Source organism: Daucus carota, chromosome 4 (genome assembly GCF_001625215.2).
Source record: "Daucus carota subsp. sativus chromosome 4, DH1 v3.0, whole genome shotgun sequence".
NCBI lineage: Eukaryota > Viridiplantae > Streptophyta > Magnoliopsida > Apiales > Apiaceae > Daucus > Daucus carota.
In genome coordinates, this window is record NC_030384.2 from 28,283,789 (window position 1) to 28,346,659 (window position 62,871).

At 32.7% G+C, this 62,871-nt stretch overlaps 3 protein-coding genes and 1 long non-coding RNA gene across 4 annotated transcripts; all 4 read left to right on the forward strand.

The window, feature by feature from the left end:
- Window positions 1–28,601: 28,601 nt before the first annotated feature.
- Window positions 28,602–29,233, forward strand: LOC135152280 (transcription factor SRM1-like). Its single transcript, XM_064092149.1, has 2 exons — window positions 28,602–28,900; window positions 29,002–29,233. Exons 1-2 carry the CDS (start codon window positions 28,602–28,604, stop codon window positions 29,231–29,233), a joined length of 531 nt encoding a protein of 176 aa, XP_063948219.1.
- A 6,295-nt stretch (window positions 29,234–35,528) lies between these two features.
- LOC108218157 (uncharacterized) lies at window positions 35,529–39,083 on the forward strand. The gene is made up of 3 exons (XR_001806300.2): window positions 35,529–35,709; window positions 35,870–36,011; window positions 36,668–39,083. It is a non-coding gene; the product is annotated as an uncharacterized LOC108218157 (long non-coding RNA).
- A 6,458-nt stretch (window positions 39,084–45,541) lies between these two features.
- On the forward strand, window positions 45,542–46,275 carry LOC135152281 (transcription factor SRM1-like). Its single transcript, XM_064092150.1, has 2 exons — window positions 45,542–45,942; window positions 46,044–46,275. Exons 1-2 carry the CDS (start codon window positions 45,542–45,544, stop codon window positions 46,273–46,275), a joined length of 633 nt encoding a protein of 210 aa, XP_063948220.1.
- A 12,995-nt stretch (window positions 46,276–59,270) lies between these two features.
- Window positions 59,271–60,004, forward strand: LOC135152282 (transcription factor DIVARICATA-like). The gene is made up of 2 exons (XM_064092151.1): window positions 59,271–59,671; window positions 59,773–60,004. Exons 1-2 carry the CDS (start codon window positions 59,271–59,273, stop codon window positions 60,002–60,004), a joined length of 633 nt encoding a protein of 210 aa, XP_063948221.1.
- The last annotated feature ends 2,867 nt before the right edge of the window (window positions 60,005–62,871 follow it).

Sequence of the window (62,871 nt, forward strand, 5' to 3'; positions counted from 1 at the left end):
TGACTTGATTGAGAGTGAGGATGAAAGGATTGCAGTCAGCAGTGAGGAAGGGGGTGAAGAATTTGCCACTGACTTCATCCCAGGTGCATCTCAACCTACAACTCAAGTGGATGAAAGCCAAGGAGGTGTGTTCCAACCTCAGACGGCACCTACCACTACAGCAACAGGGTCAAGTGGAATTAGGCTCAAAGGATGGCAGAAGCAGAAAAAAGCAGTCACCACAAGGGCTGAAATTCTGAGAGCAAGAAGTGCTAGGGAGAAGAAAATCAACAAGAAATATGTTGATTGAAATTATGCATCCACTACTATTTAATTCCACAAACTATGGCCTAGTATTTTCATCAAAACTGTTAAGCCTAATAGGTTGAAACTATGATGTTTTTGTTTGTCTGGCCTTTATTTTGTGTGCCAAAAATTGTGGCAAGGCAAGTCTTTTGTCAAGTTGGTTTTTTGCCAGGTCTTTTGTATGCCAAATGTTGGGCCACAAGAATTGTGTAGTTATTTGGAATCATGTTATGCAAGTACTCTACTTATTTGGAATCATGTTATATAATTGTTCTACTTATATCTTGTCTTCAACTTCACTTTCATCTTACCATTTAAACCACATTCACTAGCCAAAACATCACATTCACTAGCTAAAACATTCACTGCATCACTTTTAATTTATTGCAACACCAACCACTAGCATCACAAACCATAAACACGACCTTACACACATTCATTACAATTGCACTAGTGCTAGAAACACACCCAACCATACAAACATTCATTGTTCACTGCACCTATCATAATTTATTTCTTCTCACTACCACTAAACACATACAGAACCAACCAAACTAAACATACTACACACATTCGAAGCCTCCATTTTTTGTTTTCTCTCTTCTGGGCTTCAAGGACTTGATTCTCGTAATTTGCTTCCATGTCCCTCAGCCTCCTCAACAGACCTGGAATGACAACTTGTGCTCGACTGCATAGAGGACCATCAACCCACTGGAAATACCTGCATCCGTTGGTTCCCCCTATACAATTTTTGAACCTTCGTCCTGCGTTAGCGTCAGTCCAAGCAACTCTATCAGCAGCGACTCTACCACAATAGCAAAACGACATGATTAACAGGAGAAGGAGGTGAAAGTGGGGGTTAAAGTTTGCTCTTTACACTTACAGAGGTGTGTGTATCGGTATTATATATATACAAGCAATTTTGACCGTTGTAATTTAATTAAATACTGAAATATCCCTGCTCCGTTAGTGCCGTTAGGGTTTTTTTTAACGCCCGCCACAAAATTAAAAAGCGGAGTGAAAAGTTGGCCACGTTTCCGTCATTTTTAAAGTTCAGCCACAATTGTGCAAAACGGTGTATAGTTTAGCCACAATCTTGTGATTTACTCTAATGTTTATAACGTCTTGTTAGTCTTTGAGCTGGTAAATATAAGTTTCAGTGAGTTCTAGCTTCTCCTGTACTCCGGTCTACTCTTGTCCATGTCTCTCTGCATTGAAATTATTCTTTCCAGTAGGAATGGGAGGTCATAATTTTCACCATTAGGCGCCTGTTGTTTCATGTAACTTATGATCATCCATATGTCAGACAAGCATAGACTGTTACGAAATTTAGCAAGCTCCAGCTTCTCCTTTAGCTTCTGTATATCTGACAAGCTTAGACTCTTGAAAATTCAGCACTCATCAAGAGCTTATCCGTGTGCTCCGAATCATTCTTGGCCCTCAACAGGACGGTACACGTAAGTCCTTAATATTTGAAACTCAGTTAGCCAATCATATATATACGCCGCTCTCTCGAAATCCTTGTCGATGATCTTGCTTTTCTGACCATCTCAGACGTTTTCCATGATAATCAATCAAAGATTCTTGCGCTACATCATATACACTGTCAGTTTTATCTCTTTTAATGCGGTATTTTTAGTTACATAAACTAAAATTTTCACCTTCTTCAATTCAACCTCATGAATTCGAAGGATTCTTGTTGTTCTCTACAACAATTTCAAAATTAAAGCCCAAGAAATAATTTCCATCAACTAGAAATTACTACACAAACTTGACAATCCTTGGAACATAAAATCTGAAGATCTACATATCGAGCACGTACTAATTACTAAAGAGACATAACAATGTTCATAACTTGTTGTTGTTCCTTAAGCTGGTAAACATAGCCTTCCACAAGATCTAGCTTCTCCCTGTGCTCAGGTCTATCCTTGGCCATGTTCCTCAGCAGGTAAACTATTCTCTCAAGGAGGAACGACAAGTCATGACTTTCACGGTCAGGCGCCTGATGTTTCATGTAACGTATGATCATCCGTATGTCTGACAAGCCTAGACTGTCCCGAAATTTAGCAAGCTCCAGCTTTTCCCTAAGCTTCTGCGTATCCGACAAGCACAGACTGTTAAGAAACTCTGCAAACTCATGCTTCTTCCCAGGCTCTTCATTCTTGGTTCTCAGCAGGCCAGCAAGTCTTATCTTCATGCCTGAGACCTTATGAGTTTCTTTTCTCAGAGCTTTTAAACGAAGCATATAACGAAAAACATCATTAAGGTCCTCTCCATACCACACCGAAAGCAAGTAGCGTAACAGATGTAAATTATCGCAAAAGCCTTGATCAGGTGGATTTGGCATACTGAGAATATGATGAGGTGCAGTGAGATTTTAAGGCTAAGAAGGAGCCTGAAAATTTATGCAGAGAATTTTGTTGTCAAACAGCTTTATATAGGGGTTCATACAACTCCAATGCTTAGGAGTTGCGTTTGCCGGTGCATGTAGCGTGCAGGACACGAATTTAATTATGACCCTAACGAGTTTTCTGATTATTATTTTTTATATTTTGTGGTTTTTATAATATCTTAAAGATTTTACTTTTGTGGTGAACTAGTGAATAAAGCCGCGCTTCGCGGCGGCGTTATGAATTTATTATAAATTTAGATAAAAAAATTGTTATACCTATTTTTTTGTCAAACATAATACTAACAGAAAATTTATTATTATTTTGATAAAAAATAATTTGGGCCGCCCTCCCCTCAAACACAATACTAATAAAGGATCTTTTTTATAAATTTTGATACGAAATAATATTATAATTGCATAAAAGTTATTTTGAATCGTGTTCCCGTTAAACATATCATTAATAAAAAAATATTATAATTAATATAAAAATTTGTTTAAGTGTCCCTTTTGTCGAACACAATACTAATAAAAAAATTGTTTGACCCGCCCTCCTATCAAGGACAATATTAATCAATAATTATTATAATTATGATAAAATTAAATATAATTATATAGATAAAAATTAGTTTGAGCCGCTCACTTGTCGAACACAATGCTAATAACAAAACATTATAATATAGATATTAGTTGGTGTCGCCCTACCGTCAAACACAATACTAATAAAAATTATGATAAAGTTAAAGATTATAATTGGATAAAAATTATTTTAAGTTGTGGTCTGTTTGAATAAAAAAGATATTATAACTTAGATAAAAAAATTATTTTAGCTGTTTTCCCGTCAAACATAATACTAATTGGAAATTTATTATTATTTAGATAAAAATTAATTTGGGCCGCCCTCCCCTGAAATACAATACTAATCAAGAATCATTTACATTATGACAAAATTATAATTACAATTGGATAGATATATCCAATTTCATAGATTTTAGCTATTATATTTTTCTTTAAGATTTCTATTTCTTAATTGTTTAGAATTATCTTTTTTTTTTTTTTAAGATTCCTATTTCTTCACTACTTAGAATTTCATAGATTTTAGCTATTATATTTTTCTTTAAGATTCTTATTTCTTAACTGTTTAGAATTATATCTCTTTTCTTTTAAGATTCCTATACCAGTTAGAAGTCTTTTAATAGATTCTAGAGTATTACCTTTAGAATCCGATAAGAAAAGAATTGTATTATCTTTAGAATTCTTGAACATGATTTTTTGAATTATAACTATAATTTTTCTCCGAAATTTAAGAAAAATCAGAAGACTGAATCGAGGAATTCTAGAGGCGCCTAGATTCTAGAGTATTACCTTTAGAATCCGATAAGAAAAGAATTGTATTATCTTTAGAATTCTTGAACATGATTTTTTGAATTATAACTATATTTTCTCTGCAAAATCAATATATATATATATATATATATATATATATATATATATATAAAGGAGGATGCGGGCGTCTCTAGAATCGCTCGATTCAGTCTTCTAATTTTTCTTAAATTTCGGATAGAAAATATAGTTATAATTCAAAAAATCATGTTTAAGAATTCTAAAGAAGATACAATTCTTTTCTTATTGAATTCTAAAGATGATACAATTCTTTTCTTTTTTATTTAATATTTTTTATTGAATTCTAAAGATGACATAATTCTTTTCTTATTTAGTAATCCTAAAAGAAATAAGATTATGTTTAAAAAATTATCTTCAAAGATTCCAAAAATTAATACAGTTCTTTTCTTTTTGGATTCTAAAGATAATACAATTTTTTTCTTATTTAGAAATCCTAAGTTGGATTATATTTATTTAAACTAACAATCATATATAAAATACTATTTATATTTAAGATTTGTAGAGTAATACGTACAATTTTTATTTTCAATTTAGTCTCATAATTTTTTTTTTTAAATTTCCTATAGAAATAAAGGACTGCAAAGATAATAATCATTAAAAAACACTAATAGCAAAAAAATTAGAACCATAAAAGAGTAATAATTTTTAGGTAATAAATAGGAATCATAAAATAAAAATAATTAACAAAAAATAGGATATAAAAAATAGGAAATATATATTGATTTTATAATAATGTAAATGATTTTTTATTAGTGTTGCGTTTGACGGGCACGGGAGGCGGCCCAAACCAATTTTTATTTAAATAATAATAAATTTTCTATTAGTATTATATTTGACGGGAAAGTAGCTAATATAATTTTTTTATCTATGTTATAATATTTGTTTTTTAAAACGGTACCACAATTCAAAATAATTTTTATCCAATTATAGTTATAATTTAAAAAATCAACTTGAAGGATTCTAAAAGTTAATATAATTCTTTTTTTTTCGGATTCTAGAGGTAATACAATTTTTTTATTATCTAGGAATGCCAAAAGAAATATGATTATATTTATTTAAACTAATAATCATAGATAAAATACAATTTATATTTAAGATTTGTAAGGTAATACGTACAATTTTTATTTCCGATTTAGTCTTATAATTTTCTTAAATTTCGAATAGAAAATAAAAGATTGTAAAGATAATAATCATTAAAAAACTAACACCAAAAATATTAGAACCATAAAAGAATAATAATTTTAAACTAATAAATAGGAGTCAAAAAATAAAAATAATTAACATATAAAATAATACATATAAAATACGAATCATATATTGATTTTATTATAATGTTGATTAGTATTGTGTTTGACGGGCACGGGAGGCGGCCCAAACTAATTTTTATCTAAATAATAATAAATTTTCTATTAGTATTATGTTTGACAGGAAAGTGGCTAAAATAATTTTTTATCTATTTTATAGTATATATTTTTGTTAAAACGGGACCACAGTTCAAAATACTTTTGATACTCTCAGTGTTTTGATGATCACACTGCCAGCAAGCTAATAGCATAAAACTTGTGCTTGTTAGCGAGCTATCAATAATATATGCATGTGCTAACAGCTTGATAAGTTTCAGTGTTATGTTCAACTGTCAGCAAGCTTACAGGATATCATTCAGGCTTATCAGCTAGCTTACAGCGAGAACAGAAAAGCAAATGGATAAGATTCAAAGTCGAAAAGCAAGGAGATTTATTAGGAATCGATTTGTAAGGACTTTAATATTTATATATGACTTATATAAATATTAGAGCTCAGTTTTAAATCAGTATTTCAAACAAAAACGATTTCCTAACTTGTAGGAGTGTTTATCTCTATTTCGATCTTATCTAAAACTACTTCTATTTGATTTCAAATTATGGTTTTATACATAAACGTTTTACTGAGTTTGGTTACAACGTTCCTACGCTTTTTACTCAGTAATCTTCACAAGTTTAAACGTTCAAATTGATAACAAATTATACGTGAGTTCGGTTGGAACAAGAACGTTGGAATTTGTTAGCAAATTGACCGTTAGATCTTTGTGTATATATACTTGAGTAGTGTGGTTGCCGTTTTCTTTAAGGAGAACACACATCAAGCTTCTGAAATACAACACACTTTCATTGCAAAATTTTTACTTGAGCTCTAGTACTTATATTTGAATATATATCTATATTGAGTTCATAGTTTCGGTTGTATTACACTCATTCATTGTATTGTTCAAAGTGTAAAGGTTTGTTGCTGTGTATCGAGCTTGTGAAACAAGGGAACAAGGGGACTAGTTAGCTAGAAGAGTATACTTGGGAAGTATAGGTCTTGGAGAGCTTTTGGTTCGTGGTTCAGGGGTTTCAGCAAGCTGATAACAGGAACAAGGGATAAAGGGAGTTATATTATTGAATCATTGTAATTGTTGACATTATTTGATTAATAATATAATCTCTTACCAGTTGGTAGGGGACCAGGACGTAGACCATTAGGGATAGGGGTCGAACCTGGCTAAAATTCTCTGTGTTGCTAGCTTACTGATTATATCTGTTTTGCATTGCATCTGCATTGTTAGCTAGCTGACTGTTAACTCTGAAATTAACAGCAAGCTGTCTGTGACAGCATAACTATTTGGTAACATTAAAAATCGGTCATATTAGCCATAACACCTATTCACCCCCCCTCTAGGTGTGTGATTTCAATTGGTATCAGAGCTGTGTTTGTACTAATACTTCTGTAACAGGAATAGTATCGATCGATATGGCTGATAACTTTCAGGGAAAGTCCGATTTTAGAGCTCCCCTCCTCACGGGTTCTGACAACTACAATTGGTGGAAAGGCCAAATGGAGGCTCATCTATCCAGAGATCCCCTAATGCAAAGAGTTGTGCAAAGAGGTCCTTATGAATATCGTGATAGCGATGGCAAAGTCAAGGACGTTGATGTTCTCACTGCGGACGAGCTATCAAAGGTTGCTGCCAATGGAAAAGCAAGGAGTACATTAATCAATGGGCTGAATCAAGCTGAATATGACAAGGTCTCTTCTCTCAAATCTGCAAAAGAAATTTGGGATGCATTGGAGACATATCACGAAGGCTCAAAGGCGTTAAAGAAAGTCAAGCTCGGGAAGCTTATGAAAGAATTTGGAAGCTTTGCTATCAAGAAGGGAGAATCCATTCGGGAAAGCCAAGCTAGATTCCAAGTCACTCTCAACAGTCTTGAAAGACTTGGCAAAAAGATTCCTCAATCGGAAATCAACATGAATATTCTAAATGCTGTTCCATTCGAATATGGTGCCAAGGTCACAGCATTGGAGTCAGCTCTCAACATTGATACTATGGATCACCTGGCTATATTTGCTGAGTTGGAACAATTTGAAGCTAAGATCGAAGCTAACAGCTCAGAAAGCAGCAAGCTGCCAACAGAGAAAATGAAGAATCTTGCACTGCACTCCTCTGTCAGCAAGCTGGAAACAGATGAGGAAACAGAATCAGATGAGGATCTAGCTCTTATGTCCAGGAAAATCAAGAGAATGATTGAAAAGAAAAACAAAATGAAGCGTGAAAAGGGCAAAGCTTTTGGTGCAAAGAAAGATCCAAAGGATGATGCATGTTTTGAATGTGGCAAGAAAGGGCATTTCAAAAGGGATTGCTACAAGCTAAAGAACAAGTCAAAGCCGCCTAGACAGCAAGCTGATTTTAAGAACAAAAAGAAATCCAAGGCACTTCTAACTTGGAGTGATGATGAAGATGAGTCAGCTTCTGATGATTCTAGTGATGAGATGGTGAATTTGGCTCTTGTTGGTCTCGATGGCTCAATTGATACAACTGATTCAGATACGGACACTAATAGTGAGGTAAACTCTATTAATTCTGAATTAAATACTATTGATACAACTACTTGTGAACTAACCATGCAGGATAAGAGTTGTTTATCAATAATGGAACTCATTGATCTAAAGAATGAGAATTATGAGCTCGAGAAAGAAAATGTTCATTTGAAGAAAGTCATAGGTGATTTCTTGAATGAAAAGAGTGCCAAAGCTAGTAGCGGAATCATTGCTACCCTCAAGGAACAGATTTCACAACTTGAAGGGAACAACATGCAAATCCAAAGAAGGAATGATACACTCATGAAGGAACTCAGCTCGCTGAGAGCAGATCTTAAAGCTAAGGATGCAAGCTTGGAGGCGTTCGAGTTAAGCAAATCCCAAAGCTTAGCCGAAATTTCTATTCAAGCTGAAAAGATCAAATCATTGGAGCAAGAAGTCAAAGATCTTCAGAAAGCCATGGGAAAGTTTGTTCAAGGAGAAGAAAGTCTCAAATCTATAATGAAACAAGCTAAAGGTTCTCATGACAAAGGAGGCATTGGTGCAGCTTCTACATCCACTTCTTCAATGAGATATGAAGGGAAAAATGGCATTCCATACAATTATGCCATGCCTTGGGTGACTTGTCACAAGTGTGGAAAGAAGGGCCATCTTGCTAATAATTGTCCAATGAAGAATTCTCAATCAGCAAGCTGGGGAAGGAAGTCAGCTCACAGGCAGTATGCTGACAACAGAAACAGACAGAAGACAGCTCCAGGACAGAATGCTGATAAGACCAGCAGAACATGGAAGAAGAGTTCTAAAGTGGTCCAAATGTGGATCAAGAAATCTGACCTTAATGTTCTATATGTTTTATCAACTAACACTGTTGGACCCAACAAAATATGGGTACCAAAACGTTGAGTTGTTTGTGTTTGTTTTGTAGGTTTGTCTCGTGTCTAAAGTAAAGCCAAATCAATGGATATTGGATAGTGGATGCACTAGGCACATGAGTGGAGACAAATCTCAGTTTCTAAGCTTGAAGATGAAGAAGGGTGGTCATGTCACAATCGGTGATAGCGTCACAATCGGTGATAGCAAAACTCTTCCTATTCTCGGCAAAGGAACTATAGGTAATAGTATCATTTCTATCAACAAGGTACAATATGTTAAAGGTCTTACTTATAACTTGCTTAGTATAAGTCAGTTATTTGATGATGGTCATATTGTTAACTTTGGTAAGGATGAATGTACTATACTTGTTGGTGCTAACAAAACTCCTCTAGTTGCAAAACGAGAAGGAAATATATATGTTTTGAACTTTGAAGAACAGGAGGCAGGTGTTTGTTTAGCAGCTGTGGATAATAATCCAGAAATTTGGCATAGAAGGCTTGGACATGCTCATATGGATCATCTCAGCAAGCTGTCAGCAAAGAAGCTTGTTCGAGGACTACCAAAGCTTAAGTATGTCAAGATGGAGACATGTTCTGCTTGTCAATTGGGAAAGCAAACAAGGACTCCACATAAGGCAAAGAAAATGGTATCTACTTCTAAACCTTTAGAGCTTCTTCACTTGGATCTCTTTGGTCCCGAAGCTTATAAGAGTATTGGAGGTAAACAATATGCCTTTGTTATTGTTGATGATTATTCTAGATTCACTTGGGTATTATTCTTGCGTACTAAAGATTGTGCTTTTAGTGAATTTGAGAAACTAATCAAGTTGCTTGAGAACAAATTAGATACAAGACTTGTAGGTATTCGAAGTGATCATGGTGGGGAATTCCAAAAAGACTTCATTACTTATTGTGAAGAAAGAGGAATCTCACATGAGTTCTCAGCACCTCGTACACCTCAGCAAAATGGAGTTGTAGAGCGTAAGAACAGGTCCTTACAAGAAACAGCTAGGACATTGCTGCAGGAGAGCAAGCTGCCAAGAAGTTTTTGGGCAGAAGCTGTCAACACAGCAAGCTATGTTCTTAACAGAGTGCTTATCAGGCCAATTCTCAACAAGACTCCTTATGAATTGCTAAGGAAAAAGAAGCCTGATATCAGCTATTTCAAGATTTTTGGATCTAAGTGCTTCGTACTCAAAACCATTGATAGGGATGGTAAATTCGATTCTAAATCTTATGAAGCTATATTTTTGGGTTATTCTTTAACAAGTCGTGCTTATAGAGTATATAATCTTGCTAAACATACTGTTGAAGAGTCTATTGATGTTTCATTTCAAGAGTCTACTGATGATCTTGCAAGGGATGAGGAAGAATGTGCAGGTACAGGTACTAGCAGCAAGCTGACAGTGAAGGAAACTGGAAATCAGCAAGCTGACAAGTCAACTGCCACAACTTCAGAAGGCAATAAAGCTACTGAATCCACTCCATCTCTTGAGGAAACCTTGGATAAGATGTCAAAGCTTACATTGGATGAATCCAGAGGTCAAACTTCATCAGCAAGCCAAAATGGTGTTGATCAGACTCCTCCTAGGCAGACTACAAGGAATGAAGAGGTCATAGCTCAACATAATCTACCAAAGTCAACTAGAACACTGAAGAATCATCCTCCTCAGTTGATCATTGGAGATAAATCAGCTGGAATCAAGACAAGGAAAGCTCAAGCCAACATTTGTGCTTATGCTGCCTTCATAGCTCAAGAGGAACCAAAGAATGTTCAAGAAGCTTTACAAGATGAAAATTGGATCATGGCAATGCAAGAAGAACTCAATCAATTTGAAAGATGTGAGGTTTGGGAACTTGTAGATCCACCAGAGGATGCTTCAATTGTTGGAACCAAATGGGTGTTCAAGAATAAAGTTGATGAATTTGGTACTATCACTCGGAACAAAGCTAGACTTGTTGCACAAGGATACAATCAGCAAGAAGGAATTGATTTTGATCAAACATATGCTCCGGTTGCAAGATTGGAATCTATTAGGATGCTCTTATCATTTGCATGCTACAAGAAGTTCAAGCTACATCAAATGGACGTCAAAAGTGCATTCTTAAATGGATATCTAAAGGAAGAAGTTTATGTCAAGCAACCACCAGGATTCGAGGATGGAAAATATCCAAACCGTGTCTACAAGCTCAAGAAGGCACTATATGGATTAAGGCAAGCACCTCGATCATGGTATGAAAGGTTAAGTGAATTTTTGATCAAAAATGGTTTTATTAGAGGTAAAATTGATCCTACTTTGTTTACTATTTTTAAAGGGCAAGATATATTAGTTGTTCAAATATATGTAGATGATATTATATTTGGATCTACTAATGATTCTTTGTGTAAGTGGTTTTCAAAGTGCATGCATAGTGAGTTTGACATGAGCATGATGGGAGAGCTCAACTATTTCTTGGGGCTCCAAATTAAGCAAACTCCAGAAGGAATTTATGTGCATCAATCCAAGTATATCAAGAATCTACTCAAAAGATTTGGATATGAGAATATCAAGGCAAAATCAACACCGATGAGCGTTGTCAGCAAGCTGACAGCAGATGAAAATGGTAAAGATGTTGATATTCGAATGTATAGAGGTATGATTGGTAGTTTACTTTATCTTACAGCCTCTAGACCTGATATTATGTATAGTGTTTGTGTTTGTGCTAGATTTCAAGCAAAACCAAAGGATTCTCACTTACAAGCTGTTAAAAGAATATTTAAATATTTAAGTGGAACAATTACTTTGGGTTTATTCTATCCTATCACAAATGCTTTTGATCTTGTTGGGTATAGTGATGCAGATTATGCAGGTAGTCAAACTGATAGAAAAAGTACAAGTGGTGTTTGTGCATTTTTGGGTCAAAGCTTAGTTTCTTGGTTAAGCAAGAAGCAAACTTCAGTTGCTCTATCTACGGCTGAGGGGGAGTATTTAGCAGCTGGTAGCTGTTGCTCTCAAATGCTATGGATGAGACAACAATTGAAGGACTTTGGAATCAAATGCAAGCAAACTCCTATCTTTTGTGACAACACAAGTACAATCAACATTTCAGAAAATCCAGTCAATCATTCAAGGACAAAGCATATTGATGTTCGACATCATTTTCTGAGAGACAATGTTGCAAAGGGTGCTGTCAAGCTGATTTTTGTGGCTACAGCAGATCAGCTAGCTGACATCTTCACAAAACCTCTTCCTGAAGAACGATATGTCGTGCTGAGAAGAGAATTGGGAATGTGTGATGTGCAGTCAGCAAGCTAATAAGCTTGGTCCGGGTACTATCAGCTTACTCTCTGTACTTTACATATTATTAAATATTTTTGCATGCTGGTCATTTCAAGTGTTTCTTGTTAATTTCACTTCATAAATTAACTATCCGTTATGTGAAGATTAACATGATTTTATGTGCTGAATATTGTTACGTGATTTTGTGCTAATCTATGTGATTTATGGTTGGTGTTTTAGAATTCAAAATTTTATCCGTTGCTATATAAGTGGCACCGTGATTAGATTTGTTATTAGATTTTATCTTAATTATTTCACGATGCAGTATTTAAATAAAGTCGGTTTCGTTAATAAAATTCCTAAAATAAATCCCCCGATAATGATTCAAAAGGTTTTAAAGTCTATCCTTTCTCCGAGTCTTTATCACTTCTTCTTTAAAAGCGCCCCCGAACCTAGGGTTTCATCATTCTTCTTCAACCGATACACATTCTTCGCCATTGCTACGATTGGAGCTCGAGTTGCCATGAGGATGAAGACGCGAGCGAATATCAAGAGTCACACTCCTATTTCCAAGAAAAGGGCTTTGATTGATGAAGATGATCTTGAGGAGATTGTGGCGCCGGTCGATGTCGAAAGCGGCGATGAACAATCAGGGGTTTTGCGGTCTGGTCTCGACAAATCTGGGAAGAAGCGAGTGAAGTCTGAAGAGAAGGGTGAGGGTTCTGATTTCGCTAGTCGAAAGGTCATCTTGGGGAAACCCTTGTCTGGTAAGGCCTTTCATTCTTGCGGTGTGGTTAAGCTGTTTTCTGCACTCGGTTTTGAATCCTTTCTTGTGGATTTACCAAGAGTCTGTTTTCCATCTCTTGTTCGGGAATTTTATGGGAATTTAATTGAAATGGAATCGGGTCAAGTAGTGTCTTTCGTCAATGATACTAAGATTACATTATCACCTTTGTTTCTTAATGCTATCTTGAAAACTCCTCCCTCCCCTGTGTCTATTTTTACTAAACGAGGTTTTAAGGATGTTGAGGGTTTATCTGGAAAGGAGCAATTTACTTTGATTACGGGCTTAGAGTGTGCTGCTGATATCACTTATCCGTCTACTACCACTATTATTCCACTTGCTCATGCACTGTTTAAAGTTTCTATTGAGAATGTGAGTCCTAGGATGGGTACTCGTTCTAATCTGTCTGCACAAGATATGGTAATTGTTTCTATGTTGTTGTCTGGGAAGCAATTTGATATGGCTGATTTGGTTTTGAAAACTATGATGAGTGTTGTGGATGGGAAGTCATCAGCTGGACTTCCATATGGGTTGCTACTTACTAGGGTGTTTGAGTGGTTTGGAGTTAACTGCGATGGGGCTGAGAGTGTCCAGGCAAAGGAGTTTTTGGATCTTAAGTGTTTAACTCAATCAAATTTGAAGCTTGAAAAGGATGGTACTTTGTTAGCTGTTGAGGTTCCTGTGTTACCTACACCTCCAGTTCAATCTAATACTGCTGGTGTTGATTTGGGCATTTCTGCAAAGGAGATTTTGGATTACATGGAGGAACTGCGAGCAAATCACAAGCAGTTGGTAGATGGTCAAAAACAACTCTCTGAACAAATGCAAGAGTTGTCAAACCAGTTTGATTTTTGGAAGGATATAGTCTTTGGAGGAAAGACGGGGAACTCACCCGAGAAGTGCAGCTCTGGGAGTCTTCAGTATGAGTTACGCAAGAGGATGTTTGGGTCTTGCGGATCTTCTGATGTCAAATTCACATTTACTTCTACTGAGGATGGTACTGACAGTCCTAGGCCACGTACTGCCATGGATGCTCTTAAGGAGGCTGCAGGTACTGATTCTATTTATGCTGATGCTGGAAACTTGATGATGGAGCAGAATCGTATTGCTGCAGAGCTCGCAAAGAAGTTTCCACAGGAGAAGTCTGACAAGGATGATGGGGAGACCTAAATTTCTAACCTTTTTAATGATTAAGGGGGAGATAATTTAGGAATTAATAATAATACTTGTGTGCTTAAATGTTTAAGTACTTTATTGGCCCTATGTTTGGTTGTTTTGGTTTTAAAGACTAAGTTGTGAAGTTGGTTTGAATTTTGTTGGTTACCAGGTGGTTTATCCTGGTTAGAATTTGTTTTGGATATTTATCTGTATCCAGGTGGTTTATCCTTGTCAGATTATTAGATTATTTATCTATTTATGCAAGTACTTGGTTTGGTTGATATCTGTTTGCATAATATATGTGCTTTGCATAGTAGAATGACATATATCCTATATCTGTTTAAATGCTGAACTGTTATATATGTTAAGTTTAATGATATTAGATTGCTGTATTCAGGGGGAGTTTAATTACTTTTCCTAAATATGGTGTAATCATCAAAAAGGGGGAGATTGATACTCTCAGTGTTTTGATGATCACACTGCCAGCAAGCTAATAGCATAAAACTTGTGCTTGTTAGCGAGCTATCAATAATATATGCATGTGCTAACAGCTTGATAAGTTTCAGTGTTATGTTCAACTGTCAGCAAGCTTACAGGATATCATTCAGGCTTATCAGCTAGCTTACAGCGAGAACAGAAAAGCAAATGGATAAGATTCAAAGTCGAAAAGCAAGGAGATTTATTAGGAATCGATTTGTAAGGACTTTAATATTTATATATGACTTATATAAATATTAGAGCTCAGTTTTAAATCAGTATTTCAAACAAAAACGATTTCCTAACTTGTAGGAGTGTTTATCTCTATTTCGATCTTATCTAAAACTACTTCTATTTGATTTCAAATTATGGTTTTATACATAAACGTTTTACTGAGTTTGGTTACAACGTTCCTACGCTTTTTACTCAGTAATCTTCACAAGTTTAAACGTTCAAATTGATAACAAATTATACGTGAGTTCGGTTGGAACAAGAACGTTGGAATTTGTTAGCAAATTGACCGTTAGATCTTTGTGTATATATACTTGAGTGTGGTTGCCGTTTTCTTTAAGGAGAACACACATCAAGCTTCTGAAATACAACACACTTTCATTGCAAAATTTTTACTTGAGCTCTAGTACTTATATTTGAATATATATCTATATTGAGTTCATAGTTTCGGTTGTATTACACTCATTCATTGTATTGTTCAAAGTGTAAAGGTTTGTTGCTGTGTATCGAGCTTGTGAAACAAGGGAACAAGGGGACTAGTTAGCTAGAAGAGTATACTTGGGAAGTATAGGTCTTGGAGAGCTTTTGGTTCGTGGTTCAGGGGTTTCAGCAAGCTGATAACAGGAACAAGGGATAAAGGGAGTTATATTATTGAATCATTGTAATTGTTGACATTATTTGATTAATAATATAATCTCTTACCAGTTGGTAGGGGACCAGGACGTAGACCATTAGGGATAGGGGTCGAACCTGGCTAAAATTCTCTGTGTTGCTAGCTTACTGATTATATCTGTTTTGCATTGCATCTGCATTGTTAGCTAGCTGACTGTTAACTCTGAAATTAACAGCAAGCTGTCTGTGACAGCATAACTATTTGGTAACATTAAAAATCGGTCATATTAGCCATAACACCTATTCACCCCCCCTCTAGGTGTGTAATTTCAACTTTTTGTCCAATTATAATCTTTAATTTTATCATAATTAGAATAATTTTTTTTTAGTATGTGTTTGGCAGTAAGGCGACTCAAACTAATATCTAAATTATAATGTTTTGTTATTGGTATTGTGTTTGATAAGAGAGCGGTTCAAACTAATTTTGATCTAAATTATAGTATTTAATTTTATCATAAAAATAATAATTATGGATTAATATTGTCTTTGACGGGAAGGAGGTTCAAACTAATTTTATTATTAGTAATGTGTTTGCAGTGTTGTAAAAAGCGCATTAAGCGGCCGCTTAAGCGGCCGCCTAAGCGGAATCGCCCCTAAAACGCCTCGATTTTGTATTAAGCGGGTTCTTAAGCGTTTTTGAAAATTAAGCGGACTATTAAGCGGATTAAGCGGTCGTTAAGCGGATTAAGCGGTATTTAAGCGGTCAAAATGATTTTGACTTGCTAATTTTTCAGTTTTAAAATATTTTTTTATATAATATAACTATAATTATATTAAAAAATTAAAAAATATATATATTATAAAAAATTTAAATTCTTACCACAATATAATATTATTTTTGAATATATTAATATTATAATTAAATATTTAATTATATTTTATTAATCCGCTTATTGGCCCGCTTAAGATTCCGCTTAAGCGTCCGCTTTACCGCTTAAGCGCTAGAAGGTCCTTCAACCGCCTAGAGCCGATTTGCGCTTTTCATAACACTGTGTGTTTGACAGGATGGCCACTTAAACAAATTATTATACCAATTATAATATTTTTCATTTGTGATATGTTTAACGGAAAGATGACTCAAAATAATTTCTATGTTATTATAATACTTATTCATATCAAAATTTATCACGCCGCCGCGAAGCGCGGCTTTTTTCACTAGTTTAAGAAAAAGACTGAATCGAGGAATTTTAGAGGCGCCCGCATCCTCCTTTATATATATATATTGATGGATTCTGGTACTCATCTTAAATTAGGGAAAACCTCATTCAAAGTAAGAAAATAATTATATTTTAAATTTTATTTGCATTCTAATGTTAATAGAAATTAATACAATTGATTTCTATCGTGCTATTATCCATAAACGAAGAGTTCAAAGTATATCAAAAAGAAAACAAAGAAAATATATGAAAATTTTAGCTGATTTTAAGTTTCAAATTATTTTATTTACAAAATAGTTATATAAAAAGTAAATATCTTGAGATCCCATTCACATAATTAATATACCCTTTTTTTAATATATAGCAAAGAGAATAATATTAAATAAATCATATATTTTAATTCAATTTAAAAGATTATTTATTCTGAATTTTTAATATCGTCACCATCCTTATTGTAAAGTAATCTATTTTTATTATAAATTCATCTTTTAAATAACAATTAGCTAGGGTCATGTGTGCATAATTTGTATAATTTTTACTTACTGATTAACTAATCAAATTTTTCATAAATATGATTTCGATATTTTATTCTAGTCTTATGAGTCTCGGGACCATTATACAGAACGTTTGACTTTTTACACGTATTTTTAGAAGTTTTGACACTTTTGCATTTTTAGACATGTGAATGAAGTGCTTTCATATAATAAATAAAGATTGTAACTTATAACTACTATATAAAATAAACATTGTAAAAAAAAATATTTACCCAAATATCTATTCAAAACAAAGTGTAAATAATAAAAATTTTGGAACATATTTTATACTTTAGATAGTATATGTGCTAAATACATGGGGGTGTATTATGACTTACTATGACATTTTTTTTTTTTTTTTATAGCTAATGCCTAACACAATGACTTAGTATTTTCAATTAACTAGTTGAGAAGCCGCGCGTTGCGGCGGCTTATAAAAATTATATTAATAATTCATTATTAATATTTGTAAAATAAAATAATTTTGTGGTTGTCTATAAAAACTATATTAACGTTTCAAAATTAATATTTGTACGATAAAATAAATTTTATATTATAAAAATCTTGATGTAATACTAATACTAATATATAAAATTGCAAAGTTGGACTACAATTCATGATGAAAAAATGAAAACAAATTTATACACATAATTAACAATTGAAAGCACGACGAATCTTAATTTTATTTGTGTGTTTTTTTTTTAAAGTAATCATGTTCTTACATTGTCACCTTCCTCCAATTTTTTTGGATTGATTGTGCACAAAAACATCTAACTTAAATCCGTGAGGTTGTAGTATTGAAAAAGAGGAGGTTGTGTTTAGATGATCCAAAACTTTACAATCAATAGGGGTATTCATAGGTGCAGAGAGACTTGTGTGTTACTCTTTCCCATATTAAATAATCTGAAACAAAATCAGATTAAAACTTTCAAATTACTATATTACATAAATAATCTAAAACAAAATCAGATTCTGAAACTTGCTTCTAAATATGCCCGAAACTAAAAAAGGTAGTTCTAATTTTTAATATTTTTCATCAAAAAATTCCAGAAAATTAAAAAAATAGAACGGAGTGATACGAGAGGTGCCACCTACACGCCCCTCTCTTATCCACCATATTTTTCTGTATACAAAGTAAATCATATAAAAATTAACAACAAACATGTCCGATGAACAAAACAAATATATATAATAAAAGAATAACCAACAAACATACATCACTAATAATTAATTTATTGGTATTATCCATCAATATCATGTCAAGACTATATTCCCCGTGTTTGAATTTGTCGACTCCCACACAGTGATCTATAACTACCTTTGCTTGGAACAACCTTTATTTTTTTTTAATATTTATATAAACAGCCTTCACTTATCATTGCAGAAGAACGATACCCGAGTTAGAAATCAAGCACGAGAACTATCACCACAGAGAGGTAGGATTGCGGTATTGAGGAAGGGGGTTGTGTTTTGATTATCCAAAACCCTACAATTTATAGGGGTATTTATAGGTGCAGAGAGACTTGTGTGCTACTCTTTCCCGTAATTAAATAATCTGAAACAAATTCAGATTAAAACTTTCAAACTACTATATTCCATATATAATCAGAACAAAATCAGATTCTGAAACTTACTTTTAATATTCCCGAAACTAAAAAAGGTAGTTCTAATTTTTGATATTTTTCATCCAAAAATTCCAGAAAATTAGAAAAATAGTACGGAGCGATGTGAGAAGCGCCACCTACACGCCCCTCGCTTCTCCTTTATATAAGTATATTGATTTATATCAAGCTATTATGCATGCCATAACAAAAACAATAAGATGTACGAAGTAAATGAGGCTCAAAATGTTTTAGCGAGTTTCCATCCTAGTTGTATGTTGCCAAGTTGAGGGTTAAACGAACCGAATTGTCCGGTAAGCTCGCTCAGTTCGGTTCGTGTTCGAGTTCGGTAAACTCGTCTAGTAAGCTTACTGAACACGAGTTCGAACAACATTTTAGGGTGTTCAGTTCGTGTTTGGTTCGTTAAGCTTGTGTTCGGCTCGAGTTCAGTAAACTTGTGTTCGTTCGACAATAAATAAATATATTTATAATATTAAATGTAAATATTACATACTTATATATAATAAGCGTAAGGGAGATAATTTGGTCGCATGGTCCTATGGTCCAAAAACTTATCATCCGTTGGATCGTATGTTGAACAAATAAGCACCGTTAGATTAGAACAAAATTAAATTATGTTCTATAAGGAAACTGATATCTACTTAGCATGTTTATAATTCCTTTTCCGAATCCAAAACAAATTCTGTCTTTCATGTGTTTTTGGTTTTTTTAATCCAAAATAAATATTTCCTACAAATTTTAATTATAGAATCGTATAAATCACACCGTCAAAAAATTATTTTTATCCATCGGATCCTATATTGAACAAATAAGCACCGTTAGATTAGAACAAAATTAAATTCTGTTTCATAAGACAACTGATATCTACTTGCATGTTTATAATTTCTTTTCTGAATCCAAAACAAATTCTGTATTTCACGTGTTCATGATTTTTTTTAATCCAAAATAAATATTTTCTACCAAATTTATCTGTAGAATCATATAAATCGCACCGTCACAAAATTATTTTTATCTAATATATTTCAAAATTAATAAGCCCGATTTATGTGAGGAACGAATACAAAAACTTTTTCTTAATCCAAAGCAAATTCTACCATCTTATTGCATGTTTATGATTCATCTTCTTAATTCAAAACAAATCGTGTTTATCAATTTTAATCTCGAACCATAAAAAATTTTAGAAAAATATTTAAATCACATTATAATAATTTTACTATAAAATACATTTATAAATATAATCTAATAGGAGTTGGCGTCACATATTCTACTTAAAATAATTTAAAATTTGATAGAAAGAATTTAATACGTTGGCATGATACATACAATTTTAATTTATTATTTATAAATTAAATTTTTTCACACCATTTAAAATATATTTAAAAAGTTTATAAATAATTAAAAAGCTCCCGTGCCTTGCACGGGCTATAAGCTAGTAATATGTAATATCCATAATTTAGGTATTAATTTTATTTTATAATTGTACAATTATTTAAAAATGATATTGTATATGTGGAAATTATATAAATAAAATATATGGGATAAAAATTTTCATTAAATTAATTTAAAATAGCTTAGATATTATTTAAAAATACACATTGTTCACAAACTATTCGTGTTCGGTTCGGTTCAACATGTTCGCGAACAGTACGTGTTCGGTTCGTCCATTACCAAGCTCGAGTACGGACAAAAGAATTTGTTCGATAAAATTATCAAACATTGTTCGATTCATTAAGATTTTGTTCGACTTTGGTAAGAGTTCATCCGAGTTCAGTTCGTTTACCGCTCTATTGCCAAATAACAATGGTTGAATACAATTGAGTATAATTTCAACTTAATATAAAATAATGAACACAAATATGAAATATCAAACCGTTTCTGTTGATTTCTCATGATAAAAACTGCTACAAACCTCTCATCCTGATGTTCTTGACAGGTTCTATGTTACATGTAATAGTCGACTGAAAACTTCCAATTGTGTAAACCTAATCTTTGTTTATATACCACACAACTACATCTAACAATTATAAGATATCTTGTAATCAATTTCTATCTATTACCATACATATTCTAACTCATAAATACGATCCTATATATCATCCTATAAATCACTAAAAACAAATCAATCTCTATCGTTGTTTCCAGCACTAATAGTTGTCAGAAGAAATACGGACAGTTCAGTTCTCCGCTCCTAACAAGCTCAAATACTGATCAGCTCAAATACATTTCCTAATATTTTAAAGATTTATTATTTTTCCTCGTTTGTCTATATATATTTCTTTTCTTTTTTTCATGTTCATTTCATTTTTTCTTGTTACTAGTCATATTTTCAGTCTACTTTAGAGCTTAGACTTCTTTGCTTGACTTCTAATATTCCTCAATTAGCTGGATGTTTGGAAGGTACGTGCACTTGAAATTTAAGATATTCTTGGCTAATCACACATGATACAACAGGTGCAAGAGAAAGCGAAAATTACTTTTGAAATTCGGAAATAAGCGGTGGTGGCAGGATTCTTTGTGTTCACCACCAACTTGGTTTAAGTTTCTGTCGCCGCCGCTTGGCTGTAGTTTTCATTGTTCCTCACCCGGATTAGTGTCTGCAATGATAAATAAGAAAATTGGGTTAACCTTACATATGTATTAGATAAGGCGGTTAGGGAATGGCATGATGCTTATCTACTAAAGTAAAACAAGAAAAAAATAGCTAAATTTTAAATTGCCGCTTTACTGGTTTGGTTTATATTATATGGAAAATACAAACTATTGTTTTTAAAGTTTTAACCATAAAAAATAATTAAACCAGTGAGTCCGGTAGATGTAATTTCTAGCAATTCAAATTAGAGTTACCAAGAAAGAATCAGCTTTAACTAGCATTTTTAAGTTGAGAACAATATAACAAGCAGACCAAATTGTAGCCCAGCAAACAAATTAACAGGCAGACCAGCTAATACAGTCACTAGTATAGGTATCCATTTCATACTTCTTGGGTAAAGTAGGAAGAAACTCGCGCCATAAGCAACCATCATTGTAGCAATTGAAATAAACAGCGTGACGAGTCCCACCATCAGTTTCAAAGGTAAAGATGCCAGAAAATCGTTTTCGGTATAACGTGCAGTGAGAATGGCCAGGAAAGCAAGTATGGAAGCTGAAGAGAGGTGCATAATGATATGCGTCTGTCACTGCAAACACGATGAAGACGCTCCTTTTCAAAAATATTGGATGCCCATCTTCATGACTACTGTTGCCACCAGGTAAAGTAAAAGCAGCTGCAAACATAATGGTGGCTATAAGGGCCGCCACAATCATGCACTGAGTTGCTGTTTCCTTCATCCATTTTCCCCCTTTCTCCATTAGGTCTGTATGCTGCTCGGTGAATGGTTCTTGAGGAGTTTTACCATCATTGTTCACCTGTCTTATGTCAGTTGCACTCACCCTAGCTAGATTTTACTTCCTATTGCACGTTTACAAGTTATATCAAATTAAACAATTAACTGGCATAATATTAAGTTACATGTTGTAGATATTTTAGTCATAGAAAGACTTTTAATTAAGCTATTGATTTTAATCTGATACATCAGAAAATTACACTAAGATCAGTATATGTATAGCTAATGGAGGGATCTGTTCACAAACTAAACAATGAACAGACATAATTCAGAAAATCAAGGAATATTTACCTTAAACGACAGTAGTTCTCTTTCCATCTAAAGAGCTGCTCCTGAGACAATATTGAGTTGATTTGTGCTGGCTTGATGGCAGCTAAATGTAAAATATTATTTCCATCAGTGTCTTTTCACACTAACTTCTTTGAGCCAAGGTCATAAAGCAAATTGTACACATTTCATATATAGGATAAATGAATGAAATAAATTGACACGGATCAAAACTTTACCTTTTAGCCCTCAAAGTTTGGAGGATTGTACCTTTTAACCCTTATGCTCTCAAAGTTTACCCATATTAGGATTTGTTTACTTTACCCTCCCATATATATATACCCTTTTTTTCAATCATACCGATATAAGGGTTAAAAGGTACATTTGTGAAATTTGGAGGGTTGAATCGACCGAGTTGAAACATCGATGCCGTATCGGCACAACCCTCCAAACTTTGAGGGCTAAAAGATCATTAAGCCTAAAAACATTACAATGCCAAACTTGGAGCTTTTAGTATAAACCCTTTCGAATTCAGAACGGCAAACAAAAATTCAAACTACTAACTTAATGCTATTAGTCCCAATAAATACCAACAATATAAAATAAGCCAGAGTCACTTACCCCAAAGGTGACAATAACACGCCATTTGACATTGTATCTCAAGCCCCCATTTGATTTCGTCATTTTTGATGTAAGTCCATTCTTATGAGGCGGGTATGGTTTAGAACTAACAAAACTCTTACTCACATCTCGGGTGGGGTTTGTGACAAGTACCAAGTATCAAATTATTGATTCTTGATTCCAAACTCATATTCTCTCCAAACAAAATGAACCATGAGTGATTCAGAGAATGTATGCATGTATGCATCGGAGATGAATCACGTAAGAGCATTAGAATGATAGGAGGGCGCTACTAGAATTATGCTAATATACATCAGTTAAAAACTGATGTCCCGCATAAGTTCAACTGATGTTACTGTGGGCGATGTTAAAGGTCCCTGTCTTTAGCATCAGTTAATAACTGATATAAAAGACTACCTATTACATCATTTCCACTTAAAAAACCGATATAATAACTCAATTTTCAAATTTTAACACACTTTTATATTCTGAATATGATCATAATATGATATTCTAATCTAATCTAACATACTCTAGACATGCCAATTTATTAGTTTTTCCCCAAAAAACGATGTTGTTGTTACCTTTTATATCAATTGTTTAATAAGACTGATGTCTATGGTTCTTTTTACATTAGTTTAGTGGTAAAAACGATGTCTAAACATAGGCGAACCGATTTCTTTGTTGTCATTAACAACGGTTTCTGTTAAGGTAGACGATGTCTATTGTTGTCTTTAACATCAGTTCTGGACTTCTAAAATGTTATCTAGTGGTGCCTCTAACATCAGTTCTGTAAGTTAAGTCGATGTGTATTATTGTCATTTACATCGGTCATTAACTGATGTAAAAGCTCAATGCCTTTAACATCACCCACAAAGACATCGTTCGAGTTTTTTGGTTACATCAGCTACTAACTGATGTCTACATCTTTTAACATCGATTTAACATTAAATTAACTGATGTTTTAACAATCAATAACATCAGTTCTAACTATAGTGCCTGGTGTTATAATAGTATATTAACATCATTTATCTTTTCTAACCGATGTTATGCATTAATATAATTTGACATCATTTTGCTGTATAAATGATGTCTAACCATCTGCCGCCAAAGCTAAGCGCAGGTTCCCAGGCTCATTGCCGAAAGTGGGCCACCTGTAATCGATATTCCGCCAAGCAGGTGAATCAGCAGGATGATGCATCTGGCCATCGTGAAGTCTATGGTTGGAATGCCAAGTCAATAACTCACGTTTAAATCTTGAAATGATAGGGAATGACCACATAACTTTGGCCGGGACGTTAACCCTTGCTTTACCATCCTTCCCCAACTTCCACCGAGATAGACGACACTTGGGACACTCTAAAGCATTCTCATTTACTCCTCTATATAGAATACATTCATTCGGACAGCTGTGGATTTTTATATACTCGAGGCCTAAATTTGATAAAGATTTCTTTGCTTCGTATGCATTAACAGGCAGTGCATGATCTTGAGGAAGGATGGAGCCGACAATAGAGAGTAAATCAGTAAAGGAGTTCTCACTAATACCGAATCTCGCTTTCCAATTATGCAATTTTAACATTAAATCTAATTTAGTGCATTCACTACCCTCATATAAAGGCTGTTGAGCATCAGCTACAAACCTCCTGAACTCGTGCGATTCTTTATCGTAATCATCCCCCCCAGATTATGGAATGCTGCATCACAAACCTCAGCAGCAGCAGCAACTCCAGATGCAGCTTCAAATGAAACTGCAATTTTCTCGTCTTCATCAGGGTGCAGTGTGCTACCCATTGATGACTTTACACTCTGATCCCCATGCCAAATCCAATCAATATACCCCAAACTAAAACCATTTTCATAATTAAAGATGACCCCTAATTATTTTTATTGAGAATTTCTTGAAATTTACGCATTTCGAGCAGGGGCAAGGTACTTTCTTAGGATTCTTGCAGTTTTCTTCAGCATAAATCAAGAATTTTTCAACACCAATTTCATAATCCAGCGAATCCCTATCTTTCAAAATCCAATATTCTTTATCCATATTCGACATAGCTACAACCTACCTGATGTGCAGTCAAATTACAACTAATCAAGTAAAATAAAAACAATCAGTATACTCAACACCAATCAAAGCTTCATCTATACATAGTAGCACCAATCATTATAATTATTCAACTAAACAAATAGTCAACATAAGCCAGCAAATATCACAGTAGCTAGCACAATATCAACCCACTATCACAAACACAAACACACTATCACAGTAGCACAATATTAACCAAAATAGCCCTAAAATCAGTACCCCTCATATATATATACAAGAACACCGAAATTAAAAATCTTCATATATACACAATAGCACAATATTAACCCAAAAAGCAACCAAATATAGCATGTATACACCAATGCATGAGAGCTTACCAACTCAAGAAATAAGCTCCCAGTCGACTAATTAAGCTCAAGCTTCGAGCACTCGAAATAGCAACAAGATGCGCGGGGTTAGAGCTCGAGACTGAAGAAGTAGGGGCGTAATCGAGGTTGTACAGCTGTCGGAGCGCCTGAACTCGGACGGAGAGGATGAACGTCGGTGGAATCGAGGTCGCTCAGTTTCTAGGGTTCTTGAGCAGAGAGGTCGGGACTCGGGAGTGTTTTAATTTGAGTGTGATGTGTGTGTCTGAATGTTTGTGTATATGTGATTTATGTTTTTAAGTTTTTGTTTTATTTATTTAATGTTATGTTTTTTGATTTATATTTGTAATGTGTTGGGTTGTAATGTGTTGGGTGATTTTAATTTATGTGTGTGTGGGAGTAGTTTTAATTAGTTTAATATTTTAATTTAGTTGAATAATTATAATTTTTAATATTTATTTTTATAATTTTAAAGTTATAACATATATGATTTGTGTATATATCTTAATGTTTCTTGATTTATATAAATATTTATATGTATGTGTTTGTAGTGATTTTATTTTAAAGTTTTATATTTGTAATGTGTTGGGTAATGTGTTGGGAGATGAAATTTGTTTAAGGGAGGGAAGTTGAAATTTTATAAGGGAGGGAAATTTTTCATAAAGAGGAAAAGGGGTGGGAATGGTGGAAACTTTTTTTAAACACGTACATTTGACATCAGTTGCATAAATAACTGATGTCTAAAGTACTTTAACACATCAGTTGAAAATGATGTTAAAAGCATTTTTAACATAAGTGGCAATTCTAACTGATGTCTGAAGTGTGATGTCTATTCCACTTTTTCTAGTAGTGGGGTAGGGGAATAATTTATTTACACAACAATATTACTAATCCAATATCAATTCACGCCTTACGGATTCCGATTGCTATTAACCGGGCTCATTAGCCATTAATCAACCAAGACATCTTATTTTTATACAGAGTAATGCTAGATATCCCAATTTATGTTTCAAATTTTTTTTCTCTTATAAATGACGTGATACAAAGATCACTAAATTTTTTTTATCAATGTGAGCCGAACAAAAAATTGAGAACAGTACTTTTTCGATACTACTAATCAAATCATAATATAACATAACCACTTCCATCAACCATTATGCATCAATCACTTCAACACAATGTAAGCAAAATACAAATTCCACTCATCCCATGTTATGTTAGTTCATGAGCAACTACCAACTCCAACACTACAAGAAAACCGGCTAATTTCGACCGGAGGCTATTTTCGATCGGTAACGGTCGAATATAAATCCGGTCAAATTATCCGGTCGAAAATAATATTTTCGATCGTATACGCAGAAATGGACAGTCGAAAATGACCACTTTTCCTGTAGTGCAACTTGATATACGGATATGTGGTCCCATTAAGAAATTGAGAAAGATTCCCTACGTCCAATTTTTCTCCCTCTATACAAGCCCAAAAACAATGTGAGTCTCATTCTTCACCGTCTTCACACCAACTTCTAGAGTACTCAAGTAATTGTCCCATTGTTCTGGCAAAAAGTTCAGTATAAGCAGTGATTTTTCACAAGAAAACATTAGTTTTTGTTGAAATTTACGGTTTTCGTTAAAGAATCCCGATTTAAATCTATTAATTTATTCTATGTTATAAATTATCTTAACAATTTCTCATTTTTACCCATTAGTATAAGCAATTTAAATTGTTTTAAGTACTTTTACTTCAATTAGAATTAATTCTTTACTGTTTAAAAGTTTATGACCATAATAATAAAGAAATTTATTATTTTATTAAATATTATTAAAGAGGATATCAAGTTTTAATTTATTTCATAATTGAATAAAATATATATGACCTAGATATAAAAGTAAATAATCAATAAATCGTATTAATAATTCTTATAATTAAAATATTATTGAATAAATATATGTGTAACTCCGGTAACTTGTTAATTAATTGACCTTTATATTGACAATGAGACTCAATTTTATTATTAAATATATACATATATACATATATACATACATACATATATATATATATATATATATATATATATATATATATATATATAAATGGAAATTCAAGTTTCCAAACAAGCCATAACAAAAATTAAAAAAGTTACCGTTTTTGTGATTCTCCCCCCTAATCTCATTATTTAGTTTTATTAAATTATCACTTTATATTTTATCTTGAGTTAAATCATGTATAAATAACTAAAATATAAATTTAGAAGTAATGAGAAGTAAACTTAAATTGTTAATAAAGTGATGGCGGACATATATACATTTTCACGAATAATGAATAACATCTAAATTATCAATAAAGAGGCGATAATTATAAAATTAATATTAAAATAACTCAAATGAATTTTAAAAAAAATAATCACTTATGATTTATATTATTTAAAAGTTTCTTCCAAATGACATATTTTAATCATGATAAATATATTTCATTGTATATGTTTATAAGATATGTTAATTTATATATAATATCTAATTATTTGTTTAATTTATGTTAAACATAAATGTGATCGTATGATATTAGTGTAATTGAATATTATATCTTTATATATAACATGTGATATATTGAAGAAGTTATATTTTCATTATATTAAATTAAATCATTATAATTGTATTCAAAATTGGCAAATCAAATATGTATAAGGGCACTAAAAGAACAACACAAATACCTAAGTTCCCATTTCAAAAAGAAATATTTACAGGTAATATTATTTTAGTATATATGTGTACATGATTAAAAAATCTTATAAATTTTTATATATAATAAGTGGCGACATTAAAAAATAATTTATAATACTATGATGATAACGGGCGATGAAAATATTTTATATTATCAACGTACATCGTACGTCAGTTCTTACTGAAAATTATTTATAATATCCGGACATTCATCATACTTCATCGATATACATCAGTTATTACTGAAAATTATTTATAATATCCGGACATTCATCATACTTCATCGATACTTTATGATATCCGAAGTCCATCATGTGTCAGGGATATTATTATTAATAGATTTTGTTGAAAAACGACTTTGTTCCTGTGTATATATAACATCTCCTTCTACGGTGAAAAGAAAGCAAAGTGATGGACCGACTGTGCTCTCACGGAATCCCTCCACATAAAAATGAAAATAAGGCATATACAATAGATAAATGGAGTTTTGAAGAAACTAAGTTATTTGAAACTATTATGGAAAAATATGAAGAAAATGGCTCCATGGCATTTTTTGAAGAGGTAGCCATTTCAATGCCATGGAGAACCATGTCATCTATCAAAAATCACTATGAGATTTTAATAAAAGATATGAAATTGATCAAGTCCTCCAATGGTCAGTTTGAAGATATCGTCAGTGAGGATCCCATGGAGGAGGAAGATTGTGAAAACATTAACATGGAAGATACCAACATGATGGAGCTCGAGGGGGGAGGTGTACACAAGATTCCTAGGCCAAAGAAAAGAGGGATCCCATGGAGCATACAGGAACATAAGTAATTTCTTTCATCAAATTAATATTAGAGACTTGTTTTATTGTAAACAAATTGTAATTTTTTGGTCATCACTCTGTTCTTGGGTTTGTAAAATGTGACAGGTCATTCTTGGAAGGGTATAAAACATGTGGAAAAGGAGAATGGAAGAAAATATCAAAGGACTTTGTGCCTAGCAAAACTCCATCTCAAGTTGCAAGTCATGCCCAAAAATATGAAAAGCGCCAGCACACCGACACTCCCCCGGAGAAACGTAGGCAAACCATTAATGACATCAGATGTCTTTGCTGCGACTCTGGCCCATGCAAGTTTGTTGCCACTGGGTCACCTGTCTAATCATCTCGCGAATCAAGCAGCTTAATTATGATTATGTTCATCATAACTAATAAAACCTGCGTTGTTCTATGTGGATGCAGCAACTTTTAAGATTTCAACATAGTGAATGTATTATGTATATGCGCATGTGTGTACTTTGTGAACCTGTTTGTGTCCTTTGTCTAATTTCCTGGATCATGAGAGTGTAATAAAGATATGTACTAAAGGCATTGAGTTGGAGGGTTTCCAGCATATGTCCTTTAAAGCTGAGGTTATAACAAAGATGGCTTCTGAGGTTATAACTTGATAGTAAATAACACCATATCAGAGACATTTACAATCATGATAAACCATATTTCATTATATATGTTCATAAGATATATATGTTTATTTATATGTACCTTTAATTTATAATACAAGTGATGTGTAATATTGATGTAATTGAATATTGTTTCTTTATATATAATATGTGATATATTAAAGAAGTTATATTATTAATAAATTAAATTAAACCATTATTTGTATTCAAAATTTGCAAATTAAATATGTACAAGGGCAGTAAATCTATGCTCCCATTCCAAAAAATAACAATTTACAGGTAGACATGTGTACATGACTAAAAAAACCTTATTTTATATAATAAGTGATGACATTAAAAAATAATTTATAATAGTATGAAGATAACATGGATGAAAATATTTTATATTATCCACGTACATCAGTTCTTGGTGAAAATAATTTATATTATCCCTACATTCATCATACTTCACCGATATTTATAATATCCTAAGTCCGTCATGTGTCAGCGATATTATTATTAATTGATTTTGTTGAAAACCCACTAATTTGTTCAGATGCATATATAACATCTCCTTAGCAAGAAAGCAAAGTGATGGACAAACTCTACTCTAAGGAAATCACTCCACATAATAATGAAAATGAGGCATATACAATAGATAAATGGAGCTTTAAAGAAACCAAGTTATTTGAAACTATTATGGAAAATTTTGAAGAAAATGGTTCCATGGCATTTTTCGAAGAGGTAGCCATTTCAATGCCATGGAGAACCATGTCATCTATCAAAAATCAGTTGGAGGGTTTCCAGCATATCTTTTTCTGTAATAAAGATATGTACTAAAGGCATTCAGTTGGAGGGTTTCCGGCATATGTCCTTTAGAGCTGAGGTTATAATAAAGATTGCTTCTGAGCTAGGTTGTAACTTGATAGTAAATAACACTATATTAGAGACATTTACGATCATGATGCAAACCAGTGATCACCACACAGGACTAAGAATTGAGTATTGAGTAAGATGTACTGCATAAATAAAGCAATAAGATTTTTACAAATATTCTGCCTTTATTCCAGATAGGGATAGAATTGGTTACACACAGAAATTCCACGTCCGTTGACTAGGAAGAATTAATTATCAAAAATTATTATTTGAGAACTACAAAATTAACTTAAATTTAATACATTCGGTGAACCTGAATAATACACTTTCTAGCGGAAATTTTATTCGGCTACTACTCGTAGGCTGTAGCGAAATCGTAATACAAATTTTAAATTACTGAACACTTTGTGTACTGTTGTCAGACAAAACTACAAAATTTAACTTGTAAAGATTATGAGTTCAAAAAAGAAGTTGATTTCTCCGGTACTCTGTGTGATTCCACCCTTGTTTGTGTTCTCCAAAAATCCCTTCAGAACCATAGGATCGAGGAAAGCAAGTACCACCAAAGACAGAATGAAAGATTGCACATTGTTTAATAAAATCACAGTAACACAATCACTCAAGAGACATAATAATTCTTATAATTTCTTTCTCTTCGTTGAGTCCATAAATATAACTTTTGGCAAGCTCTAGCTTCTCCTTGTGCTCCGGTCTACTCTTGGCCATGTTTCTCAGCATGAAGATCGATTATTCTAATTTTCAGCAGGAATGACAAGTCGTATCATTCTTGATTAGGCACCACACGTTTCAGGTAATTTATGTTTATTTGTATGCTCTTCTCCCTCCGCTCGGCTTCATTCTTGGCTCCAACTTCCAAGCACACCGGTTACTATTCTCTTCATTAGGGATTTGGATTTGATTTTTAAACCCGAATGAGTTTGGATTTGGATTTGGATATTAGGTATTCCGTATCGAACCCCGATCCGAACCTGATCCAAACCCGAAACCCAAAAAAATCCGAATAATATAATTATAAACTATATATTATAGGGTTTGTCTAATGTGTTCCCATGAGCACATTCTCAGCACCAAATTCTATAAGTTTGGTGGATTTTAATTGGTGTAGTTGGTGAATTTGCAGGGGGTCCACCATTATAAGGATGTAGGATCCAATCAAAATCACCCAAACTAATGAATTTTAGTGCTTAGTGTATGCCCATGGCCACACACTAGAAAAACCGTATATTATATATATTATTTATAATTTTTTGGTTCAAGATATATATAAATACGTATAATTCCAATTTACAGTTATTATTTAATATTATATATTATACAAAATTATTAAATGTAGTAGTATATACTAGTAAGCAGTAAGTTACTACTAGTAACCCATGAGCTCATGACTCACAGACAGTCACGTGCATACCGTCTTTCAGAAAAGGAGATTAGGGTTTGGGGCCGCGAGGACGCGAGCGCAAAGATGCTGGGTGGGGATTTATCATCCTTTTTAATTTAATTAGCTTGAAGGTAAGAGTAGGTATGTCTAATCGTTCGTATGATCGATTGTTGTTGTTGGTGCGAGGTCGAAGCTAGAGGGGAGATTCGGGTTTGGATAAAACCCGAACCCAATCCGAAATTCGTTGGATCGGGTTCGGGTTTTGTTTTTCAAATCCAAACGGGTTCGGATCGGGTTCGGGTTTGGTGAAAATTTTCGGGTTCGGGTTCGAATATCACAAATGTCCGAACCTTCCAACTCGTTGCCATCCCTACTCTTCATGCATGAAGACTTAAATCTTTGGTGGCTCGCAAGTTTTTTCAAAGCCTTGAAACAGAGCAATGGTAAAGATGGTCTTCAGGATCGCCATACCATACCCTAAGGAAACGGAGTAACAAATGTATGCCATCAGATAATGGTGTATCATTAGGTTTTGGCATCAGATAATGATATCTTACCTCATATCATTTTCTTATCGGTTCTCCTTCCAATGATATATCACATCGTAAATCAAATTATTGTTTATCGGTTTCTCATTGCAATGATATATCACATGGTAAATCAAATGACTCCAATATGTCGTCGAGATCCTCGTTTCACGAAAAATTGACTTGGACTGAATATATATGTAAGATCTAAACTCGAATTTGGACTCGAATAAATCCAAATATCTATATTCGAATTCTTTGGTTATCATGTATGATCGCTTTTAAGATAGTTAAAGCGATCAAACGAAAGCGACCTTGTATAAATTCCACCGAAATTGGTCGCTTTTAAAATTAAATGATATTTTTGTTGTCTAGCCAATAAAAGCGTCGAAATCGATGGCATTTATAGACGGTCATTTTTTAGGGTTAAAAGCGACTTTCTCGTATCCGCAATCGCTTTTATTCTTTGTCCAGTGGGCGGGAAAATTACCGCTAAAATTGAGCCTGCAATCCAGATAAAAAAGAGAAGGCCAATCGTGGAATTTTTAACAGCCACCACTGTTGGTGGAATGTATAAAAGCGACCACATAACTCAGGTGGAACCCGCCCCGAATGGGGCAGATCCGCCCCGCTAATATGGGGAATGGGATAGTGACGGGGATTGATTTTCTGCCCCGCCAAAATATGGGGCAAGTATGGTATTTGTAGAATCCCCGCGGGGATTCCCCGCTCCGCCGAATATATTTAATATAAATAAATAATTTTATTTAATATAATATATTTATTGTATTTAATATTATTATTTTATAATACACAAAACTATAATTTTAAATGCATAACATGTCTCTTTAATTTCTATTATATTTAATTTTTTGCTTTTAATATACATGTCTCGTATATTTTAATTAAATTCTGAATAAAAAATTACTAAATTCTAAAGTAATTATTTAAAGAATAATATTATAGCAGTGGGGCGGGGCGGAGCGAAATTATATTAAATCCCCAGTGGGGCGGGGATGGGAATTAAAAATAAATCCCCGCGGGGAGTGGGGCGGGACGGGGCAGGAATAATATACATGGGGCGGGGCTGGGAAATAAAGTCCCAGCCCCCGAACCCGCCCTATTTTTAACCCTAGGTGGTTGCTTTTAAACCTAGTGACGTCTTATCTTTCAACCTCGCTTCTTGTCCACACATTTCTTTCTCCTTCACTAAAAAATGGCTAAATGCCATAGATTATATTCGATAGCGGCTAAATTCGACTGAATTCTATCAAGAATATATTTCACCAAAAATGTTTCGTCAAATTTAATAAAATCAATGCATTTTCCTTAAAACAATCTCTATCAAATTTTATTGATTTTAGTATTATAAAAAAAATTAAAAACAAATAAATTATACTTGTATGATATTTTAATGGTCAATTACCAAAATTGCTACTTGGTCAAACTAGTCTAATTTTGTATTAAGTTAATATTAAAATGATTTTTGTGAAAATCCAACTGTCGTATGGATGATGATACCTATTGATTTTAGTCATATGAAGAAATAATTGAAAATCATGTAAAAGTTCTACCTGAAACGAGATTCCTCCGTCATTAATAAAATAAAATTTTGAAATAATTTCTTTGACAATCCAGCTTTACAGATGTTAAGATATATTAATATTTCATGTGAAAAAATAATTAAAAATCTCTGAATTTATCTTGCATGACTTTATAAAGAAAATCTATTAAAGATACTAGTGTTTTACGAGATTCATTCTTGGTTAACTAAATAACTTTTTGAAATTATTTTTTTTGGAAAATTTAACCATATGGATATTAAAACATATTGATTTTAGTCATGTGAAAAAATAATTAAAATTTTTTAAATTTATCTTGAATGACTTTATTAGAAATATCCATTAAAAGCATTACTCCCTTAAATGAGATTTGTTCCCGATTAACAAAATAAATTTTTGTAATAATATTTTCAACGATCCAATAATACGGACGTTAAGATATAAAAATTATAGTCATGTGAAAAAATATTTAAAAATTTCTAAGTTTATCTTACATGACTTTATAAGAAAATTTTAATAAAAGTACTATTCCCTAAAACGTCTTTCAATCTGAGTAATAAAATAATTTTTTAAAAGTAACCACAAAATCAACTAAAAACAACCCGAAATCAATTAAAAATATTTAACAACCACACTCCTTCACCACTAACTCCACCTATTCAAAGTATATACTAACGACCTCAATTTGGGAATACGGCGTGAAAGTATGGCCCGACGATGATATTCCCGGACACGATTGACGGCGGAGCCAGGGCGGCGGATCTAGGATTTAAACTTTGGGGGGCACCAAGCAAATTTTCGGAAAACACCTATATATTTTAAATTTTATCGGGGCACTTATATAATTTTGCAAAATTTAGAATGGTGAAAAAAATGTAAAATAAAAGTAAAATTTAGGGGGGCACGTGTCCCATGCTTCTTCCTAGATCCGCCCCCACGGAGCGTTGCCAGATGAAAATGAGGAGGAATCCAAGAGTTCGGATGAAGATGAAGATGCGAAAAGAAAAAGGAGTGTGACGTGATTTGGTGTATACTCCACAAGACTTCTGAGAAAAAGGAAAGTACAAAGCAAGTCGTAAAAATGAAATAGTATAACTTCAAAAAAGTAAAAATACACTGAAACTTTATGGACCGTAATTTTGTAAATTGTTTGTTCAGAAACGTATTTCCACTAAATTCCCTAAAAACAATGACAAAATCTCAATTGGTATAAAATTGCAGGTGCTATAGTCTCGCAATAAAGCTATAGTCTCAATCACACTTGCCGGTGTATACAACTTCAAGAACACAAAATCAGAAATCCACACAAATTATAAATAAAACGTAGACATAGACACAGTAAGTTGCTAATTTTCAGAAACATAGCAAAAGTGTTTAGTTTTCTAAAAAAACAGCAAAAGTATTTTATTTTTTTTAACACAGTAAAAGTGTGTTCTTTTCTGAACACATTAAGAGTGTGTTCTCTTATGAATCACAACAAAAAATACTCCCATTCTTTTCTGAAACATATCAAAAGTGTGGTTTTCAGGAAACACTTTGAAAAGCATGTTATAGTAGTTGGCCAATACTGCCAAAGGCGATATATGTGCAGTTATTGTTCAGTTGTCTCATTCAAGTTGATACATATCACCTTTAGCTGTCTCCTTCACTCTGTTATCTTTCGCCTTCAGCTTCTCCCCACCTGCTATCATCCAACCGCTTTTATTCCCATGAGAGCTTTATAAATCTCTAGCTAAAACTAGGCTTCGAGTTATGTCATTTTAGAACGTGCTCGTAATGTTGTGGTGTTTTGGTTTTATCGGAGAACTGATGTTCTCAGCTTAGCACGAGCCTGTGTATGTTTTAGTTTGTTATAGAGTGTGTTTTATCGAATAATTATTCCTAATTCATTTTGGAATGCCCTTGTGATATAACAGTTTTGGTATAAAGAAACCGAGCCTGTCTAATTATTAGTTTGTAGGTTTGGCTGCTTTATCCACTACTCTTCAAATGCAGGATTGTCAGTGATGTTGGATTGAAGCATGCGGAATTCTTACCTGATATCGTGCCTGTGTGAATCACTGCTCTGCAAGATAGCACCCCAGCTGTTCTCGACAATCTGGTTTCCGTAGCACACTTTCAGAATCGCAATCCCCAGGTAAGTATAGGAATCTAATGTGATGTAATTTTTTGAACAATAAAATTTGTTGTATACATGTATGCAAGGAAACGATGGAAATGTCAATTGGCTTTGGTGTTTTGGTCATAAGGGTATCTGAGTAAAACTTAAAAAAACGGTCTATCTTGATATGAAGTTCTTAGTTTTGACTCCACCAAAAAAATATTCCTAAAATTTCTGAGCGCATTAGGAAGTTTCTTCCAATATGGCAACACATAACTAAATCACCGGTATTTTATAGTTCAGATTATAATTAGATCTAAGTTCTTTTGAATATCTCCATCCTATGTACATGTATGTCCAAAGGATACAGCTTTATCGCAGGTCTTGGTATCTTTGATACTTTAAAACTATAATCACATGCTATCTGTACATTTAAATTAGGTATTTAGGGTTTTGGTTCTTCCTAGTTTACTTACGAGGATTGAAGTTCATACCACTGGTAAATGCTGTACGAATAATTGTTTTATGCTAATGCATGGTCACTTCTCTGTTAGAGCTTGGCACCATAAATATATACAGTTAAATTGTATTACACCATAATTTCATCATTCCTCTATTAGTTCTTGGAATCTCAAATATAATCACTGGTCCACGCAGAGATTAATATATTACATGCTGATATTTATTTTCAGGGTATTTACTCTAGTGAGTTGGACGATTCACTCAAATTGTCACGGGTTTGGATGTTCAAGTTTAAGGATAAGATATTACATGTGTGACAATAAGTAAGTTGTGTTAACTTTTCTGCTACCTGATCGCCGGTTTTATCAGTCGTGGGGGAATTACGGAAGCTTCGAGCCAAAGGTAACAATGACAATTTATCTATGCTGATTCTAACCCATTCTAATCAAAACCCACTATGTATGTAGCACGTCTATTTTAAAACAGAGACACGTAAAATCTAAATCAAAATTTATAACATCATCGATATATATTTTTTTGAGTAATAAAGCCTCACACTTTTCCTTCAACACACGCAGGCAAATATATTTTGATATCTTATACTTATACTAAATAGTGCAACTATGTTCCTCAGATATGATAGTGTGGATATCAATTGCAGTTCTAGTTGTCTTGTTCATGGTCCAAAGATTTGGAACACACAAAATTGGCTTCACCTTCGTACCCATCCTTTCTATTTGATTTTTATTCATTGTGTTCGCCTGTATAACTTCATCAATCACGATACTTCTATAATTAAAACTCTAAATCCGATCCACGTCTTATATTATTATTTAAAAGAGATAAAAAAAACTGACTTGAGTTTCCCTTGGGGGCATTGTTCGGTGATTGATTCCAGATTCCCGATTCTATAGCAGGAGAGAAAATATTGTATTTTTATGTTTTTTGACCATTAATTTTGCAAATTGAAGGTGTTGAGGTGCTATTTGATGATGTTCGACATTAGAGTGTACTTTCAATACAATTAAGTCAGTGTCTATCATTGTTCGGGCCATTGTACTGCAATACATGAGCTAATCTTATTACCTCCCAAAGCACAAAACGGATGTAGGGAATGTCTTCTACAAAGTTGTGCCTGGTAATTTCAGTTTAAATTGTATCTTGCTATAGCTTTGTAGAAGGCATTCACTGCATCCATTTTGTGCTTTCGAAGGTAAGATGATTGGCCCATGTATTGTAGTACAATGGCCGGATAAATGACATAACAAGTACTTAACTGTATCGAAAGTAGAGTAAAATGTCCAACTACACATCAACAAATAGTACCTCAGCATCTTCATTTTTAAAATTAATTGTCAAAAAATATAAAAGATGCAATATTTTCTCATCTGCATTGGAATTAGGAATCTGGAATCAATCACCACCTGTTATGGAGAGAACAGTGCCTCCAAGGGAAACCCAAGCCAGTTTTTTTTCTCATTTGAGATAATATAAGATGTAGATAGGATTTAGGGCTTTAATTACAGAAGGATCGTGCTAGATGAAATTATACAGGCCAGTGAATGCAATGAATATAAACCAGATGATGAAAAGGATGGATGCAAAGGTGTAGCCAACTTTGTCGGTTCCAAATCTTTGGACCATGAACAAGGCAAATATAATTGCAACTGATATCCACACCATCATATCTGAGGAACAAAGTTTCATTCGTTAGTATAAGTATTACATATTCAAATATAAATGTGTGTGTCTGTTTGAAAAGTGTGTGATTTTATTACTCAAAAAAAATATATTCATGATGTTATAAATTTTGATTTAGATTTTACTTGTCTCTGTTTTAAAACAACTGTGATGTATACATAATAAGCTTTGATTATAATTGGTTATAATGAGAATAGATAAATTGCTATTGTTACCTTCGGTCATTTGTTCGAAGCTTGATTAATTTCTACCACGGATGATAAAACTGGCGATCAACGTGGAGCAAAAAAGTTAACACAACTTACTCACTGCCACACATAAGTTACAGGTACAAAGGGAGGATACCTAAGGCTAGTATTTTCTACAATTTTATCGGCAAGAATGTACACATGGAATGATGTGTACTGAAGAAAGTATTATGATGAGTTGGAACACATCATTTCTACTGAAAGGTTGAAAGATATTGCACCTAACACAAACGTTTGTCGAATCCCTGGCATTGCAATGTTCTATTCAGAACTGAATATGTTCCGTTGCATCATGAGATATGGATAAAATGATAAACTGATATACGCAATGAAGAGGAACCATTTGAATGACTTTTGGTAGAAAGATTAAAAGCATACGTGCAAGAAGAATTTTTAATCAACAAAAGTAACCAAAATCACCTACAAAGTAATGAGGCGGCTAATGATTACATTTATGTGCGAATCGAGGAAGATTAAATAGAAAATCAAGCAACTGAGAGAGACTTAGAGGAGGTACCACATGACACAGAGATGACGGAGGTAATCGGGAAGGCATGGTACGTTTGAGTTGTGTATTTTGTGAAAGACAATGAAGTGATCGCAGGAAAAGGCATAAGCCTTTGGAAAGAGTTCTAATTAAATATGCTTATAATTTTCTTAAGAACAATATAAGACAGAGCATTAGAGCACGTGCAATGGGGGACTAACTCCCTTCTCGATCCACACATAAAAAGGACATGAGTCTTTGATTATTAACTTTGCAGCATTGGAGCAGTTGGTAAAAAAGTGGCCAGGACCTCTATGGTGTCCCTGGTCCGTTCGTATTCGTGCAGACTGTATGTTTAAAGCAAATGCTTTTATTTGTAAAAACCACTTCTTGCCTAGATGGCACATAAATGAACAAAAATTAAAAGAGAAGTGGGCTTCCCATCGTGGATGCTCTTAACAAGGTGTGTGTATTTGTTTTCTTTTTTTACCGATATACACTTGCTCGTATCGAGATATACCAATACTCCAAGGAGTTTTTTTCATTTTAAAAACTTATTATCTAATCGAAAGACATGAAAATATCTCCGGAAGTTTAGACAATAAAACTTAATATCCGAAATAAAACGTCCCAAATTTAGACCCAATGTGTGTGTATTTGTTGATGTTATTATCTCTCTATTTATTTAGACATGTATAACTATAATTGCTCATTTCACGATAATTTTGTTTTTCCCGATTTGTTTATTATTGCCCTTGATATAATAATTGCGCCATAAATCTTTGGTATTATCCTATTTCAATTTTCAGCTATCGATAATCATTCTGTGTAGGGGCCGTTTGGTTTGCGCTGATTGAGAAAGGGAAAGGGAAACAATTAGAGTGATTCCTAAGTGCTTGTTTCATTAAAAATGTCATTCTCTTTTACCTTTTTTAGTATTGGGTTTACCCAATATCACTCCTTACCCATTCCCCCACCCCTAGTAGGTATGTCCTTTACCTTTCTTATTATTTTCACTTTTCATTTATGATTTATGTATGAAATCGTTAAAAAGATAGAAATAATATGTTAAATATTTTTGAATATAGAAAATTAATTTAGTTGTTGTAAATTAGAAAAACGATGTAATTTATATTTTTTTATTAAAAAAATTCCTATAATTTTTAAATGTAAAATATATTATTTTTAAAATATAAATAAATTATATTATTATAAACATAATATATTTGAATCTTTTAAAATTATATAACATTGTGAAAAACAGATTTAAAATTTGTCATATAATTTTTCATTCCGTTTCTTGATCAAAACCAAACAGGTAAAATAATTCAGGATCATTTTTTTCATTTCTTCACGTTTCCCTTTCTACATTTCATTCTGTTTCTCTAAAGCAAACCAAATGCCCCCTTAATTTATCATGTTACCTGAGTTCGGCTTAGTGTAATACAATGTTTTTTGTAGACCTTCTAGACCAAAAACTCTATCATTGGGTTAGAAAAATAATGAATTAGTTTTTGTTTTCTAGTTTAATACAATCTCGTACACATTGTTCTAGGACCGTCAATTGAGCAACTATAATCATATAGTAGCATTATCACATATTTATCCCACATATCTCTCTAAACAATCGACAATTACATGTCGAGCCTATCACTTTAAAGAGCACTGCATTGGGGATTATCAGCTTGTACATCAAAGCTCTAACACACTTTTTTTCACCGACTTCAGTCATGTTTAGAGGTTGGTTGTAGAACATATCTTTGTTCTTATCTTCTTCAGTTTTTGACATTTTCACTCTATCCATATACTCTGTCCATATAAGCTGCATCAGATTATGCTTGAACTTAATAATTAGGTCTAATTTTGATAAACTAAAATTGAATCTTAGTGGAGCATAGTTTGAAAACAAATACATGTCTGATTATGTTTTGGATAATTTTTTTTGGGTTAACTAGATCAATTATGAAGGTGTAACACGATGGAGTTTGTTGACTTGAAGATGGAGAAGAAGAACGATATATGTCTAGTGATAAAAAAGGACATGTGCTAAACAATTGCAAGAAATAGAGTGATATATATCGATATGAAGCAAAATGCTATTTACCCTAAAATGTGTTCCCAAATTTTCTCAGAAATCTAGTTGACAATGTATGATTGATTCCACTCACATCAATAATAATAGATCTCTTTGTATGCACATAAATCACCCAATTAAAACTAGTCATATGTCTGCCAGGAGAAAAAATATGAAATAGTATTTGGGGTATGTAGCATTACTTATATATGAAACACAAAACATAACTGATGCCCTTAAAAAATATGAAATAGTATTTGGGGTATGTAGCATTACTTATATATGAAACACAAAACATAACTGATGCCCTTGATTGTAGTTGCTGCTTTAACTGCTCCAAAAGAAAATAACCATCGTATATTTTACAATATTGTATATCTAATATGTAGCTTCTAAACATATTAACGTTGGATTTAAAACAATGAATCACTAAGATGTTGGTCTACAATGATGTAATAATAGATATTTGCATGAGTTGCTTTTACTCATCTTTAATAATAATAACATTTAATAATATAATGTCTTTAAACGCTACATGCACTTGGCTGAATTTAATTAATATTAAAGTTTGGCATGACTTATTCAATAAATCAAATATTAGCTAATAGACAAACATACTCAAAATTCACGGTTGTTAGACTAATAAATATATTTATATAAATATATTAATAGGATGAGAAAAGAAAACTTGGAAATGAAAGGGTGATTCATCAAAAGATTATAAAAGTTTGGGATTAGCAAATAAATATAAAGATTGATTTGCGTGGGAATTCAAGGAAGAAGAGTTGAAGAAAAGAAGTTAGGAATAAAAAAGGAGATAAATTGGAAAGTATTTAATTAAGGATCAAATCTACTATAGTTTATTAATATAAAATATTATATGTGAAAAATCAAATGTATAAGAGTACCACTAATGAAAGCAAAAAATGTGTGATTACCAATTATACACCTATACCTTAGAGAATATCTGTTGTACTGCACCGTATAAAATTGTTTGTGTAGACAATTAAATCGAAAAATGTAATTAGTCTTGCAACGGGGAGAAGAGGTCCTCAATATTATAATTTAAAGTTGAAATGTCTTGAATATTACATTCTGGGATGCCATATCAAGGGGTTGTATTGAACTGAAATTTTAATGAATTGTTTCTATAATATGGATTTTAATGAATTTTATCTGATTTTGATTTTGTGCGGATTCTTAATTTAATGGATTTTAAACACATACCAATTGAATACCAATAGATTTTAATGGATTTTAAATGATGCCAATTGAATACCATCAATTTTAAAGCATTATTTAAAATCATAATTGAATACCACCAGATTTTGTAGTATAATTTAAAATCCCAAATGAATAACTCAAGATCCTAATACATTTTTTAAAATCCAAATTGAATACTCTCGAATTTCATGAATGAAAAAAAATATTCTTTAAAGTCCAATTTCAATACACCCGGTGAAACACTACATTATGTAGCGTCAATGTTTAAAATCCAATTTCAATACACCCCGCGTATATCTGACAAGCTTAGACTCTTGAAAAATTCAGCAATCACGAGCTTATCCCTGTGCTTTGGATCATTCTTGGTCTTCAACAGGCCGGTTATTCTCTCCAGCATGCGGCACTTCAAAATTTTCTTGGCCAGCCAATTTTTCTAAAGCTTCTAAAGCTTTCAAGATTTTGTAAGATGTCAGCTGTCATCAGGTACCTTCACACAATATGAACTCTCTCCGTGAAAATACACGACACATTTGTTACTAGTCAACAGGTCATAACAGATAAAATTTACGGAGATTATCCAATGCTACTGGTGAAGAAGGCTATTGACTTCCGGCTTTTTGCAAAAAATGGTTCGGACAGAATATAGCCCCCTTGCAAGGAGGCAAAACTCCACAGAATGAACAGGGGAATAAGTTTGATCATGGGAAATGTTGAAATAGCTTAACTGGAAGAATGGTGCTATCTACTTTCCTCTACATGTCTAGTTTGAGTAAACTGTATACAATCAATACGGAAGTCAGAACAAAGATAAAAAGAAAACCAGACTTTAGATTTGTGATGGCCTAAACATTATAAAACACATTAATGTCAATTTTAGAAGTGCCAAAAAGGAACAATTACCAAAGCCCTTGTCACAATTTCGATCTAATATATAAGATTAATGAACCAACCTTCTCACTGCTCTGCTTTGATCACATTGTGCTGAAGCAGAAAGTGATTCATTGTGTTGGTGTTTAAAATGAAAACTACTACAGAAGAGAAGAGAACTACACAAACTTCATATTCATTTCATAAACTGCACAAACTAATAAACAGAATCCTAATCATAAACCTCCTATACACCAGGTCTGAAGTTGCAAACCAGAATGACTGTCGCAGACTGCATCTTAATTAAAAAAACACTAGAGTAGCAATCAAAATAATCTTAATCAACTAGAAATTACTACACAAACTTGACAATCCTTGAAACATAAAATCTCCTCATCTACATACCGAGTACGTACCTAGTAATTACTACAAAGACATAAGATTCTTTGATTAATTCGAAATATATCTTTGATTAATTCTTAAAAGATATTTGACCAAATCAATTTTTAAGAGTTAGTTAGCCGGTATGATTTTTTTAATACTATATTACACTGTAAATGGGACTAACATATTAAAAATTACTAAAATATAAATAAACTTTTAGTTAATCATTTTAACTGATCTCCTGTTTATAAATTAATTTGTTATACATACTTATTAATTTTTAATTAATAAAAAATTAAAAATGAATAATAGATATTTTTTAATATAAAACTCTCAAAGGAAAAACAGGTAGTAAAAAGTACAGTGTACTACTAACCTTGTCCTGGACCATTTCTTTTTTTTATGCCTCACTCGTCCAGACAAATTTTTTTTTGTCGTTCAGATATCGTCAAGCTACATCAGTTTAACAAATAATCTAAACAAGATGCATGGTTTACATAAGTGTCATTCAGGTGTTAACAAATGAGACAGTTCAAGCAATAAAAATTAGAGTTACCAAGAAAGAATCAGCTTTAACTATTATGATTGTTTTTTGACAAAGGATATTTTTCATAATTTAGGAAGTTAGAGCATCTCCAACGGTACTCCTAAATCATTCCCTAAACAATAATATAAAATGTGGTTCCTAGTAAGTTAATACACCGGAAAACGTGAGAACTCCAATGCTACTCTTTATATTTGGCTCCTTATTCACATTTTATATTTATTTTATATAAATGAGAGGAAAAAGTTAACTAAAAGAGAGAGAAGATTGAAGGAAAAATAATATAATATTGAGTTAGGAGCTACTAGATGCTCAAAGGAGAGAGAGTAGGCTCCTAAATTTTTAAAGAGCATCTAGAACCCATTGGAGCACTAAATTTTGATTTGCTCCTAAATTTTAGACTTAGGAGCTTGTTTAGAGAGCCCCTTGGAGTTGCTCTTACTGATTGCATTTTGTGTCATTTTGGTCACACAAGTAACAAACTTGCGACACTTTCTATCTCAATCCGCCAAGACATGTTTGGATTTAAAGTGAAATTAAGTTCTAACTATTTTTTTAATCCAAACATGTCACTTGATTAAATCAAGAATTTACAATGAAATTTAATAAATTTTCAAACAAGCCATAACACAAATTAAAAATTTTATATTTCTTGTGTTCTTTGTTTTTTCCCTTTTTATCTCATTATTTAGTTTTATTACATTATTTTTTTATATTTTGTCTTGAGTTAAATTATATATAAATAACTAAAATATTAATTTAGAAGGTAATGAGAAGCAAACTTAAATTGTTAATGAAGCGGTGGTGGACATATATAAATTTTAAGAAATAAGGAATAAACCCTAAATAATTAGTAAAGAGGTTGTAATTATAAAATTAATATTAGAAACATTCAATTGAATCTAAACTGAAAAATCAATCAATTTTGATTTATTTTACTTAAACTGTTCTTTCAATTTACGTATTTGAATCATGATAAACCATATTTCATTATATATATTCATAAGATATGTTAATTTATATGTATCTAAAAATTTGTTTAATTTATAATACATGTTAACCATAAATGTGATGTATAATATAAATGCAATTGAATATTATTTCTTTATATATAATATGTGATATATTAAAGAAGCTATATTCGTATTAAATTAAATTATTATTTGTATATGAAATTTATTATTTTTATCTGAAATATTATAATTAAATATGTACAATGACAGTAAATAACACAGCAAATAGCTATGCACCCATTCCAAGAAAAAAAACAATTTACGAGGTATACATGTGTACATGATTAGAAAAACCTTATTATTTATAATAAGTGATGACATTAAAAAATAATTTATAATAATATGATGATAACAGCGGATGAAAAATATTTTATATTATCCACATACATCAGTTAGTGAAAATAATTTATAATATCCAGACGTTCATCAGAGTTCACCGATATCTGATATCCGAAGTCCATCAAATGTAACAGATATTATTATTAATTGATTTTGTTGAAAAACGACTTTGTTCTGATGCCTATATAACACTCCTTCTACAGAGAATAAGAAAGCAAAAGTCATGGACCAACTCTGCTCTCAAGACATCCCTCCACATGAAAATGAAAATGAGGCATATACAATAGATAAATGGAGCTTTAAAGAAACTAAGTTATTTGAAACTATCATGGAAAAATTTGAAGAAAATGGTTCCATGGCATTTTTTGAAGAGGTAGCCATTTCAATGCCATGGAGAAGCATGTCATCCATCAAAAATCACTATAACATTTTAATAAACGATATAAAATTGATCAAGTCCTCCAATGGTCAATTTGAAGATATCGTCAGTGAGGTTACCGGGGAGGAGGAAGATTGTGAAACCATTAACATGGAAGATACCAACATGGAGCTGGAGGGGGGAGGTGTACACAAGATTCCAAGGCCAAAGAAAAGAGGGATCCCATGGAGCATACAGGAACATAAGTAATTTCTCTCATATAATTATTATTACATACTTGTTTTATTGTAAACAAATCGTAAGTTTTTGGTCATCACTCTGTTCTTGGGTTTGTAATATGTGACAGGTCATTCTTGGAAGGGTATAAAACATGTGGAAAAGGAGAATGGAAGAAAATATCAAAGGACTTTGTTCCTAGCAAAACTCCATCTCAAGTTGCAAGTCATGCCCAAAAATATGAAAAGCGCCTGCACACCGACACTCCCCCTGAGAAACGTAGGCAAACCATTAATGACATCAGATGTCTTTGCTGTGACTCTGGCCCATGCAAGTTTGTTGCCACTGGGTCACCCGCCTAATCATCTCGCGAATCAAGCAGCTTAATTATGATTATGCTTATCACAACTAATAAAACCTGGTTGTTCTATGTATTATGAACACTTATATGGGCGTGTGTGTACTTTGTGAACCTGTTTGTGTCCTTTGTCTAATTCCCTGGATCATGAGAGTGCAATAAAGATATCAGAGTGTAATAAAGATATGTACTAAAGGCATTCAGTTGGAGAGTTTCCAGCATATGTCCTTTAAAGCTGAGGTTGTAACAAAGATTGCTTCTGAGGTTATAACTTGATAGTAAATAACACTATATTAGAGACATTTACAATCATGATGCAAACCAGTGATCACCACACAGGACTAAGAATTGAGTATTGAGTAAGATGTACTGCATTAATAAAGCAATAAGATTTTTACAAATATTCTGCAGGGCAGTCCCAAAAGTTTGCATAATTTATAATATTATGATGATAACAGGCGATGAAAATTTTATATTATCAGCGTCAGCGTACATCAGTTCTTAGTGAAAATTATATATAATATCCGGACATTCATCATACTTCACCGATATTTTATAATATCCGAAGTCCATGTGTCATGGATTTTATTATTAATAGATTTTGTTGAAAAACGACTTTGTTCCGGTGCATATATAACATCTCCTTCTACAGTGAAAAGAAAGCAAAGTGATGGACCGACTGTGCTCTCACCAAATCCCTCCACATAAAAATGAAAATGAGGCATATACAATAGATAAATGGAGTTTTGAAGAAACTAAGTTATTTGAAACTATTATGGAAGAATTTGAAGAAAATGGTTCCATGGCTTTTTTTGAAAAGGTAGCCATTTCAATGCCATGGAAAACCATGTCATCTATCAAAAATCAGTGATCTCTGGTTTCTAGAAAATCACTATAAGAATTTAATAAAGGATATGAAATTTATTAAATCCTCCAATGGTCAGTTTGAAGATATCGTCAGTGAGGATCCCATGGAGGAGGAAGATTGTGAAAACATTAACATGGAAGATACCAACATGGAGCTGGGGAGGGGAGGTGTACACAAGATTCCAAGGCCAAAGAAAGGCATTCAGTTGGAGGGCTTCCAGCATATGTCCTTTAAAGCTGAGGTTATAACAAAGATTGCTTGGTTATAACTTGATAATAAATAACACTATATTACAGACATTTACAATCATGATGCAAACCAGTGATCACCACACAGGACTAAAAATTGAGTATTGAGTGAGATGTACTGCATTAATAAAGCAGTAAGATTTTTAAAAATATTCTGCAGGGCAGTCCCAAAAATTTGCAGAGACATCAAATATCTATCAGCCTTTATTCCAGCAAGGGATGAGTAGGTAGTCAGATAAAGAAGCACGAATTGCTCCGCCTGGTTTCAATAAAAGATTGTCATTAATAAGGAAACATGAAAGGCTCCGTATTTTGACTCATATGAGTAAGAATAAATCAATTTATCAGGGATCAAAAATTATAACACAATCTGTCAGAACTATTTAAGTAATGGTATCAACTACCAATAGCTCTTGGTCAAATTATATATCTCTCGCTCTCTTTGCGACATGTCGACGGTTCGATCCTTGTAAAAGACGAGGAGGATGGTTGAGTGTGTTTTAAATAAAACAATTTATTTCAACTTTCACCGGACCCTTCCTTGCCAAGATAGAACAAACTAATTGAAGGATGAATTCTTGGAATATTTGGTTACACACAGAAATTCCACTTCAGTTGACAGGAAGAATGAATTATCATAAATTATTATTTGAGAACTACAAAATTAACATAACTTAAATACATTCGGTGAACCTGAATAATACACCTTCTAGAGGAAATATTATTCGGCTACTACTTGTAGGCTGTAGCGAAAGCGTAATACAATTTTCAAATTATTGAACTTTGTGTACTTCTGTCAAACAAAACTACAAAAGTTAACTTGTAAAGATTATGAGTTCAAAAAAGAAGTTGATTTCTCCAGCACTCTGTGTGATTCCACCCTTGTTTCTGTTCTCCAAAATTCCCTTCAGAACCATAGGATTGACTAATAGGGATAGCAATAAAATTCGATCCGACGGATACCCGATCTGAAACTCGAAATTTTAGATTTACCGAAGATTTGGATTTGGATATTAGGTATACTGATCTGGAACCCCATCCAGAATCCGAAACTCGATCCAAACCCGATCCGATCGAACCCGAAACCCGAGACAAAAATTCGAATATATATATATATATATATATATATATATATATGCCAACATTCCAGAGAGGGACTCCTTATATGGAGTTACATAGTGCGCCACTATAAATCATCAATTTTATTATAAATTTTGATATAGAATACATATAAAACGTGATTCTAATATAGAATACTATAAAATAAACCTATTTTAAGTAATTTAACACTTAAAATTTGATTAAAAAAAGTATATTTTCGAAACTGATTCTACATCAGAATAATTCTGGATGATTATTATTCTGTTATAGAATCATGTTGAGATATTGCATAATTTTAGATCATCTGTGGAATAAAAAAATTGTATAACTTCGTTTTCGGTTTAATAATCAAAATTTGCAATTATATTTCATAAAAAATATAATAAAATATATATTATGTATAAATTTATAATGGTGTCCTACGTAACTCCATATAAGAGGTATGCTATATATGGAGTGCTACCCTGTATATATATATATATATATATATATATATATATATATATATATATATATATATATATATATATATATATATATATATATATATATATATATATATATATATATATATATAGGCCAACATTCCAGAGAGGGACTCCTTATATGGAGTTACATAGTATGCCACTATAAATCATCAATTTTATTATAAATTCTGTTATAAAATACATATAAAACGTGATTGTAATATAAAATACTATTATATAAATCTATTTTAAGTAATTCAACACTTAAAATTTGATTAAAAATATATTTTCGAAACTGATTCTACAACAGAATAATTCTGGATGATTATTATTCTGTTATAGAATTATGTTGAGATATTGCATAATTTTAGATGATCTTTGGAATAAAAAAATTGTGTAACTTCGTTTTCGATTTAATAATCAAAATTTGCAATTATATTTCATAAAAAATAAAATAGAATATATATTATGTATATATTTATAATGGTGTGCTACGTAACTCCATATAAGAGGGTATGCTATGGAGTGCTACCCTATATATATATATATATATATATATATATATATATATATAGGCTTGTGCTCAAATGAGAACTTTTAAAAAAATGAGAACTGAGATTTAATATCAACCATTCATTTTTATAAGAGCAAAGTTAATCCTGGCTGTTGAAATGTATGGATTAACTTACAGTTTTGTCGGACACTTTCTCGCAATGACAACTTCCGATGCTCTCCCTCTCTTTCTCTCTCTCTAGTTTTATATATATCTCTCTCTCTCTAATTTTATCGCTCTCACTGTCTCGGTGTTTTCTCCCTGCAGTTCTCTCTCTCTCTCTCTCTCTCTCTCTCTCTGTCATGCCTCTCTCTGTATCACTCACTGCTATGTAGCTCCATATGTATGTGTTAATTGAATTCGGTGATTGAATAATTCCAGTATTATGAGCATTCTCCTTCTATCGAGTATCGAGCAATTTACTTCAATAGAATCGATATTATAGTTTGTCGGTATGATTACTCAAGTTTTAAGAATCAGTGACAATCAAGGTATTTTTGAATATATTGAATGTTCATTTTGTGTATATAAAAGTTTGATTTTGTTTGTTGAGCTTTTTATGATTTTTGTTTTTGTGAGATTTTGAATATTAATTTTGCTGATTGCGTTGTTAACTTTGTTTTTGATTTTTTTGGTCTTGTATCTATTTTAACTTTTCTTTGTAATGTTAGTTCTATTAATTTTGTTGTTTTGTTGAGCTTTGTTGTTGTTGTTGTTTATGTCTAGTGAAGATGAGCATGTTTTACAAGTTGTTCCCGCAATAGAGTTTGTTATAGTGCTTTGTTTTTCTGTTTGTTTTTTACATCTCTAATTGTGATAATTCGTGTAGGTGGTAGTGTAGATTCAACACATGTTAAGCAATATGTTGATGATGCTACATCTGTTTCTGGTCAAGGTTCTGGTAGTGCATCAGGTCTGAAAAGCGATAACTCTGTTTCAAATCTTAGTATAACTCTAGGAGGTAGTAGGTATTATTTGCCAAAGTGTCTTGATAATAATTGTAGACCATTTGTTGATCAGTTTTTTGACTCTTTGGTAGCTGGTGTGAGTTTCTAGCAGCCGGTACTTCATCGTGCTTCTTCATGTCCTATTTCAATGTCTGGAAATATAACATTCCCGTGAATCTTTGTGTTCTCGGGTTTCTTTGAACTTGATGCAAGTACAATGGGCATGTGTGTCTTGTTTGCAATCTTTTTTTAGAAGCCTTTTGCCTGCTTTAGTTCAATCTCTCTACATTCATTCAAGTGAGATGTAAGAAGTGCATTTGAGTATTTCACCAATAATCATTCAAGTTGTGCTCTCTGTCCTATTTGAATCAACAAAAAATAGAAAAAAGGTTAAAATAGTTGCGTAAATTATTTGATAATATAATGTGAAAACGCCTTTAATTTTCAAGTACCTTCTCTGCTTTAAATCTAGTATTCCATGTATTCTGTTCACCCATATAAGTCTCCATATATCTCATAACAAATATCTCAGTCTTCATTATTCCTTAAAATTTGTCGCTTTAAGGAATTTTTTATAAAGTGCTTCGTGTATACTTTTAAGTGCTTTGTGCATATTTTATACTTAAGTGTATTTTTATACTTTTAAGTGATTTTTTGTGTATACTTAATTGCTTTGTGTATACTAGTAAGTGCTTTGTGCATTTAATAAAGGCTTTAATTCAACATAACAACAGAATGATTGCTTTGTGTACTTATTTAGGACTTTGTGTCTTAAGGCAGAATACTGGTGAATCAGAGAACAAGATAAATATCTTAAGGCAAAATCCTGTTGAACCAAATGAGTTTGGTGAGCTATGTGAGATTAAACCTAGAGAATTTAGGCCGCTCGAAGATTTTGATGTTACTGTTTCCTTTGCTAACATCACACATGTATGTTCATTTCATTCTCACTAGATATGCTGATGTTTATAAATGTATTTATTTGGGTGATCTTGATTGATGTGTTTGTTCAGGGAGGCATGTCAACTATCTTCTTCGATTCCAAGGCAATTAAGATCTTTGTGGTGATGAATGGTGCTGGGCAACTTGAGATGGCATGTCTCCACTTGGCACAGGAGCATGGCCAAGGACAACAAGGCTGTAGTGGCTTTCAGGAGGGCCAAGGACAACAAGGTCACAGAGGCTCACAGGAGCAGGAGCAAGAAAAAAAATCACCTGCCGGAGAGGATTATCAAAGTGATGGGGGTGATGAAGATTAAGTTGAACTACTTTATTGCTTTTCTAATGAAGAATCTGTAATATCATTAAGAAACTATAGTGTGATTTTCTAAGCTCTGTAACGATAATACTTGATGATAATGTCAAGATTTAGTCATTTTTTTAGTTCAGCAGATATTTTTTATTTTAGTAATTTGTGTACATTTTTCAGTGTTTTGTGTGTATATATTTTGGTGCTTTGTATATATGTTGTAGTGCTTTGTATTTTATTTTTAGCTTATGTAAATTTGGTGATTTAATTACATCTTTTGGGGCTTTGAATATATTTTTTTAGGTGTTATACATGTCTATGTGTATGTTAATTTTTGAATCGTTATGTTCTTCTATTTTGAATTATTTGGTGTATGTTGATATTTAAGTTCTTTCTTTTCTCTTTAGTGTGCCAATTACTTATGAATTTGTGAATTGTTACTTACGGAATGTAAAAGAGGACTAAAAAATATGGAATGATATCTACATGCACAACAAGTAATTAATAAGTTCCTTAAAACACTAGTAATGACTGAAATTCAAATATTTAACACAAGTGATATATCTTTTTATGACAAATAGAATTCTATACATTAAACTTTCTTGCTGTCGGTACTTCATCATGCTCATGTCCTGTTTCAATGTCTGGAAATATAACATTCCCGTGAATCTCTGTGTTCTGGGTTTCTTTGAACTTGATGCAAGTACAATGGACATGAGTGTCTTGTCTGCAATCTTTTTGTAGAAGCCTTTTGCCTGCTTTGGTTCAATCTCTCTGTATTCATTCAAGTAAAATGTAAGGGTTGCATTTGAGTTTTTCACCCTTAATCGTTCAAGTTGTGCTCTCTGTCCCATCTGAATCAACAAAAAAATAGAAAGAAGGTTAAAATAGTTGCAGGTATTTTGTACACCGATATAAGTCTCCATATATATATGTCTCATAACAAATATCCCACAATCTTCACAATTCCTTAGAGTTTGCCACTTAAAGGAATTTTTTTATTAAGTGCTTTGTGTATACTTTTAAGTGCTTTGTGCATATTTTACACTTAAGTGTATTTTTTATACTTCTGAATGATTTTTTGTGTATACATAAGTGCTTTGTGTATACTAGTAAGTGCTTTGTGCATTTAATAAAGGTTTTCAAGAGACCATTTCAAGAAGTGGATGAGATATTGCAAACAGGAAGAAATGGTTCTTCGTCCTCTGTTCGGAGGTTTGTAGTATAGGGCTTTGATTTTGTTTTTGGTACTGGTGTTTCAAAGTCTTCATCATCACTGAATGTTGGATTCCTCATCATTTCAGTAACGTCTTGATGACCATCATCTTCGATATTGCATGGAGCAGAAGATGATGTGGTTGGAAAGCTTTTTTTCTTTAATCTTTTGCTTTGCCTTCTACTGGATCCTAATACAAGAAAATATATCATTTAAAATCGCACAGGTAGCACATAGAAACAGATTAGATGCCTTGTGTATTTAAGTGCTTTGTGTATACTTCTAAGTGCTTTGTGCATATTTTATAATTAAGTGTATTTTTTATACTTCCAAGTGATTTTTTGTGTGTATTTAAGTGTTTTTTGTGTATATTTTATCCAAAGTCATGAGTGAAAATGATACATGAAATGTTACTGAACATAAAACATTTATAAGGAGAGATCATACAAGAAAAAAATTATAGGCAAAACAAACAGAATAAGATATAAGGAACATTAATAAGTGCAGATCGTACTTGCTAGTCAAGTCTAATGCTATGTGGGGAAAGGTTTTTGAGAGGTGTGATGTATATAGTTTTGGGACGCTGTTACTAGAGATCTTCACTGGAAGAAAGCCAATTGAGAAGCTCCCTGCTGGTGTCAAAAGGACAATAACTGAATGGGCAAAGCCACTGATCACAAAAGAAAAATTCAAAGACATTGTTGATCTAAAACATGGTGGGAATTTTGACGAAAACCAGCTAAAACAATGCATCAATGCTGCAGCCTTTCTCTAAACCTCACACAATATATCTGCTGGCAATTCACATTTCACACATTAACTTAGCTATATATATTTTCGGGCTAGCTTTAATAGTGGTTATGTCCTATCACGGACACAGGGCTATATTTGTTTCTTGCCACAGGTGCAAGTGCAGCTCCAGGTTAAAACTAACATAAACACATGCTAGGTAATATTACATGTTCATTCTACTGCAAATGCCCAACGTAAGATAACCTCTCATATTCCAGACCTTGTAAGAATAATTAATCAACATTTTTCAGAAAACCTAGATATCACAACTAAAACACTAAGTAAGATCAAATAAAGCACCCAAAACAAAAATAGATCATTAAAAAATAGTGACATAACCAAATAAACAATTAATATAGAGAAAAATTTATAAAGTAAGTTAAAATTTACGTACATGTGAAAAGTGCTTCCATTCTAGTTTCACCAAATATTAGATGCTCTGCACATGTGTAAATAGTGTAAATTAAATAGCGGCAACTTTCAAATCTGATGAAGCATAAAGCTCTGTCTTATAACTTGACACTAAACAAACTCAATACCATCAACAACAATAGTAACACTAGCACTAAATGAGACAATAAAATTCTCAAACTACAAATACACCTACAAATAACACTAGCACTAAATTCAATAAAATACACTTCAAATCAAATGCAAACACAGGAAGTAATTAATAAACATACCGCCGCCTATCACAACCTCTGAGCACTAATCTACAAATACATAATTAGTGCTCTGCACATCTTAAACTGATTAAATCCTAAACAAAACCCTAAGAAAACTTTTTGAATAGACACATATACAAGTTGCTTCCAATACAGTTGAAACTAAAATTAATACAAACTTATTGATTTGCAAGTGATTAAGTGATAAGCACTTTACAAAAACAAACTAAAAACATATGCATACTATATATACAACTCACATACCGTTTTTTTAGTGCTCCAGATAAGTTTGTTCGTCTAAGCACGAAATCTGCAAAAAAAACAAAGTGTCTAACATCAGTGATTCGTAATGATGAATCTATTTACATAACTACTCAAATTTAAACGTGAATCGTTAGAGTAGTGAAAGGAACAATGTCGACGAGCACTTGCAAGAACAAATTGAGCAGTGTGGAGCAGCAAAACATGATAATCGAGCAACGTTGTTGAGAGATTTCTGTAATTTGGGGGTGATTTGCTAGTGAGAGTTTGAGTGGGTAATGATTTATGCTTACAGGTTGGAACTGATTTTAATTTTTAAAAACTGCGGACGTTTAGAATGATTATGTTAATGGGCCTAATTTTGTTCTTAATTTAAGCCCAATATTTAGTTCTATTATAAGCCCAGTATCTAGTTCTCGCCACTTAAAGTTCTCACTAGAGTAGCTCTATATATATATATATATATATATATATATATATATATATATGTAATATTATATAAATTTATATAATTTTATATATAGCTTTATATTTTACATATTATACTAAATTATACATAATATACTCGACATTATACAATATGCATATTATTGTTTTTTTTAGAACATATTTTTATCTTTAAGCTAAAAATTAACTAATAATAAATCTAGTTAAATTAACTTATAGTACAATTCAAACGGGTGATATGGTTAACAAAACATTTTCTATTAATAAATATTGTTAATTGGGTTGATTATTAAAATATTAGTTATACATATATAAACTAAATTTGTATTGTGGTATATCGGTTAAAGGGTTAAAGTTGGAACATTTAAATAATCTCCTCATAATACTTCACGTTTCGTTCTTGATTTCAGGTGCTTGCAATATTTACAATTATATATATTTTCGGGTTTCGGGTTAGGGTTTCGGATTTCGGGTTTCACATTTCCAATAATTTTTTTTTTTTCAGATTTTCAAAAAAAAAAACCAGATTTCGGGTATAGCCTAATCCGATCCAAAATTCAATGGATCGGGTTCGGGTATTAATTTTCGGGTTGCGGTCGGGTTTGGGTAAGGATAAAAAATTCGGGTTTGGATGTGAATTTTGTCATACCTGACCCGATCTAACCTGATTGCCATCCCTATCGAGCAAGCAAGTACCACCAAAGATAGAATCAAAGGTTGCACATTGTTTAATAAAATCACATTTACACAATCACTCAAGAGACATAATAATTCTTATAATTTCTCTCTTCCTTGAGTCGGTAAATATAACTTTCGGCAATTTCTAGCTTCTCCTTGTGCTCCGGTGTACTCTTGGCCATGTTTCTCAGCACATAGATTATCCTAATTTTCGGCAGGAATGATAAGTCATATATTTCTTGATTAGGCACCACACTTTTCAGGTAATTTATGTTTCTTTGTATGCTCTTCTTCCTTTGCTCGGCTTCATTCTTGGCTCCAAGCAGAGCGGTTACTATTCTCATCATGCATGACGACTTAAATCTTTCGTGGCTCGCAAGTTTTTTCAAAGCCTTGAAACGGAGCATGTAATGGTAAAGATGGTCTTCAGGATCTCCATACCACGCACTAAGGCAACGGAGTAACAAAAGTATGTCAGTAGATAATTATGGTGTATCAATAGGTTTTGGCATCAGATAATGATATACGAATATATGTACTAGACCTCAAAACGAATTTTGCAAATAAGTGTGTTGTATTTGTGAAGCTTCATGTGTGTTCTTGTATCTCACGAAATTGAAAACACACTCAAGTATTTAAACATAGTACACCAACAGTCATATTTCAACAAATTCTTAATGTTCTTGATCAAACAATCTCACGTTTAATTTGCTTGTAGTATGAACGTTTGAGCACTACATGTCTACTGAGTAAATGAATAAAGACATTGTAAAACAACTCAGTAAATCGTTTGGAGATAAACCAAAATAGTTCTAGAGAAGGCAGGAGTCTTAATGGATAAACTCGATGTGTAATAGGAAAAACCCTTTTATAAAACCCCAAGCTCTAATAATTATATATTGCATATAAATGTATTAGAGTCCTTACAAATTGTTTTCCTAATTAATCTCCTTGAAAATAGCTTTTTCATCCTTATCCTCATTACATTCTGTTCACACTGTTAGCTTGATGATAAGTCTGTTTACATCCTTATAAGCTTGCTGACAGAACAATAACAACTCAAATGAACATTAGCTGTTAGTTCAAGCATATATATCATTTCAGCTAGCTATCACAACTCAGTTTAATGTTATCAGCATGTTAGTGTGAACATCAAAATCTCGAGAGTATCAATCTCCCCTTTTTAATGATTATACTATATTTAGGAAAAGTAATAAAGTTCCCCTGAATATAGAAATCCTAACTGTACAACAAAGATAATGATTATAGCATTCATTAAAAAGTTAAACCAAATATCGAAATAAAACATTCAACTAGATAGATAGGCCAAATAATCAAATAACCAAATCCATCACACATAAGCATCCAAATATCCAAATACTAGCAATCCAAACAAAACTAGAAGTCTTAAAGATTTAACCCAGCTTTAACAAAATAAATCAAGTACCTTAAACAACTTAAACAACCAATGAAAATAAATTAAGTCTTAAACTTGAAACCAGATAGCAAGATAAATATCCCTTTTCCCAAAAATGTCTTCCCCTTGATCATCAAAAGAGGAATAAAATCAAACATCGTCCCCAACCTTCCCTTCACAGTCCTTGAGATCAGGCCAGCAGGGTCCTCACCAGCATCAAAACCATCTCCAGCAGCTTCCTTGTCTTTGTCTGGACTATCTGCTTCATTGTCCTTTGTACCAGTGCTAACCTTTTGCTCATATGACCCTGCTGGAGCATAATTCCGATTGAGATGATAAAGCTCATTGAAGAGGCTCATTTGATATGAAGATTTGGCAAATCCGGAACCACCTTTCTCAGGAGAAGCACTCGGCTGATAACCAAAAAAGACCACCTTCCAAAACTTAATGTCACTAGCTAAATCAACAACCTTTTCAACTAACTTTTGTGATTATCACGCATCCCTTCCATGAACGCAATAATTAAGGCTTTAGAAACAACAGCTGTTGAAGAACTCCCGACTGTCAGTGGAGGAGGTGGAACTGGTACCTGAATGACTGAAATAGTCCCATCTTTTTCCACTTTAAGATTAGATTGACTCAGGCACTTCACATCTAGAAACTCCTTGGCCTGGACAGACTCTACACCCTCAAAAGAAACACCAAACCATTCGAAGACTCGAGTTAAGAGCAACTCATAAGGTAGTCCCACAGTGGACTTCCCTTCAACCACATCCAACATATATATTCTTCAGAATCTAATCTCCTAAATCAAATTTCCTACCTGAAAGAATCAGAGCAACCATAACAACATCTTGTGTAGAAAAATTGGACCGAGTTCCCAACCTTGGAAATATATTTTCAATTGAAACCTTGAATAATGCATGCGTAGAAGAAAATACCACACCAGCAACATCAGAATTACCTATAATTAGTTTCTATTGATCTTGAGTAGAAAACCCTTCAAGATCTTTAGGACCATGTTTAGTGTGCACTGACAAAATAGATAGGGAAGGCGAAGAATCGCTCCTAAAAACAACGAAGATAAAGTAATTTTTGTTTCCGAAACAAAACAAACATGTTCACCATGAGGATTAAGACAAAAATTTTCATAAAACTCACTCACCAGCGAAGGATAACAGTTCTTAGGTAAATCAATCAAAAAAGATTCAAACCCAATATCAGTAAATAGCTTGACAATACCACAATTATAGAAAGTTTTATCGGACAGTGGTTTGCCTAAAATGATTTTGCGAGCCTAAAATATAATATATTTATTCTATAATATGTCTTTGATAAAACAAGTACATAACATATTTTAATATATATTTGATATTACAAATTATATGAAAAAAATGAAAAACAGGAGAGAGGGTTTATTAATTCAATTAATAATAAAATTGAGAACATGTATTTCAAATAATATTTGACGTATATTTTCAGACTCTCTATCTTATAGAGCATTTGAATGTTCGGAATTCAAATAAATTCAATTCCAACATTTTTTTATCCAAACACGTTATTTACAGCCTCTTATATTCCTTTTTTTCCCTTTTCATCTCAGTATTTATATTTATTACATTATTAATTTATATTTTGTCTTGAGTAAAATTATATATAAATAACTAAAATATAAATTTAGAAGGTATGAGAAGTAAACTTAAATGTTAATGAAATTTGCAAATTAAATATGTACAAGGGCAGTAAATAACAACACAAATGGCTATGCTCCCATTTAAAAAAAAAACAATTTACAAGGTATACATGTGTACGATTAGAAAAACTTTATTATTTATAATAAGTGGTGGCATTAAAAAATAATTTATAATAGTATGATGATAACAGGAATGAAAAATATTTTATATTATCCACATACATCAGTTCTTAGTGAAAATAATTTATAATATCCGCACATTCATCCCACTTCATTGATATTTATAATATCCAAAGTCCGTCATGTAGATATTATTATTAATTGATTTTGTTGAAAATCGACTCTGTTCTGATGCATATATAACATCTCCTTCTACAGTGAGCCAGAAAGCAAAGTGATGGACCGACTCTGCTCTAAGGAAATCGCTCCACATAATAATGAAAATGAGGCATATACAGTAGATGAATGGAGCTTTAAAGAAACTAAGTTATTTGAAACTATTATGGAAAAATTTGAAGAAAATGGCTCCATGGCATTTTTTGAAGAGGTAGCCATTTCAATGCCATGGAGAACCATGTCATCTATCAAAAATCACTATAATATTTTAATAAAGGATATGAAATTGATCAAGTCCTCCAATGGTCAGTTTGAAGATATCAGTGAGGATCCCATGGAGGAGGAAGATTGTGAAAACATTAAAATGGAAGATACCAACATGATGGAGCTCGAGGGGGGAGGTGTACACAAGATTCCAAGGCCAAAGAAAAGAGGGATCCCATGGAGCATACAGGAACATAAGTAATTTCTTTCATCAAATTAATATTAGAGACTTGTTTTATTGTAAACAAATTGTAATTTTTTTGTCATCACTCTGTTCTTGGGTTTGTAATATGTGACAGGTCATTCTTGGAAGGGTATAAAACATGTGGAAAAGGAGAATGGAAGAAAATATCAAAGGACTTTGTGCCTAGCAAAACTCCATCTCAAGTTGCAAGTCATGCCCAAAAATATGAAAAGCGCCAGCACACCGACACTCCCCCTGAGAAACGTAGGCAAACCATTAATGACATCAGATGTCTTTGCTGCGACTCTGGCCCATGCAAGTTTGTTGCCACTGGGTCACCTGTCTAATCATCTCGCGAATCAAGCAGCTTAATTATGATTATGTTCATCATAACTAATAAAACCTGCGTTGTTCTATGTGGATGCAGCAACTTTTAAGATTTCCACATAGTGAATGTATTATGAACGCATATATGCGCGTGTGTACTTTGTGAACCTGTTTGTGTCCTTTGTCTAATTTCCTGGATCATGAGAGGTAATAAAGATATGTACTAAAGGCATTGAGTTGGAGGGTTTCCAGCATATGTCCTTTAAAGCTGAGGTTATAACAAAGATTGCTTCTGAGGAACTTGATAGTAAATAAAACTATATCAGAGACATTTACAATCATGATAAACCATATTTCAGTATATATGTTCATAAGATATATATATATGTTGATTTATATGTATTTTTAATTTATAATACAAGTGATGTTAATATTGATGTAATTGAATATTGTTTCTTTATATATAATATGTGATATATTAAAGAAGTTATATTATTAATAAATTAAATTAAATCATTAGTTGCAGTTAAAATTTGCAAATTAAATATGTACAAGGGCAATAAATCAATGCTCCCATTCCAAAAAAAAAAAAACAATATACAAGGTAGACATATGTACATGATCAGAAAAACCTTATTTTTTATAATAAGTGGACATTAAAAAATAATTTATAATAGTATGATGATGACAGGGATGAAAATATTTTATATTATCCACGTACATCAGTTCTTGGTGAAAATAATTTATAATATCCGTACATTCATCATACTTCACCGATATTTATAATATCCTAAGTCCGTCATATGTCAGGGATATTATTCTTAATTGATTTTGTTGAAAACCGACTTTGTGCTGATGCATATATAACATCTCCTTCTGAGCAAGAAAACAAAGTGATGGACAGACTCTACTCTAAGGAAATCACTCCACATAATAATGAAAATGAGGCATATACAATAGATAAATGGAGCTTTAAAGAAACTAAGTTATTTGAAACTATTATGGAAAAATTTGAAGAAAATGGGTCCATGGTATTTTTTGAAGAGGTAGCCATTTTAATGCCATGGAGAACCATGTCATCTATCAAAGATCAGTTGGAGGGTTTCTAGCATATGTACTAAAGGCATTCAGTTGGAGGATTTCCAGCATATGTACTCCTTTAGAGCTGAGGTTATAACAAAGATTGCTTCTGAGCTAAGTTGTAACTTGATAGTAAATAACACTATATTAGAGACATTTACAATCATGATGCAAACCAGTGAGCTCCACACAGGACTAAGAATTGAGTATTGAGTAAGATGTACTGCATAAATAAAGCAATAAGATTTTTACAAATATTCTGCCTTTATTCTAGATAGGGATGGACTTGGTTACACACAGAAATTCCATGTCAGTTGACTAGGAAGAATTAATTATCATAAATTATTATTTGAGAACTACAAAATTAACTTAAATTGAATACATTCGGTGAACCTGAATAATACACCTTCTAGCGGAAATATTATTCGGCTACTACTCGTAGGCTGTAGCGAAAGCGTAATACAATTTTTAAATTACTGAACTTTGTGTACTGCTGTCAGACAAAACTACAAAATTTAACTTGTAAAGATTATGAGTTCAAAAAAGAAGTTGATTTCTCCAGTACTCTGTGTGATTCCACCCTTGTTTGTGTTCTCCGAAAATCCCTTCAGAACCATAGGATCGAGGAAAGCAAGTACCACCAAAGACCGAATGAAAGATTGCACATTGTTTAACAAAATCACAGTAACACTGTCACTCAAGAGACATAATAATTCTTATAATTTCTTTCTCTTCGTTGAGTCCATAAATATAACTTTCGGCAAGCTCTAGCTTCTCCTTGTGCTCCAGTCTACTCTTGGCCATGTTTCTCAGCACGTAGATCGATTATCCTAATTTTCAGCAGGAATGACAAGTCGTATCATTCTTGATTAGGCACCACACTTTTCAGGTAATTTATGTTTCTTTGTATGCTCCTACCTCTGCTCGGCTTCATTTTTGGCTCCAACTTCCAAGCACACCGGTTACTATTCTCTTCATTAGGGATGGCAGGAAAGACCGATCTGAATGGATACCCGACCGTTTCGACCCGAATGGATTTTACCAAACCCGATATTTTCGATTTGGATTTGGAATTAGATTTGATTTTTAGACCCGAACGAGTTTGGATTTGGATTTGGATTTGGATATTAGGTATTCCGTATCGAACCCTGATCCGAAATCCAAATCCGATCCGAACTCGAACCAAACCCGAAACCCGAAAAAAATCCGAATAATATAAATTATAAACTATATATTATAGGGTTTGTCTAGTGTGTTCCCATGGGCACATTCTAAGAACCAAATTCTATAAGTTTGGTGGATTTTAATTGGTGTAGTTGGTGAATTTGCAGGGGGTCCACCATTATAAGGAAGTAGGAGCCAATCAAAATCACCCAAACTTATGAATTTTAGTGCTTAGTGTGTGCCCATGGGCACATACTAGGAAAACCGTGTATTATATATATTATTTATAATTTTTTGGTTCAAGATATATATAAATACGTATAATTCCAATTTACAGTTATTATTTAATATCATATATTATACAAAATTATTAAATGCAGTAGTATATACTAGTAAGCAGTAAGTTACTACTAGTAACCCATGAGCTCATGACTCGCAGAGTCACAGACTCACAGTCACGTGCATATCGTCTTTCACAAAAGGAGATTAGGGTTTGGGGCCGCGAGGACGCGAGCGCAAAGATGCTGGGTGGGGATTTATCATCCTTTTCAATTTAATTAGCTTGAAGGTAAGAGTAGGTATGTCTAATCATTCGTATGATCGATTGTTGTTGTTGGTGCGAGGTCGAAGCTAGAGGGGAGAT

Excerpts from the sequence above, each read along its gene's own strand:
- LOC135152280 (XM_064092149.1), top strand. The coding sequence starts at position 28,602 with ATGGAAAAATATGAAGAAAATGGCTCCATGGCATTTTTTGAAGAGGTA. Across the intron at positions 28,901-29,001 it reads TGGAGCATACAGGAACATAA|GTCATTCTTGGAAGGGTATA; the intron begins GTAATTTCTTTC and ends AAAATGTGACAG.
- LOC135152281 (XM_064092150.1), top strand. The coding sequence starts at position 45,542 with ATGGACCAACTCTGCTCTCAAGACATCCCTCCACATGAAAATGAAAAT. Across the intron at positions 45,943-46,043 it reads TGGAGCATACAGGAACATAA|GTCATTCTTGGAAGGGTATA; the intron begins GTAATTTCTCTC and ends AATATGTGACAG.
- LOC135152282 (XM_064092151.1), top strand. The coding sequence starts at position 59,271 with ATGGACCGACTCTGCTCTAAGGAAATCGCTCCACATAATAATGAAAAT. Across the intron at positions 59,672-59,772 it reads TGGAGCATACAGGAACATAA|GTCATTCTTGGAAGGGTATA; the intron begins GTAATTTCTTTC and ends AATATGTGACAG.